Genomic DNA, 72,089 nt, shown 5'->3' on the forward strand with positions numbered 1-72,089 from the left:
TGTCAACAGGTTGGAGATTATCCGATAACCAATTAATTTAAATCCGATTAGATGGATCCAGTAGGTAAAGTAGGATTCAATTAATAATCAGATCTGGACACCATATTGAATTTTGCATGAGAGCCTGAGTAATAATAGAATCTAAATACATGTATTCGTCAGATTTGAAGTTAGTCAGATCTGGATTTGGTTTTAGCTGATCTAATCTGGTTCCAAACTCAAATCTGACATGGTCGGACCCCATATTGCCTAGATCCGACCTGCTCATGTCCTTACTCTTCATATATCTAGCATGATCCAAGATCCAACTGTTTAACCCACTAACAAAAACTAATAAAACTAGCCTTCACATAGGAAGTCCATTTCCTCTGTTTTATTTATTTATAAGGTGGTGGGGAATCTGGGATTGACAGTATGCAGTAAGACCCACACCCAAGCAGTCAAAACCTCTCGGAGAAGTCAACGGGTTGTATGTAACCCAACATCAGACTCTAATCCGATTACTAAGATTTGGTATCTAAATTCAGATCCGATTAAAAATCGGATTCATGTTTGATAGTCAGTTTTGCATTAAAACCTGACCCTCTGATTAAAAACTGAATCCGACTAAAACCCAAATGAGATTAAGTGTAAAATATTGGGTTTTAAAGATAGTCGGATCTGGATTCAGTTTAAATTTTTGTCACCGACTTCGAATCCTATTAACTCAGACTTGGTAATGCCTAGTTCCGACCTGAATCCGACCCGTCAAAATCTTTATCTACCTTGCTTGTCCCCCCAGGAAGTCTTATTCCCACTCAAGGAAAACCTATTTTCTTAGAAAGGTACAGTTTGAAGGAAAAGTGCTTCACGGCAGGGGGAGGTATGGAAAGCTATTTTTGTTTGCATTTATTCCATGGGACATCATATGTTTTTCGTAGGCATGTTTGTTTCACCCTTTGTCAAAAAGAAGGAACACTATTTCTTAAGGAGGGTCTCTTTCATAAAAAAAAAGGCACAAAATAAATGCCCCTTGATAATTAGATCCAAACCAAGTCTGACCCATTAACATTGCATCTATGAGATTCTCACTTACATTTCCCACATGAAACAAACACGTGATTATTTTCACTCTCCTTCTCACATGAAACTAACGCTACTAGAGACCGTTTCGCAAGAAAGACCTTTCATATTATTTTAATCTCCCTTGTTTCCCATGAGAAACGGTTTTCTCTTTCCCATGCTCGAGCAAACACCCCCCTTAAAAGTCAACCTTTCCAATTTCCGGATCCGTGAGCACACATCCGCATGGAAAGTCGTTTCGATATTTTTCGACTGATATTTCCTCGAAATTTTACGATATCCCAAATATCCAGGATCATTTCGGAAGAAAGCTTGCAATTTCCGGATAATAGGACAAAGAGAAGAAGGGCGTATGAAGAGGAACAGCCCTCTCCACTCTTAAACGCTACCTTTTTCTCTTGCCACAGGAGTGGACGGTGAGTTCTCAAGGAAAGAAGGCAGGTTAGCTAACTGAAACCCCAAGGAGAAGAAGAAGAGGAAGAAACCCTAAGAAAACCGGATGCCCTTCTCTTCGTCTGCCGGCCGTTTCTTAGGGGGAAATCCGGCGATTCCGACGGCGGTGTGAGGGAGAAACACGCCATGGACGAAGAAGCTGCCGTCGACGTCTACCGCCCTTTGGAATTCGACGTTTTGCCGCCTCCGGAGCCGGCGGAGGATGAGAATGGCTTCCTGGATTCAGGTTTCCGGCCTTTCGAAGGCGTGGACTTGGAGGAGCTCGTTCCGTCGCCTGTTCGCGAAGTTGGGGACGCGGCCGTGGACGATGCACCGCTGGATGTGGAAATGGCCGTCGCCGATGCGGTTGAGGTGGTGGAGGTGGTGGAGGATGGTAGAGTCCCGGAGTCGAGCCGGAGCGGGAGCGGGAGCGGGAAACGGAAGAGGGGGAGGAAAGGGGCGAGGCTTCAGCCTAAGGCCAAAGCGAAGAAGAACGAGGAGGAAGACGTGTGCTTCATTTGTTTCGATGGCGGAAACCTTGTGCTTTGTGACCGAAGGTACTCCTCCTTCTCTTTCCCCTATTAGGACAGGCATGCCTTTCTTTTCTCTCCAATTGTTTTGGCATGTTTTCTTTCTCTTATTTTTCTCCGATTGTTTGCTTGTTTGGCTTGTTTTCTTTCTTTTGCTTCTTTGCTGCTTTAGGTTCTGCCCGAAGGCGTACCACCCAACGTGTGTTAATCGCGACGAGGCCTTCTTTCGAAAGAAGGGCCGCTGGAACTGCGGTTAGTCCTATCTCTCTCTCTCTCTCGGCATGTTTATGTTGTGAACAGGAATTTTTGATATGGTATTCTGCATTTTAATTCTTCTTCTGCATGATTAGGGCGGTGAACCTTTTATTTATTCTTCTGCTTTTGTCAATTGCTTGTTTGTTTTTGATAAAGAGAACGGCTGTAGAGTCTCTGTTTTGTCGGAATTGGAATTGCTATTTCTATCCTGATTTTTATTTTCATTTTTGTAAACTTCTTTTCAACTGAATTCAGTAAGAGAGGAACAGACTTTTAACTATTAACATGGGGTTTTAGTGTTTCTTGACCAGCAATGATAATTTGGTTGTTTATTGGATTTTTGTTTGAATCAATCAACTTGACAGGAAGCTCACAGGCCTAAGTGCCATCTGCCTTCTTTTTTTTTCTGTTTTAATTTAGATTTGTGTGTAACGTTGGTTGGTACTAGCATGGTGAATTGCTGATTTGTGTATAGTGTTGGTTGGTTGGTGCTAACATGGTGAATTGTGTGTAGTGTTGGTTGGTGCTAGCATGGTGACTTGTTGAGAGGGTACAATGGAAACAATAACTTTTCAAAACAAGCCTTTATAGGCAGCATTTCGTTGTGAACATTGCCACCTATTTTAAGAGTGGATGACTGGTACATGTACTTGTATATGGCTATTTCTATTCTAATTGGATATCAGAAATCTCCACAAGCTGGCTCTATTCCCTATTCATGCTACATAGATTGCCACTAATCACTTTGAGTGCATGTTGGCGGCATTTGCATGATTTCATATTATTTATGCTTGAGTCTGGGTAATGGTGCTTATTACATGACCCATGTGTTTGTTGTGGAGATTAGCATTCTCTAACTGATGGACCAGTGAAAAGGGAGAGAGTGTGATACATAAGGAGTGTATGCTTATGTGTGAAACTCAACTTCCTACCATGCACAAGTGGTGATCAAGGAGTGGTGCCTAAAGAATTTCCTTGGAAGGCAAAAAACTCACAAATTTTTTTGCTGGCTGTATTCTCATCATGTTATCTTTGTGGTTTCTAGACACAAGATCCGACTTTATTGCATGAACCTTATTCATCCTTAAATTGATATTGGGGATGTTGATTTTTCCTTTTTTTGTTTCCCTGGAGATATTTATGCTGTCCATAAGTTGATGGAGGCAGCAGATTGATTGGGTTTAAATGTCAATGCCTAGGAAGAAAGATTTAGTGAAAGGTGTCATAGTGACATTAAAGAACCTCATGGTTCATCACTATTTACTAGATCGAGAGACCTGGACTTCTTTGAGCAAGCAGAATATGTTTTTTCCACAATGCTTTAAGACTTACTTTTATGCATGCTTTTAGAGTCTTTAATTAATGTTAATACTAATAATTCAACACTATAATCTGGAAAGATGATATGACCAAGCAAATTGGGAGTCTACACCGGGATGCTAAATGGAGAAACTCTAAAAGGAAAATGTCATGTTAATATTGTGATGCCATTGCAATCTTTTTAAGAAATTAAATTATTCTGATGTTTTTTTGTAATTTTAGTTAATTATGGTTATTCATTTTAAAAGAATTTTTGAGATTTCTTAAGAGAAACCATTGATTTTTCAATTTTTTTTGTGGAAAATCCCAGCTGATATTACTGCAAGACTGATATGGAAGGTTCCTCATTAATGACCTGTTGAATTGGTTTAGTCTTTTGGGACAACACATGTGAATATGATGTGTATTTAGTGTGTGTGTGCATGTGTGTGCGGTTTAGAACCCATGCAATGCATGGGAAAATGTAAGAGGCAATTGAGGCAAGTCCATGTGGTTCTAGGCCTAAACCTACTTGAAAATACTTATAGAGGAGTTTCACATCAAAAAACTGAATATGCCTTAAATTTGAAGAAATTGAATCAAACCTAGATCATTTTTTTTCATATGGGCCATTTTAAATTTGTTCGAAGCAAGGAGTTTACATGTAAAAGATGGAGAAAAGATGCGTGCCTTCTGTTATGAATATGAATCCAACAAAATATACAAATTTGAATTGAAGAAAATCTAAAATATATGATTTTAATTCTAATCAAGATGCTTAAACAATTCCTATTTTAGATTTTATTTGATAAGAAAGTGATAGGAAGATCTGACCAAGTTTTATCTATTTTTTGTTTTGAGGAAGTTTGATCCATTTTTACCTGGAAGAAGAAAAGAAAGCACATGATAAATGAAGAAAGGGAGAAAGATGAGGGGAGATATGGTTGGGGACATGTGAAAAGGGGTGAGATAAAGAGTGAAGGTTGGAAACACATCGGCAGAGGGAGAGAGAAAATAATTGTAAAGCCATAATGAAGAGAGTGAATAGAGAGAAGTTGGGGGGATATCGGGAAATGGACAGAGAGAAATGGGGGGGGGGGGGGGGTCATGCTCGGGGACGTGCAATACTGCAGTGCTGTGCCTGTGCATATATGTATCTGTGTTTGTGTGTGTATCTTCATTGTCACCAATATCGGTGATATTTTAAAATTATCGTGAGAAATACCGATATTTTAATGTAGCCAATATTAAAGGTAATATCTCACAATATTTTCAAAATATTGCCAGAAGACAAAATATCGCTATATTATCACGGTATTTTTGGGAAAAACTCTTTTTTATTTATTTCAAGCTTGCATTTCCTGTTTTTTTTATACTTTAAAACTTGTTTCTTTATATTTTTGGAAGAAAAATTATGCAAAACTTATTATTTTCTTAGCTTTTTTGTTGTTATATATATATTTTTAGTTTTTTAAACTACCAAGATATTCTCGAGATTTATCAACTTTTGAAAATCTCTCTGAGAGATACCCTTGCTGAGAAATTACCTTTAACTAATCCAGGTGTCTGCGGTGTGAAGTAATCACCTTTAAACGAGAAAAGGTAATACTATTTTCCCATAGTCACAAAATTCGGCGATGTTTTGAATTTCTTGCAAAAAAATCAAAAAAATTCCTAAACCAAGAAATAAATGTTTCAAATGTGATGAATTCAATTTATCACTATATTTAAATTTTCGTGATTTTATCCCTGTCTTTTATAAAAATACAATAAATACATACCAACCAATCAACCATTTTAACTTAAAAGGCGATTTTGTCTTTAAGATAAAATGACCACCAACTTTCACGGTTGTCAAAAAAGAGAGCACCTTTCAAAAAGATGGAAGGGCTTTTTGGTCAAAGAGACTCAACAACCCTCCTTTTTTATTTTAACAGTACCCAATAGAAGGTACTGTTTCAAATATGGGGGAGAAAAGATGGGTAGAACACTATTTTATAGCCCACCATGGGGCCACTCTCCCTTCCCCCAATCGATATGGGGCTACACTTTGTCCCAATACTAGATGTGTTAAAAAAAGACTTATGTTTGTCTCCATTCTCTACCAACTACTTTCGACCATGGGAGGTATCTTCATCATTTCTTGAAAATGAGCAAACAAATTATAATTTTGCTGTATTTGTAAGAGTTCTTTATAACTTTCAATATTTTATAAGCTTTCAGTAATTTCTATATTTTTTATTTACCAAGATTTTTCTGATATTTTTCTGAGAAAAACCAAAAGTTGAATTTCTATTTATCTCGACATTTTCACTTGCTGAAAAAATCCCAGGAAGGAGATTTGTGACTATGATTTTACCTAGTGGTGGATCTTGGTATATCTAATGATGGTGATGAGAAATGACTCGATAAACATAAAATAAAGAATGAGAAATACAAGGAAACATGTAACACACACACACACACAGAATACAGACTATCATGGCCAATCCATGATGTCACACCCGGGGCCATTTAAGTATTGCACAGGCATGGTTGTCTTTATGAATGAGGTAGTGGATACTCGAGAACGTTGAACCCATTTTTTTAATCCCTTATATTTAGGTAAGAATGAAGGTAGATGCTCTTAATATGAAAGACCAAAAAAGAAGGCATTATATGCTATACAGTTTCTTTTGTAGTTTTTACAAATTGAATGTTGTTTACTCCAGGGCCCAGGCTACTTCTGCATCAACTTTGATATATGGTGAATATTCTCTCTCTCCCCTAGATGATGAATTTGTTTGGTTAGCAGTTAAATCTTTGTCATTTTCAAATTCAATAGATCTTGAAATACTAAGGAGGGGTATTACTATGTACTTAGTTGGGCATACTTCAAAGTTGATCCTCCCTAGGTACATCTCTTTAACTTGATTATGAAACTATTCTAAAGAATCCACGAGTACAAACTACGCTGAAGATTCAAAATAGACTTTGTTTCTTCTTTTTTCGTTCGTGTGTATATTGATTATATTGAAATTGAATAATAATTTGTAATATATAGTATAGAATAATTATAGTTCTAATTTTATAATTAGTTTAGTTATAATAAATAATAAATAAATATGACAAAGATAAGGAAATAATAGAAATTTGATTTCATTATTTTCTATAATTCTACAATATAAATAGTCTGTAAATTTTTTTTTGAATGAAAATCGAATAAGCATTCCATGATAAAAATGGGGTAAGGATAACTATCCATTTTGTGTGCATAGGGTATAGACACATAAGATTATAGGATGAAAATCCATGAGATGATTAATCAATTTGTAATAGACCCGTAGCTCATGGGAGGGCTTGTTGTTGAAAAATCTGAAAGTAAACTAAACTGGAATGGAATTCTGTAATTCCTATGTAATTAGTATAGTATAGAATCCATTGGTTGATTCATTCCAACTCATTGGTTTAACCCGGTAGAAATGAAATATCAATAAGATGGGAGTGTCGTCTTGACAAGGATGAATACATTTTTATTTTTTATCCCTTGAAACTCGAAGGAAGATCGTTCTTTGATGAAAAGTTTGATAAGATAATGGACCGGTCGTACCTGTACTCAATAAATAATATGGGTGACTCGTTATTCACTTGGTTTTTGGGTCATAATTAATAAGGCTATGTAGGAGAGATGTCCGAGTGGTTTAAGACATAGCATTGGAAAATACTATGTAGGCTTTTGTTTACTGAGGGTTCGAATCCGTAGGCTCATTTAAACCATAGTATGGCAATGGCGAGTTCCAAAGAAGGTTTCATCCTGTCCCAGTGCAAGTATGCCATGTTCCAACTCAAATATGACAGGTCTTCTTGCTGCAAAACCAGCAGACACCCCTCTGGAACAACGGCATAACCTTTTCATCGAAGATTCTCGAACGAGGAAAATGATGTAATTCCTTCAAAAGAATTGAATGAGGATCCGTATGAGGTGAAAATCTCATGTACGGTTCTGTAGATTTGCAGTAAGGGTGACTTATCTGTTAACTTTTTCACTTTCACCCCTCAAAAACCAAACTGCCTTACGTAAAGTTGCCAGAGTATGATTGCATTTGTCACCATTAGATCAGCACTGTATGGTCCTTTTAGGGCTCTGTTTTGTGGAATGCCCTTTCCTTATTTGGGTTTCCAGAGTGTTATATCTGCTGTGCATCATTTGTAGGCATTAACTGATATTGATTGTGATTCCATCTGATGCAGGTTGGCATCTGTGTAGCATTTGCGAGAAGGCAGCCCATTTCTTGTGCTGCACTTGTACATATTCTCTCTGCAAAGGATGCATTAAAGAAGCTGATTTCTTTTGTGTACAGTCAAACAAAGGTCTTTGCGTTAATTGCATGAGATTTGTTGTACTCATAGAAGATATGGACACAAGCAAGGAGCGAGTATGTTCTTGCTAACATTGATGTGGCTGGCATTACTTTTTTTTTTCCTTGTCTAAATCATATATGATGTAATAATGCAACAATAATGTGTCTTTTTCTGAATATTATATCTGTAGTGGGCATCTTCTCTTATCATATCCTTGCATTAATTGCATGAGAATGGTTATATTCAATGAAGGTGAGCATGCAAGCAAGGAACTGGTGTGTTCTTGCTGTTATGATGTGGCTATCATTACTTTTTGTGGTGTAAATCATGTAGAATATGATAACGTAACAACAACTTGTTCTCTTTTCTGAATATTTGCACATGTGAGCATGTTCTCTTATCATATTCCTTTCTTGGATCTGGTGATATTATACTAATATGGACTTTCCTTTGTTTTTCAAGTTTTATTAATCAGTTGTTTAGCTATGTCACATGGGTGCGGGTGCGGGTGCGGGGATGCGACACTTCCAAAAAACCCGGGTGCGGGGGTGCGGCAGGGGCAAAAATGTAAAAAAAAATTATATATATATATATATAATTTTGAAGTTTTAACAGTTTAACATTTAACAATTAACATTGTCATAATATGATTCATCATGCATGCAGTATATCAACCTAAATATCAAATTATCAATCAAATAAGTAAAGCAATTACATAAATCGACCTAAATATCAATCAAATAAGTAAAGTATAAAAGAACTAAATTACATACCAAAGTATATCCTGATGAAGTAATGAATGTTAATAATTTTCTTCATCATCATCAAATGCATCATTAGAAGGAATACTGGGCTCAGCTAAATCCATGTTTGTTATGTTGAAATCATGTTCTCCCTCGAAGTCACACTCTTCTGGGTTTACATCCCAAAATTTGGATGTTCCTTGTCTGCGTTATAAACCCAATTTGAAAATGATAAATAAATACAAGTATATTTAAATGAAAACTAAGAAATAATCAAATAACTAAGAGAGCAAATTAGTACCTGTATTCATCATTGCTTCGCGAAAGTAATCGAAGATTTGAATGAACATATACTAAATCCTCTGCACGCTTGCTGGTGAGTTTGTTTCTCTTCATGTTGTGGATTTGAGAATATGTGCTCCAATTTCTTTCACAACAAGATGAACTAGCAGGTTGCGATAGCAATCTTAATGCAAGACGTTGGAGAAGAGGTGTTTCTGATCCAAATGTTGACCACCATGTGATAGGATCTATATTATCTTGTTCTCTCGCGAATAATGCCGGTCCATATAATCTCGAAAATGAAAAATTTTCAAACTCTTGTGTGACTTGATGTAGAAGATATGCTTCTGGAAAAAGTCTTGTCATACACATATTTCTATGTCTTGATAGCTCTGGGTCTAAATTTGGAGGGGCACGACCAATACCACCAGCCCACCACTTATTTGCATAGTATTTTGGATTAAGAGAATGTGCCATGCAATGTAAAGGAATGTTGCTCTTATCCCATCTTCTGACTAAAATTGAATGAATATGATTAAAAAAATCTGAATCATCCAATGCAAGATTTTTTTCTTCATGCTTGAAAACTATAGTTTGTATTTTTTCAATCATATTATCCCACATTTCATAAACTTTGTAAAGTATGGGCTCATCCTTATCAACTTCTCTTAACATTTCCCAAATAGGTTGCGTAAATTGAAGGAAGTATACCACTCTGTCCCAAAACTCATCATCAAGAATGAATTTTTTAATTTCTTGAGCCTTGTCAGCACGATAGAATGTCCAATTTTCATCAGTCACCATGTTAATCAAAACATTATTCACTCTTTTAATGATCTTCATCATCACAATGATGGACGCAAAACGTGTTTCAGCGACCTTCAACAATTTCAAATCAGGATGCTTATTAAATATAGCATTAGCATGATGGTGGTTAACAACAAAATTCTTAATGTTTTTGACATTTCTTTCTAAATCTTTAATCCATGAATATAAAACATATGCTTGTGAATTTTCTTCTTCTTTGGGGTTGCAGATGCTCTTTAAGGCTAGATTTAAGCCCTGTGCTACACAGGGAGTCCAAAAAATATGAGGGTACTCACTCTCCAAACTCAACGCTGCACTTTTACAAACTGGAGCATTGTCTGTAATGATTTGTACCACTTTCTGATCACCCACTTCTTTTATCACTTCTATAAACAATCCCTTCAAATACTCTGCATTTTTATATTCCCCAGATGCATCAACTGCTTTCAAGAATATTGGGCCACTAAGCGAACAAACAATGAAATTGATTAATGGATGCCTTTGAATATCTGTCCATCCATCAGACACAATAGAAACTCCATTTTGCTTCCATAAATATTTTTTAATCTCTAGCAACCTCTCCACATTTGCCCTCTCTTCTGCAAGAAGTGTGGTTCGTATTTTTTCTGAACTTGGAGGCACATAACCACTCAAATTACAATTTGCCAAGGATGTTACTAAATCCTTCCAATAAGGATTTCTAGCCGCATTAAATGAGAGTGAACCAGAATAAAAATACTTCTTAACTTTTCTATCAAATTCTTCTCTTCCATATGTATTGAATGCTGCTTGTATCGTTCCTCTACCTCCTACATTGACTTTTCTTTTTTTTCAGCATCTTTTTGGTGGCTTGCAAATGACACACTGACTGCAGAAGAATCGGCCATTGCCTTTCTCTTCTCATATTCTTCTTGTATTTTCTTGTATTTTCTTGTATTGTCTTCGCATTGCCTCATCAACTTTTCTGCAAGCTGAAATGCCATGTCCTGGTATCTTCAACAAATGAGCCTTCACTCTTGTGTAAGACCCAACAAAATCTCTTTCGCAGAGCTTGCATCAAAATCTCTTGTTTCCACCACCTCCTTCTCCAGTTTTTGCAAGTTTATCTACATGTACCCATAGTGGCCCCATATCATCAATCCCACTGCAACTATCAGCAAAACTAGCAGCAGAATCACATGTTGGGATGAGGATGACGCAAGTTCTTTCCCTTTATCCGTCATTTTTATCCTGAAAACACACACAAAAAATACATTAAAATTTTCAAATCAATTGTACTCGACCCCCTCCCCCAGTCGAAAACACAGGGAGAAGGGGGGGCTCAGCCCCTCCCCTGCCAACCCAACAAGAGAGCGAGAGCAAGGGGGGCTCGACCCCTCCCCTGCCGAAAACAGGGGGAGCAAGGGGGGGGGGGGGGCTCAGCCCCTACCCTACCGACCCAACAAGAGAGCGAGAGGGGGGGGGGGGGGTTGGCCCCTCCCCTGAAATCAAAGGGAGTAGGGTGGGGGGCGCGGCCCCTCCCCTGCCAAAAACAGGGAGGGGCTCAACCCCTTCCCTACCGAAAACAGAGGGAGCAGGGGGTGCTCAGCCCCTCCCCTGTCGACCCAACAAGAGAGCGAGAGGGGGGGGGGGGGCGAGCCCCTCCCCTGTCGACCCAAAAAGAGAGCCAGAGGGGGGAGGGGCAACATAGGGAGCAGGGGGGGCTCAACCCCTCCACTGCCGACCCAACAAGAGACCGAGAGAGGGGGGGGGGGGGCTTGGCCCCTTCCCCGTCGACCCAACAAGAGAGCGAGAAGGGAAGGGGGTGCTCGACCCCTCCCTTGCCGACCCAACAAGAGAGTGAGAGGGGTGGGGGGCTCGACCCCTGACCTGTTGAAAACAGAGGGAGCGAGGGGGGGGGGGGGGCTCGGCCCCTCCCCTGCCGACACAAGAAGAGAGTGAGAGAGGGTACATACCTGCGAAAGGAGAGGAGGAGCTTGGGAGGTGGAGCTGGGGCGTCGATACGAGAGAGCTCGAGCTCGGGGGGAGAGGAGAGGAGAGATTAGGGCAATATTTTTTTTTTGCTCTAGTCCTCCTTTTCATGGGGGATTTTTTTTTAACGCCAAAACAGTGGACAAAAATGACCCTGGGTGCGTTGACCGCACCCAGGGTCGTGTTGACCGCACCCGGTGCCGCACCCGCACACGCACCCGTGTCACATTGCATCGATGCGGGTGCGGCACCTGTTTTGCCGAGTCCCTGTGACTTAGTTGTTTAGTCAACAACTTTCACTGAAGGGATGAATTCATATAGTGTAGACATTTTCATTGATGATTGATGACAGCATAAGACTTTTTCAATGTCTTGTTCTGCCTGATGATTGATTCTTGAGTGTATTAGATCTTGTTCTGTTGGAAGATACAAACACACATATATTTGTGTTTGTATGTATGTATATATGTATGCATGCATGTATGTGTATATATATGTATGAATATGAATTTGTATGTGTGTATGTATGAATGTGTGTGTGAGAGAGAGAGAGGTTCAAATAAAGCCAGGTGGTGTGTTGGGACCTTTCTGGTGTAGTCTAGCTACAAACCATTGATAGAAACCTTGCCCTGGTCCTGGTTGTTGACTTGATAAGATAGATTTAGTGCTTCTTGGATGCAGACAAAAGGTAAGAACTGAGCAGTTACATGGAAATAGCATACCTCATGGTACCATACTCACATATATGGGTGATATTTTGAAAATATTGTGTTAATATCACTGTAAATTCATAAAACTATATTGTATTTTATTATCTAGACATGCTATTCTCTTATATTCTGTTATTTCTATTTTTAATTTTATTTTAAGTGCGGAGTTTTCCCTCAGATTTATCAACTAAACCTATATTATTGCCTGAGACCAACATTTGTGACTGTGCGTGGTACATATGGGGGAAAAGCAGTGAAAGAATTTCTTAAGACCTTTACTCTGGTCAAAGTTTGGTTCATTCAGGGATCCAAGTGGCTTATGGATATGAGCTAAAGAGATATGGGCTTGGTGTGACTGCACATTTTGGTAACATCACCTAGGGCTTCTCTTCCTTCTTGCTGACTCTACAACAACAACAACTACTACTACTACTACTACTACTACTACTACTACTACTACGCCTTCATCCCAAAACAATGGGGGTCGGCAATATGAACCAAAAAAGAAAATTATTCTGGGTCCTCCACATGAATCCTTCTCCTCCGATCATTTCTATCCAATGCCATGTCCTCGGTGAGGTTCAAAGCATTCATATCCTTTCCTATCATCTCCATGTCTTTCTAGGCCTACCCCGACCTATTTTAACTAATATATTTTCCCATTTCTCCATCCTTCTAACTGGAGCATCATTAGGTCTTCGCCGAATATGTCCAAACCACCGTAAACGATTCTCTCTCATCTTATTTTCAATGGGTGCAACGCCTACCTTCTTACGTATCTTCTCGTTCCGAATCTTATCTTTTATTGTATTTCCACACATCTATCTAAGCATACACATCTCAGCTACACTCATTTTTTGAATTTGATGTTTCTTGGCAGCCCAACATTCCGTACCATATAGTAAAGCGGGCCTAATTGTCGTTCTATAAAACTTTCCCTTCAACCGCAATGGCATTCTACGATCGCACAACACTCCAGTTGCACTTTTCCATTTCATCCACCAAACCTTTATCCTATGGTTTACATCTCCATCAATTTCTCCATCCTTTTTGAATGATAGATCCCAAATATTTGAAATAGTCATCCACCGATATTTCTTGCTCGCCAAGCTTCACTACACTCTCATCACTACTGCGTTGCTTACTAAACCAACATTCCATATATTCTGTCTTACTCTTACTCAACGTAAAACCTCTTGCTTCCAATGTCTTTCTCCATAATTCTAACTTAGCATTAACCTCAGCTCTAGACTCATCAATCAAAACAATATCATTAGCAAACAACATACACCACGGCACATGTTGCTTGCTGACTCTCCTGCTCTTTAATAAAGCTTGTCTCTTTTAAGAAAAGAATTTAGGTAGTTGTACAGGTATTAGCAAATTTTTTTATTTCTTTTTGATTAATGTCTTCCTGTCAATTTAGAAAAGAAAACAGAGGAAGAGGAAAGGGAAGGTTTTTCACTAGCCCTTGTCAAGCTAGGATTGGATGTCATCACCATTATCTATCTTAACCATAACAGTGTGTCCTCAGCGGAGTCCAATACTTTCACCTTATTGCACATCTGGTGTTACATATCTGCCTATCAAAATTCACTTGATCAGTGTTTGTGAACTCGTAGTTTTTGATAGATTAAGTTTACCCAGCATTGCAGTTATAACTACGCTTATGGATACTCACTTCAGCCGTTTCTCCTTTATGCTTAAAGGCTATTACTTGTTACCCTTCACCATTATCACTTTGAAACCTAGTTTCCATCCTTGTGGGGGAAAAGCATGTCCACCAGAAAATTATTTGCATGTAATGGATGCTCTATTACCTGTAAGAAGCCTTCTTCCATGTCAGTATTTAGAAAATTGTCACAGATATAGGCAGTATTTTGAAAATATTGGCTTTAAAAAGATTTAAAAGGTAAAACACATTTTCAAAATTCAATTTCTCACATATTATCATGGTAATATCATGATATTTTCAGTCACTTTTACTTTTTATAACTTTTCTACATTTTAAATATGTTTTCTTCTTTATTTTATATTTTATTTTATTTATTTTTAACTTTTATTTATATTTCTACAACAAATTTATTTATCTAAAATATTCTTTACTTACTCATTTCTACTATTTCTTATATATGTTTTCATTTTTTAGGTGCTGAGATTTTTCTGAAATTTATTTAAAAACCTATATTTTCATGAGACCAATATTTGTGACTATGATTTAGAAGAAGGCTTTTTTGTCTTTGAGCCTTTTGACAGTTTTTTTTAGAGAGGCTCTCTTCATTAAATGTCTTGAAATCAGCCTGGCAACAATGAAAAGCATTCATTCTCCCATTTTTTCGAGAAGACTCTCTCTCTCTCTCTCTCTCTCTCTTTCTCTGCATTTTGAAGTTCAAATTCAAGGAAGGGGCAGAGTGATGGCACCTCCACTCTCCCATATTCCACGGAACATGCAAAGCAAACATGTCCTATGATCCTATTCTCCTTATCCAAAGCTTCTTCAAGTTTGACTTTTAATATAAAAAAAAATAAATGTTGTCTATTGAGTGAATGGGTCTGATATCCATTGTGAGATGAGCCTAAACTTTGAAATGTTCAAAGCCTTACTCTCTTTGGGGGCTAGAACTACATTGGATTGATTGATATGTTTAAGAGGACAACATTGGATTCTAATTCATAGAAAAGTTATGCTAATCTTCATTATGTTCATTCCATAAACGCTTGAGAAGTAGATAAATGAAGGATAACTTGGATTTTAATTGATGGAAGACTTGTGCTAATCCTCATTATGATCATTCCATAAGCACAAGAGAAGCAGGTAATAGGATTGATGTTGGTTAATGCCTTTTCATTTTTAAAGGAAAAGTTTATTACTGAAGTAGGGTATGTTATTTATGTGTGTCTTGAATTCTTAGCCTGCTTTGTTTCATGACCTTATCTGATTGGAGAAACTTGGAAGGGGAAATTTCATTGAGGTTTGTCGTGGTAGCAGAGAACTTGTAATCTTTATACATGAGCCGATCTATGTTGTCAAAGGCGCGCCTAGGTGCCCGCCTAGGCGCTGGGTGCCACCCAGCTCGACTAGGTGAGCTACCTAGTCGGTTCAGTATATATATATACATATATGTACTGAACAGTATATATATATATGTATTGTTTATATACTGAACAGTTTATACATACTGTTATATATGTATTGTTTATATAGTGTTATATATATTGTGTATGTTTTGTTTATGTACTTTATTGATTAATAATTGTTTATTTTGAAATGTTTAATTAGAACAATGGAAGATGCAAACTCAAGTAATATTAATTGTTTGTTCGATGTTTAATGTCATTCACTCTTATGTTTTGACCCTTTAATATTAATTGTTATGCTTCATACATGCTTTATTTATCTCAATATTGTGTAGTTTATCTTTTTCTACGTTGTTTGTTCTTAATTTTTTTTGCCTGCCTAGGCCCTGCCTAGGCCTTTTCGAAGGTCCACCGACTAGCCCCGCCTAGCGCTTTTGACAACATAGGAGCCAATTAGGGTTTTCCTTTTTTTCCCTTTTAAGAGAGCCGCCTCTTTTATAGAGGCTAAGATGTGTTTTGGGTATATTGGAATTTAAGGTTTTCTTGAGATTTTTGTCTCCATGGTTGTACTCTTCTATTGTTGATAATGGATTTCTTGCTCCTCCTTCACCCATGGATGTAGGCCAAAGGCTGAACCATGTACATCTAGTGTTTCCCTCTTCTCTCTTCTCTCTCTTTCTCTTCTCAATATGTCCATGTTCTACATTTTTTTGGTTCTTTGCAACAGAGTTTTACATTTAAACAAACATAGGCTATTGGTTTATTTTGTTATCATTAGTGTAAATGTTTATTTTATTCTTATGTATGTAATTTCTAATTCTTTGCTTTGTTGTCTTTTATAGTTTTAATTTACCATTTCTCAAATTCTTTTAAGCCTTAATGTCTTCTCAGTTCAGCTAATTTTTGTGACGACTGATTTTTCTGGTCCAATCTGAATGGCTTTGCTTAATTCATGATCTGATTTAACCCTCTCTGAGCTTTGGAACATTCGTTTTAGTTCAAATGATCGCACCTACTGCAATAGGGGCCCTTGCACAGTTTACAACATGATCTATGAGAATATTGTTTGAATGACAGTGAACCTTGTTAAATTAACTCCATAATGGTACGTGTTATCTTACTAATACTGTGGACACTTCTTTGCGGAATGGAACATAATGGAAGTTGCCGGTGTATTTGCACTATTAGATGACCATTCAAATATGAATAATAATTGGGAAAGAGCCACAAGAAAAAAGTGCTTGGATGAATGTTTGGCATGTTAGAAAACCCTATAAAGAGTGGTGGGCGTCGGATGTTAGCTTATAGTTTAGGGTGACAAGATAGGGTAAGAAATGTGTAACTGTTGAATAACAAGCCTTCCATTGTCCATCTATAGAGAATTTGTGTGCTTGGGAGCTCTTGATGATTGAATAAACCGAGATCCTTCCTTGACTGCATTTTATAGAGGTGCAAAAGTATGTCTCATGGGGTTGTCTGCAGCTGGATAACCAGCATTTAAAATTGTCTTTGTATTCCATTTGTGGTGTTTTAATTATCACTATTCTATTAACCTTCTGTATTTATTATTGCCTTAAGCACTGCTCCTTGAGTAGATATCAATGCTATAAATGAACCTTTTTCTTTAAGAATATCATGAACCTGTTTTTGATCCCCACTTTATGAAAATATGTAAACTAGTATGAACAGCTATGGCACATTCTTAAAGATTATTCTTCGGCAGTAAGACAGTGGAAATATCCTGGGCAGTAAAAAGGACCTACCCAATCCATATCTCCTCAATCATTTGAGCTGCAATCAAATATCCGCAAAAGGGATCTCTCAATTGTCGTCAAGATGAAGACGAATATGTGAGGTAGATCTCTAGGGCCAAAGAAGATTTGGATCATCTCCAAGATGAAGGAGTTTGTGAAGGATCCTTCCAGGGAAAGTTCAGATCACCGTCGAGATGAAGGCGAGTGCGATGAACCTACCGACAAACCCTAAAAGATATTTGATTTCTGCTATCATCTAACGACCTTTTAGGACCGATGTCATCAAGCCTAATTCCTGAGAAAGAAAAAGAATGATCTGAGCATCTCCAAGATGAAGGAGTTTGTGACGTACCCTTCTCATCGGATTAAGAATTGTGATTTTGTATGCTTGAATATTTATGAACATTTTGAGCCATTGATATTCAAGCCTTAAAAGATCCTTATTGGCTGATCCAAGAGTCTGTTTCTATAAAACGAAACATCTAAATCACATCTGTACGGTGAAATTTTAGAAAAATATGTTTTGGTCGAAGGCATGAATAAATTAAAGGCATAAGAAAAAAATGGGTACTGGGTTATTGGTCCTATTTGTGAAAATTTTCAGTAAATTTGAAAAATCATTTTATGAAGTGAAAATCCATCATAGGGTCTTTGAAGCTATGAAATTAGATAGGTAGGAAATGGTTGGGTCTCATAGACCCACAAAATCAACTTGGTTCAACGTGGGATGTGTTGGACAACAAATTCTGATAGAAGTGTGGGTTGATATGATAAGCCAATATATCTTGTCCAGTATTGGAATAATTGAATATCTTACACCTATTAGATCTTTGTTGTTTGAGTGCATGATGTTTGTTGATTGAAAATCATATTACATGTAAAACTAAAAGGTTGCTGGTTATGTGTCTTTATCAGGAGTATTTGTAAGAGTATATCATTCATCTCTTAGGCCTGTGTTTCTACAGGAGTTTGGGTTATAGCCTGGTAGCTAAATGGATAAACACTTAGAATAGTGAAGACAGCATCCCAGTTACATTAGTTGTAGCAAGATAATCTGGTAACCTACTTTGTATTGATATTGGTTGATCTATCACTCCAGTGAACCATTTGAATGCCCTTTTGCTTTGAACTTATGCTATCAATGTTGTATGTAAATCAATTCCCATATATGCATGCATCTTACTCAAGCTGATTTCACCTTATCATTGTATTGGTATTCATTGTTCAGATACATATTATGATGGAAACTTTGCCAGACATTATATTGTGACAGGAGTTGCCAAAAGACATTCTTAACCATGTTTATTTTCTGTCCAGTTTTGGTTTTATTTTTCCTGTGTATGTTTATGGATCTATCACAGTTTCACTTTGATAATATGATATTTAATATTCACTTTGATTTTATGATAACTAATTCCTTGAAGATCTTTTTTTTAATGAAAGAAAAGAGAAGGCCAAAAGTGTGCTTCATGAGTTAGCGAAGAAAGCTTATTTGATTTGTCAGGGTGCACACTTGATACCATGCGGGTTGTTTCTCTCGTTTGATATCATCATAATTGGACATGCACACATTTATATTGGTTCATTATCTTATTGATGTTGTCATATACTTTTACAGCCTGAAGTAGATTTTGATGATAAAAGTAGCTGGGAGTATTTATTTAAAGAGTACTGGTCAGATGTCAAGCGAAAACTATCACTGACTCCGGAAGAGATTACTCATGCCAGCAATCCATGGAAGGGATCAGAAGCTCCTCCCCGTACTGTGTCTTCATCTGATGAGTTATACAATGCTAACAATGATCTGATTTATGGTTCTGATAAGTCTTCAGGGCACCAAGAAAAGGCCAAATCAGCACCTAAGAGGCAAACAAAAAAGTGGAGGATCAATGCTGTGGATGAGGTCACTCCAAGCATACCACAGGATATACCCAGGGAAGGCGCTTCTGAACCAAATGACACCAAAGAATGGGCTTCAAAGGAGCTGTTGGATTTTGTTGAACACATGAAGGGTGGTAAATCAATCTTATCTGTGTTCGATGTTCAGTCTCTCTTAATGGATTATGTAACTAAATATAAGCTTCGTGACCCTCGTAAGAAGAGTCAGATAATTTGTGATGCAACACTCCAAAATCTTTTTGGGAAGGCTCGTGTTGGGCATTTGGAAATGTTAAAACTTATCGAGTCTCACATTCTTATAAAGGAGACCTCTTCTCAAGTGCCAGTGAATGAAATCCATGGAAGAAATGTAGATGATGAGACTGCACAAGTTGACCTTGAGGGAAATGCAATGGCTAAGACAGGGTCAGATAAGAAACGTAAAACTAAGAAAAAGACTGAGGAGAGTATACCGCAGACTAATCTAAAGATTCTAAACGATTATGCCGCAGTGGATGTGCACAACATAAGCTTAATTTACTTGAAACGGAACTTGGTGGAGGATTTGCTTGATGATCTGGAGAAATTTCCGGACAGAGTTGTTGGTTCGTTTGTGAGAATCAGGATTTCTGGTTCGGGTAATAAGCAAGACATGTACAGGCTTGTTCAAGTTGTAGGTAATCTTTCTTTCATAGTCACTGGATTTTTGAACTTTATCATATATTGATTATCCATGTAATCATTGTGCACTACAACAATGCCTCAAAGAGGCTACAAATGTGCACACACAAATACAAATGCCACATATGGGCCAAATACACCAAAGCCACAAGAGGCCAAATACATAAACCGAACACCAAGTATAAAAATAAATATTATTTCAAATATGCTTAAGAAAGCATTAGACAAAGAAGAGGCTACCAACCCCTTTTATACACAAGAGGGTTCATTGGGGAGCTTCCAATATAGACGTTGGGAGCCCAACAGCTGTATGATCATATTGACTATAGCGCCCCTAGCTATTTGGGGAATTTACAAATATAAAAAATAAAAAGAAACCCCAAAACTGTTGATCCCTATTATCCCTATTACATATACAAAATGACCAAAATATCTTTAGTCAAATACCCAAATTACAAGACCGAATATATATATATATATATATATATATATATATATATATATATATATATATATAACATTTTAACACCCCTCTCAAACTTATGATGTGATCACCAAAACTTTGTCAAGAAGAAAATGAAATCGAGGTGACGAAAGCGCCTTAGTGAAGAAGTCCGCTATTTGATACTCAGATGTAACATATGGTATGGTGATGGTCTTCCTCAAAAAAATTTCACTCACATTGCGGCAATCAATTTCTGTATATTTGGTTCTTTCATGAAATGTATGGTTGTTAATTATGTATATTGCACTCTTATTATCACAAAACAGCCTGGAGCATGTCATCAAGTAATCTTCACAATCAAACGATCTCATGTTGTAGTGGTCATTGCACGGTACCCAACCTCCGTGGATGATAGTGGTACTTTTTGTTATTTTTTGCACCTCTACGACGCTAGTGAATCACCTAAAAAAACACAAAAGCTAGTAGTTGAACGTCGATAATTTGGATCCCCTCTCCAATCTGAGTCAGAATAAGCAATCAATTCAAGAGAGGAAGATGAGGATAACAAAATACCTCTAGAGGTAAAGGTTTGTACATATCTAACAATTCTTATTACATCATTCATGTGAACTCTGATGAGAGAATGTTGGAATTGGCTAGCAGTATAAACTGCATGCGCAATTTCAGGCCTAGTAATAATTAAATAAGTCAAGGCGCCAATCATTTGGCGATACAAAGTAGAATCATCAAGAGTTATCCTATCATCAATCTTTATCTTGCCATTAATAACTTCAGGTGTGTCCACCATTTTTTCTTCAGTAATGCCTGACCTTGTCAATGATGTTATTAGTGAACTTGGTTTGAGTAAGCAAATATCCCCTCTGAGAGTAAACAACTTCAATTCTTATAAAAAATCTAAGAAATCCAAGATCAGTCATTTCAAAATATTTTTTAAGAATACATTTAATATACTTTACTCCCTGTTTGTCTTCACCTGTAATGATCATATCATCAACATAAAGGAGAAGAATAGCAATCCCTGCTTTAGATTTCTTCTCAAGTGCCAGTGAATGAAATCCATGGAAGAAATGTAGATGATGAGACTGCACAAGTTGACCTTGAGGGAAATGCAATGGCTAAGACAGGGTCAGATAAGAAACGTAAAACTAAGAAAAAGACTGAGGAGAGTATACCGCAGACTAATCTAAAGATTCTAAACGATTATGCCGCAGTGGATGTGCACAACATAAGCTTAATTTACTTGAAACGGAACTTGGTGGAGGATTTGCTTGATGATCTGGAGAAATTTCCGGACAGAGTTGTTGGTTCGTTTGTGAGAATCAGGATTTCTGGTTCGGGTAATAAGCAAGACATGTACAGGCTTGTTCAAGTTGTAGGTAATCTTTCTTTCATAGTCACTGGATTTTTGAACTTTATCATATATTGATTATCCATGTAATCATTGTGCACTACAACAATGCCTCAAAGAGGCTACAAATGTGCACACACAAATACAAATGCCACATATGGGCCAAATACACCAAAGCCACAAGAGGCCAAATACATAAACCGAACACCAAGTATAAAAATAAATATTATTTCAAATATGCTTAAGAAAGCATTAGACAAAGAAGAGGCTACCAACCCCTTTTATACACAAGAGGGTTCATTGGGGAGCTTCCAATATAGACGTTGGGAGCCCAACAGCTGTATGATCATATTGACTATAGCGCCCCTAGCTATTTGGGGAATTTACAAATATAAAAAATAAAAAGAAACCCCAAAACTGTTGATCCCTATTATCCCTATTACATATACAAAATGACCAAAATATCTTTAGTCAAATACCCAAATTACAAGACCGAATATATATATATATATATATATATATATATATATATATATATTACATTTTAACACCCCTCTCAAACTTATGATGTGATCACCAAAACTTTGTCAAGAAGAAAATGAAATCGAGGTGACGAAAGCGCCTTAGTGAAGAAGTCCGCTATTTGATACTCAGATGTAACATATGGTATGGTGATGGTCTTCCTCAAAAAAATTTCACTCACATTGCGGCAATCTATGTCACACGGACTCGGCTAGGGAGGTGCCGCACCCGAGTCGACACGCCCCGACACGGGTGCGGACACGGGTGCGGCCTCGGACACGGCCTGGACTCGGTCAACGCCGAGTCGGACTCGGTCAACGAGTCCAGGCCGACTCCGTCTTAATTTTGGACTCGGTCAACGTTGACCGAGTCCAAAAATGTCCATTTTTAGTACAAAAAAATAAAAAAAAAGATCTTTTTATATATTTTTTTAAAAAAAAAAAATATATATATATATATATATATATATATATATATATATATATATATATATAACATGAGTCTTAAACATTAGGCCCAGAAAAAAAATTATTCTTAAATATTATCATTTAATTCTCTCTCTCAATCTTAAAAGCTAATAAATTCTCATCCACGAGTACCAACACTTTTCATCCACCAAGTTCTCTCTCTTATAAAAGCTAATAAATTCTCATCCACGAGTAGCAACACTTTCTCATCCACCGAGATCTCTCTCTCTCTCTCTCTCTTTTTCAAATCTAGCTTTGAAAAATTAAAAGCTTTTAATGCTTTTAATTAATGTTATGAATTTTAGCAAAAGATATTTAATGCATTTACCAGAACATGCTTTTAGTTAATGCTTTTAATTAATACCTTGATGATGTTTTATTCCCATGGTAGCTAAGACTCGGCTGAGTCAATGATAAACTCAGCCTAGTTTGGTTCTAACACAGTTATACTACTATTTTAACTCAGTTAGTTCAGGATCTGAGACAACTTGGAAGAGTCACGAGCCGAGTCCAAAATTTATATAGACATATGCACACACTGGATATATATATATATATATATATATATATATATATATATATATATATATATATATATATATATATATATATATATATATATAGCCGAGTCCCCGTGTCCAAAATTTTTAAAATTGCGCCGCACCCGTGTCGCACCCGCACCCGCACCCGCACCCGCACCCGCACCCATGTGACATAGGCGGCAATCAATTTCTGTATATTTGGTTCTTTCATGAAATGTATGGTTGTTAATTATGTATATTGCACTCTTATTATCACAAAACAGCCTGGAGCATGTCATCAAGTAATCTTCACAATCAAACGATCTCATGTTGTAGTGGTCATTGCACGGTACCCAACCTCCGTGGATGATAGTGGTACTTTTTGTTATTTTTTGCACATCTACGACGCTAGTGAATCACCTAAAAAAACACAAAAGCTAGTAGTTGAACGTCGATAATTTGGATCCCCTCTCCAATCTGAGTCAGAATAAGCAATCAATTCAAGAGAGGAAGATGAGGATAACAAAATACCTCTAGAGGTAAAGGTTTGTACATATCTAACAATTCTTATTACATCATTCATGTGAACTCTGATGAGAGAATGTTGGAATTGGCTAGCAGTATAAACTGCATGCGCAATTTCAGGCCTAGTAATAATTAAATAAGTCAAGGCGCCAATCATTTGGCGATACAAAGTAGAATCATCAAGAGTTATCCTATCATCAATCTTTATCTTGCCATTAATAACTTCAGGTGTGTCCACCATTTTTTCTTCAGTAATGCCTGACCTTGTCAATGATGTTATTAGTGAACTTGGTTTGAGTAAGCAAATATCCCCTCTGAGAGTAAACAACTTCAATTCTTATAAAAAATCTAAGAAATCCAAGATCAGTCATTTCAAAATATTTTTTAAGAATACATTTAATATACTTTACTCCCTGTTTGTCTTCACCTGTAATGATCATATCATCAACATAAAGGAGAAGAATAGCAATCCCTGCTTTAGATTTCTTAGTAAATATGACAATATCAGTGTAGCAAGATTTAAAACCCATCTTCAACATAACAGAACTGAAACAATCATACTAGGCTTTGGGTGCCTGTTTCAAACCATAAAGAGCCATTCTCAATCGAAACACCTTACTAGAAGGAACTTCATATCCAGGAGATGAATCCACATAAACTTTTTCTTTTAACTCTCCATTTAAAAATGCATTTTTTACAATCATTTGTAGATAGGTTAACTTTTAACAACATCAACAACAATAAGGGTCCTAACTTAAGTCATCCTAACTACTGATACAAATGTCTCATCATAGTCTATCCTATATTCTTGTGCGTACCCTTTGACAACTAACCTGCCCTTGTTTTTTCTAAGGTCACGTCACTCTTAGTTTTGACTTTATACACCCATTTACAACCTATAGTTTTATTACCTTTAGGCTATGTCACATGGGTGCGGGTGCAAGTGCGGGTGCGAGTGCGAGTGCGGGGATGCGACACTTCCAAAAAATCCGGGTGCGGGGGTGCGGTAGGGGCAAAAATGTAAAAAAAAATTTATATATATATATATAATTTTGAAGTTTTAACAGTTTAACATTTAACATTGTCATAATATCATTCATCATGCATGCAATGTATCAACCTAAATATCAAATTATCAATCAAATAAAACATAAAAAAGTTTGTTCAATTGTAAAAATAAAACATAAAAAAGTAGAACATATTGGTCTACTGGAATATAGTGCTATCAGCAGATATCACTTGTTATGTGTTTCTCCAGAAATCTTTGATCTTACAAGTTGATAGATCAGGCCGAAAAAAACCAATCAAACCAAATGGAATCATCAAGTAAATTTAAACAAGGAAATTCAGATATCATTTTCATATGGCCAACACTCTAAGATCCCAACTAGAAATCTCTACCAAGAAAAAACTCAGGTTTCAAGAGAAGAGATTCACACTCATTTGGAATGTAAATAAATGAAACTCATGAATAATGATAAATACCTTTCTGCCATCTTCCAACAGGCGCCTTGACACTGTGACCCACATAATTCTCTCGATGTTTATCAGCTTTCATATCATCCCACTTGAATTTTGCACAGGAAAATACATGAGTTACAAGTCAGCATAAGTTGGGACCAAATTCGACTTGAACACTAAGCTTAAACGTTGCGTTCTACACAATGTTATTGGTAAAATCCTCACAGTTATTTTAGAACACTTATTATCAAATATGGATACATAAAGCTCGAGCCTAAGATATTTCATCACGAATGGCTTCTAATTTAAGGAGTTTCAAATATGCCACCAGTAGATTCATAAGGTAACATTATTAAAAAGCAAATGAGCGACTGACCTAATTTGTTTATCAAATGCATCAGTCGAGAAGTTCGACTGATTCATGCACTCGTGAATTAGATATGGGAGTGAAAGAGTATGTGTGACTATTTTTTAAGGTTTAAGTGTTTAACGTCTCGAGACACAACTTTAATAGTGAAATACAAATTTTCCCCCACTACTAAAATTCTCATTTCAATGACTAAAAGAAAGGGGGTTCTTGCAGAAAGCGCTTACAATACTCAATAACTACTTCAACGTTGCAATATATGTTTCCATTAGATGGCATATACAATAAAATCATAAATTTGGTGATACGCATAGACCTCTAACAGAGCATCTCAATCACGACTATCAGCACCTCAATTGTGTTTACAAAGAGAGGGCGCGGGGGCTCGACCCCTCCCCTACCGACCCAACAAGAGAAAGAGAGGGCACAGGGGGGGCTCGGCCCCTCCCCTGCCGACCCAACAAGAGCAACAGAGAGTGCAGGGGGGGGCTCGGTCCCTCCCCTGCCGACCCAACGAGAGCAAGAGAGGGCATAGGGGGGGGGGATCGGCCCCTCCCTTGCTGACCCAACAAGAGAAAGAGAGGTCGCAGGGGGGGCTCGACCCCTCCCCTGCCGACCCAACGAGAGCAAGAGAGGGCGCAGGGGGGCTCAGCCCCTCCCCTGCCGACACAAGCAGAGAGCGAGAGGGACGTACCTGCAACGAGGGAGAGGAGGAGCTTCGGAGGTGGCGTCGGGAGGAGAGGGCTGCGTAGGAGAGGAGTGATTTGGGCAAAAAAAAAAAATTTGCCCTAATCACTTCTTTTTATTGTTTTTTTTTAACGTCCGAAATGTGGATGAAAACGACCCCCTGGGTGCGTTGACCGCACCCAGGGTCGTGTTGACCGCACCCGCACGTGCACCCGCGTCGACGCGGGTGCGGCACCTACTTTGCCGAGTCCCTGTGACATAGCCTTTAGGCTAGTCGTATATTTTCTAAGTAAGAGATTTTTCATTCATAGCTTTTATCCATTCAGAATATTCCTTTGCTTGTTTATATGTGGCAGGTTCAAAATAGGACCAAATTTTAGTTAGACAAGCCCTATATTGTGGTGAAAAAGATTCATATGAAACAAATCTATCAGGGGGTCTAGAAGTCCTATATGATCTTCTGACTCCTTCTGACTGTTGATTTTCTAAGGTAGAGTGTCTTTCTAAAGTATTTTGTTGACTATCATTTTCACGTCTTCTATATTGAATTATATTAGGTTCTTCAGTTTCAACATTTTTACCATCCTAATTTGATTGAGGCTCTTCATTTTATTATTATTAAGCAGAGAATCATTCCCACTTTGAGGTAATAATTCAAGCAAAAAAGAATACTCAGTCTTTCTTAGGCACACTTTGAAAGAATTTTTCATTTTTTATAATGTAAACATTCCTGGATATATATAATTTGTCATTTTTGAAATCAAAACATCTAAACTCTTCTTGAGTCTCCCCATATCCAAAAAAAGCACACAATATGGATTTAGGAGAGAGTTTGCCATTTTTGTTGTTCAGAACAAATCTGTTACATCCAAAAGGTCTTAGTCTAAGATAATCAAGAGAGATTTTAAAAGGTTTTTCATAAGGAGAAATGTTTTGAAGCTTAGATGACGAAAGTCTCTTGATGATATACGACTGTCAAACAAGCTTCAACCCAAAAATGTTTTAGAATATCTTTTGAAATTAAAAGAGTTCTAGTAGTTTCAATTATGTGCCTATGGTTTCTCTTAGCTAATCCGTTTTGTTGAGGACTATAAACACATGATCTTTCTTGAATAATTTCATTATTTTCAAAATAAGTTTTGAAATCATTTGACATAAATTCTCCCCCAGAGTCGGAGTGGAAGATAGAAATCTTGGTCTTAAATTGATTTTTGATAACAACAACAACAACAACAACAACTACGCCTTCATCCCAAAACAATTGGGGATAAATTGATTTTTGATAAGGTTATAATATTTTTTCAAGTTCTCAAAAACCTCATTTTTGTGCTTAAGGAAGTATATCCATGAGAATCTTGTATAATCATTAACAAAAATCACATAATAAGAGAAACCACATTTAGATAAATTGAAAGAAGTTTCCCATACATCCCAGTGCACTAATTCAAATGGTTTAGAAGAGAAGAATATTTTTTTTGGAAAGGAAAGAACCTCACAATAGAAATTTTCATTACAAAATTTGTTCAAATGGGGCACATAAGATAATTTTGATAAACTAGGATGTCTTAATCTTTGATACCATAAAGCTAAGTGTACATTTTAACATTATAACAAAAATTGCTTTTTGGAAGAAGAAGACGATCCATGTAGTAAATGTCTCATTCTCTATGTCTTTTCCCAATCTGCTTTTCGGACTGGAGATCCTGCACAAAACACTTTTTGGATGAGGAGACACTATACCCATGACCGGTAATTTGTGAAACAAAAAAAATTTAAATTTAGTTTTGAGACACGTCTAATTTTTGGAATAGATAATTTTGAAGTACTTTTAAAATTTTCAATGCTTTTTGTGCTAAGAAAAGATCCATCAGCGATAAAAACATTACTTTGTATTGAATTAGTGCAACACTCAGAAAGTAAAGAGGAATGTGGAGTCATGTGAAATGAGGCTCTAGAATCCAAAAGCCAAAAAACCTTACCAGGAGGTGAAGACGTAGATACCGTGGCACCGAAAAGAGCGGAAGATGAGTTCTTGATTAGTGGATGAAGGGCCTCCATGATTTGAGAGAATATGGTTTCAATAGATTTTGAATCTTCATTGGTTCCATTTCTTTCTTTAAAAGACACTCTCACGGATGCCATCTTTTTGTCTTCCCTTTGAATTTGGGACAATATGGCTTAATAGGGTCCGGTTCTCTATAATTATGATAAATCAATATAGTTTTTTCTTGTTGTCATAATATCTAGATTTCTCATAGTAAGGTTTTAAAAAATGTGGTGGTTTATAAATGGTCAACACATTATCCTTTATCTTCTTAGAATTAAACGTAGATTTTAATCTTGTCTCCTTTATACATACTTGAACTAAGACTTCACATAAGGGAATATGTTTTTCCTTATGAATAATATTGACCCAAACTTATTTAAATTCAGGTCTAAGACTTCTAAAGAATTGGAACAATTGTTCATCATGTTTGTATTTCTTCCATTCTTGAACATCATTAGGAGTTTTCCTATATAAGCTCAAGTTTGACTAATTGATCCCAAATCCTCTTGAGGGTAATTTAGTATTTCCTCTTGGTTTTGTCACCTTGTTATAATTATGTATTTTATCATTGAGATCCCACTTATAAGACATCTTTTTGGGTATATGTTTATAACAACAACAACAACAACAACAACAACAACAACTACGCCTTCATCCCAAAACAATTGGGGTCGGCGATATGAACAAAAAAAAAATCATTCTAGGTCTTCCACATGAATCCTTCTCCTCCAATCATTTCTATCCAATGCCATGTCCTCGGTGAGGTTTAAAGCATTCATATCCTTTCCTATCATCTCCATCCATGTCTTTCTAGGCCTACCCCGACCTATTTTAACTAATATATTTTCCCATTTCTCCATCCTTCTAACTGGAGCATCATTAGGTCTTCGCCGAATATGTCCAAACCACCGTAAACGATTCTCTCTCATCTTATTTTCAATGGGTGCAACGCCTACCTTCTTACGTATCTTCTCGTTCCGAATCTTATCTTTTATTGTATTTCCACACATCTATCTAAGCATACACATCTCAGCTACACTCATTTTTTGAATATGATGTTTCTTGGCAGCCCAACATTCCGTACCATATAGTAAAGCGGGCCTAACAGTCGTCCTATAAAAATTTTCCTTCAACCGCAATGGCATTCTACGACCGCACAACACTCCAGCTGCACTTTTCCATTTCATTCACCCAACCTTTATCCTATGATTTACATCTCCATCAATTTCTCCATACTTTTGAATGATAGATCCCAAATATTTGAAACAATCATCCACCGGTATTTCTTGCTCACCAAGCTTCACTACACTCCCATCACTACTTCGTTGCTTACTAAACCGACATTCCATATATTTTGTCTTACTCTTACTCAACTTAAAACCTCTTGCTTCCAATGTCTGTCTCCATAATTCTAACTTAGCATTAACCCCAGCTCTAGACTCATCAATCAAAACAATATCATCAACAAACAACATACACCACGACACATTTTCTTGAATTGATCTCGTAAGCTTATCCATCACTATAGCAAATAGGAAATGGATTAAAGCAGATCCTTGATGTAACCCAACCGTTATAGGAAAATTGGTTGTCACCCCTCCACAAGTGCGGACATTGGTTACTACTCCTTCATACATATCTTTAATTATACTAATGTACTTGAGAGAAACACCTTTCTTCATCATTGTCCACCAGAGAACGTCCCTAGGTACTCTATCGTATGCCTTCTCTAAATCAATAAAAACCATATGCAAATCTTTGTTCCTCTCTCTATTTCTCTCAATAAGTTGTATAAGATGTATAGCTTCCATAGTTGATCTTTCAGGCATAAAACCAAATTGATTCTCCGATATCATGACAACCTTCCTCAACCTAGACTCAATCACCTTCTCCAAAAGTTTCATAGTATGACTCATGAGTTTTATACCACGATAGTTTGTGCAATCTTGTATATCACCCTTATTCTTATATAGAGGCACCAAAGTACTCTTCCTCCACTCATTAGGCATCTTATTTGTCCGCCAAATCTTGTTAAAAATATTTGTCAACCATTCTAAACATTTCTCTCCCAAGCATTTCCAAGCCTCGATAGGTATACCATCTGGGCCAACTGCCCTTCTTGATTTCATTTTCTTCAAAGCCTCTGCAATTTCTTTCTTTTGAATCTTGCGCATGAAGTCATGATTTATCTCATGAAAAGGAATGGAGAAGTCTCCAAGATCTTGAGCATGACTATCATTAAATAGCTTATCAAAATAATCTTTCCATCTCTCCTTAATCTCCTCATCTTTGACTAAAACCCTTTGCGTTTCATCTTTGATACATCTAACCATACCCAAATCCCTCGATTTCCTATCTCTCATCTTTGCAAGCCCATAAATATCCTTCTCGCCTTCTTTGGTATCCAACTTGTCATAAACCTCCTTATATACCTTAGCCCTCACGTTTCGAACTACTTTTTTAGCTTCCTTCTTTGCTATCATATACTTCTTTAAATTCTCATTATCACGACTCTTACTTAGATTTCTATAACACTCTCTTTTAACCTTAATAGCTAATTTGACATCCTCGTTCCACCATGATGTATCCTTACCTAGTGGTGCACCGCCTTTAGACTCACCCAATACCTCCTTAGCCACCTTTCTCATGCCACCCACTATCTTATTCCACGTTGATTCTGAATCCTCTTTGAGACACCAATCAACTTCCTTAACTACCTGCTCTACAAACATTCCTTGTTTAGCTCCTTTCAGTGCCCACCACTTAATTCTAGGATCTATCCTATGTCTATCCCTTTTGCGACATTGTCTAATTCTAAGATCTAAAATTAAGACTCTATGTTGTGTAGCTACACTTTCTCCCGGTATAACCTTACAATCGATGCAACAACCCCTATCTCTCTTTCTAAGTAGGAAAAAATCTATCTGACTCGTATTAACCCCACTTTTAAATGTTACTAGGTGAGACTCCCTCTTCCTAAACCAAGTGTTTGCTAAGATCATATCTTAGGACAAACCAAAATCTAAAATCCTTTCTCCACTTGTGTTTCTTTCTCTTATACCATAGCCTCCATGGATACTCTCAAATCCATCCTTACTAATGCCTACATGTCCATTAAGGTCACCGCCGATGAAAAAACTTTTCTCCATAAGATATCCCTTGTACTACATCTAAATCTTCTCAAAATTGACGCTTAATGGAATCATCTAAACCTACTTGAGGTGCATAAACACTAATAATATTAATAATATATGTACCTAATACTAATTGAATAAGTAAAATCCTATCACCCTTCCTACGGACCTCAACTACATTATCTATAAACTCACGACTCATAACAATCCCTACTCCATTCCTATTCCTATTTATTCCTGTATACCAAATCTTATATCCTCAAGGTTCTATCACTTTTGCTTTCTCACCTACCCATTTGGTCTCTTGTAGACATAAAATATCAATTTTTATCCTACACATAACATCTACTAACTCTACCAACTCACTTGTTAAAGACCCTATGTTCCAAGTGGCTAACCTAATTTTATGGTGTTGGACTAACTTCTTTACCCCCACCCGTCCAACAAAGTGAGGGAACCCTTGCCTATTTGACACCACACCCAGGCGCTGATGTGACGCGTCGCTTCCGGGCCACGACCTAGCAACCCTTGCCCATTTATCACTGCCTCCGGGCCTATAGAGTACAACGCGTCACTCAGTAGGGAACGCCCCAACAAAATTCTCATATTGGTTCATATTCATAGGGTATGACTAAGTTTTTATGTTGGCTGCCACTGGCCTACTGCAACCCTCCTCCTTTATCCGGGCTTGGGACCGGCAGTGCATAACTAAACAGTTATACACATGCAGAGTTTTTTGGGTATATGTTTGTTTAACATATTATCAAGCCTCATTGGCTCTTTCAAATTTAAGTATGTCGGAACATGGTTCCTCAAACATACTACCATGAAGACGGGCATGACCCACCTCCCACTTTGTATATGTTTTTTTATATTCGGTCATAGCCTTTTCTCTATCAATTTCTCTAAGATTCTCTTTCTTGGATTCACTATTTTCTCCAACAACTATGTTTGTGAGAATTGGTTGTGGTTTCAATGTGTAACCATCAACAAATTGCTACATATCTTTCCCAAAAGAATTTTCTTAACCACTGCAACCCACATATTGTAGTTTTTTCTATTAAATTCGACGAAAATAACCGTTACAATTTCTTTATTGGCCATAGTGGAGAGGAAGAGGAGAAAGAGTGTTAAGAGTGAGAAAGAGAGAGAGATGAGATGAAGAGGAGGTGGTGCTCCAAGTTGATGTAGATATGTGGTAGGATTCTTTGCCTGTTTCGAGCTTCCAATACCTCCTTTCAATACCCACACATCTTCAAGAACTTTGGGCTCTTATACCATGTAATGAAACAACAAGTGCACTACAACAATGCCTCAAAGAAGATACAACTATGCACACACAAATACAAATGCCACTTATAGGCCAAATACACCAAAGCCACAAGAGGCCAAATACATAAAACTCTCAAAAGAGAGAAAGAACACCAAGTATAAAAACAAATATTAAATATTATTTCAAATATGCTTAAGAAAACATTAGACAAAGAAGAGGCTAACAACCTCTTTTATACCCAAGAGGGTTCATTGAGGAGCTTCCATTATAGATGTTGGGAGCTCCCCAACAGTCACATTTGTGACCGTTGGAGAGCCCCAACAGACCATAGAGCCCCTAGCTATTTGGGGAATTTACAAATATAAAAAAATAAACAAAACCCCAAAACTGTCTATCCATATTATCCCTATTACATGTACAAAATAACCAAAATATCCTTAGTAAAATACCCAAATTACAAGACCCAATATACACACAATACATTTTATCAAAGAGAACATGGCATAATTGCTGATGCTGTTTCTACAGGTACTAGCAAAGCGTCGGAAGCATACAAAACTGGCAAGAAATCAACTGATGTTATGCTGGAGATACTAAATTTGAATAAAACAGAAGCCATAACAATTGATTCTATTTCAAATCAAGAGTTCTCTGAGGTAAAGGAAGGTTTTTCGTCTTAAGATATTTTTATTGTCCTCTCTCTCTCTCTCTCAGTTCAGTTCCTGATGGGATTTTCTGTATCAATACAAGTTTGCTTTTGTCCTTGTTCCCTTTTGATATTTAATGATGGAAACCCTGGTTCAAATCGTGGCACTTGAGAGAGATTGATGCCCTGTCATATGGCCCACCAAGCAGTCAAAACACCTCGGCTGCCCCTTGCCCACTAGGGAGCCTGCTGATTCAGCCTTAAGGCAAAGTTCATTCACCCTGAGTGTCAAATTCTTGATGACCTTGAACTTGGATGCTTTAAGCTGACCCACCTAGCCGGGAGGCGGTTTTTTATTCTTGTTGAATACTAATGTATTTTTATTTTTTTACATCTGTTCTTTTCCCTAGTACATAATTGATTTTGCATGTGCTTATGTTTACCCTTTTAGTGTACATATATAGCTTTTTGTTGGGTTTGCTGATCACTCTTTAAATTATATGGAAAGTAAAGGCATTTTTTGGTAATCTATTTTCCCTAGTGCTTTTCTAGTTCTTGTTTTGCCAAAACCAGTCATGATTCCTTTACCACACACTCACACCTAAATATATGAAATAAGCACCATTCTTCTTACACACTGTATTCTTTTATAGTTCAGATTTTAAAGTCACCAATTCTTTTCAAAAAAATTTGAAGTCACCAAGTGCTTGAAGAAACGTGGACATTGGGTTAGGGTCTTGTCAACTAAAAAGAAAAAATCAGTGTCGGTGGTATTGTGGTCATATCACATTTATCAGGCATGTTTGGGTTGTGACCTGTGACTCAGCTGCACAACTTTTCAAGAAGTTATGCACACACACACACACATGCACACAGATACACACGAGATACTGTTTATCTTGACATATTTGAAAGTCTATAAAACTACTTTAACTTGTTTGTTACTCCTTTGAAGATCAACACAAGTCACTAGACTACATTCAATGATGAATATATATATATATATATATATATATATATATATATGCTACAATTGATTGTAGGTCTACCCAGGATCTCATGATTCTAGTTACTTTGAGTTAGTCTAACATCTTAGATGTATTCAGTGTTAAAATGTAAAACTGTACATATATGTATATATAATAATATTATATTATTATATATATATAAATACATTTTTAATTTCTTTCTTTTTTGTATTTTTTTTCCTTTATTTTTATTTTTTGTCTTTATGTCATCTAGTTCAGTTTGAACTAGAATGACTGTTGCTAGTCAAGTCCCGTCCAGACTTGACTAGCAATAGAGCTGTTGGACTGACACATTCCAACAGCTCTAAATAGAGTTGTTGGACTGTGCCCAACAGCTCTATTGAGTCCTCTTTCAGCTGTGTATATAAAGGGGTGCAGCCCCTCTTGTATTTCACTCCAATGCTTCTTAAGCAATTGGTTTTTCATATCAATAAAGAATACATTTTTATTTTTATTTTGTTTCCAGTTATACCCTTTTTAAGGGTTATGCTTTAGTGTCATTCTTGACACTTGCTCTTGTTAATCAAAGCTCGTGTTTCGAAGATCCCCATTTCATTTCATGGTATCAGAGCCGCGGAAGTACTAAATCTTGAGGAAAAGCTGCCTCGGTTTCCGTGCCCATTTGCAAAAGTGTTCGCCACTTGAAGAGAAGTGTTTTATCACTTCATTGGAGAAGATTTCACATCTTGTTGTATTGTTTTTTTTTTTTTTTTCTTTCTCATTTTCCTTCTTGTTTCTCTTCTATCCCTATTCTTTCTCTCCTTGTAATCGATGGATGACAATGATAAAGTCACCATCATGCCTATGAAACTAAGCGATACGAACTATGTAACATGGGCTTCAATCATGAAGCACCATATATGGGGAAAAGGCTTATGGGGGATTGTGGATGGTTCCGATTCGGAACCTAAGCTATCTCTTACTAAAAAGGAGGGAGATAAAGACGTCCCTCTATCGGAAGAAGAGAAAATCAAGGCTATTGCCTCATACGAGAAGAAATGGAAAGAATGGAGAATATCTCATGCGAAGATAATGTCATGGCTTATCAATAGCGTTGACATTAAAAAATGCTCAAGTCTTGCTAAATTTGATCATGCCGATAAGGCATGGGAATACCTTAAGAATATGTATTCCCTTAAAGATATTGCACACGTGTGCAACCTCCAAGAAAAAGTTCGAATGATGACACAAGGAGACAAAACTATTCGTGAATATTACAATGGGTTGTCCGAACTTTGGGAAGAACTTTCCCTTTTAGAACCAAAGTGGCATTGTGCCGAAGACATCGAGCTTCGTCAGAAACAACTCGATGTTGAACATTTTTACCAGTTTATCACTGGATTAAGGCCGGAATTTGAAACCACTAAATCAGCCCTACTTCACCGGGGAAAAATTCCTTCTATTGTTGAAACTATTGAAGAGTTAACAATGGAAGAAAATCGTCTCCGGATAGGTTCTTTAAAAATTGAAGATGATTCCGTTTTAGCCGTGTCTAGACCAGGGAATCATGTTCGATCATATAGGCCTCCTCACTTTAACCGACAAAATGGTGACTATGATAAGAAGAAAGTTATTTGTCATCACTGTCATGAACCGGGACACTACAGGCCACAATGTCCCAAACTTAAGGAGCTGAGAGAAAAAAGAGCTGCAATTGCTGGATCAGAGCCTAAAGATCAGGATGCACCAGTTTCCCTGGCCCAACTAATGGAGATCCTTCAGCCTCTCATCAAAGGTGCCTCTTCCTCATCTGAAGCTTCAACCGGCGCAGCAGCCTCATCTTTTTCTGATTTAGGTAAAATTTCTTGGCTTCTTGACTCTGGTGCATCTTTTCATATGACCCCAAATAATCAAAGTCTATCCAAATGTGTTAAAAATAAAACAAGTGTGTCAAAGGTCTTTACTGCTGATGGGACTTCTCTTGAAATAGAAGGAATAGGAGATTTTGAAAAAATTTATAAAACAAAAATTTTTTTATTCCAGAAATTAGACATGTTCCCAAATTAAATTTAAATCTTTTATCTGTATCTCAAATTTCTGATTATGGGTGTAATATTTCTTTTTCTTCTCATGGTTGTTGGGTACAGGATCGCCAGTCAGGCAAGCTGATTGGGGAAGGCCATAGAGAAGGATGACTCTATTACATGGATTTTTTGGAAATGCCGAAGAAAGCTTTTTGTTATAATATTCAAAAAATAGAGTTGGAACTGTGGCATAAGAGACTTGGTCACCCACATATAGCCAAAATCCAACATTTTCCAAATCTAGGGAAATTTTGTAACTCTGAATCATTTGATTGTAAAGATTGTATTCTCGGCAAAATGAAAAAATTACCATTTCAGAACAGAACCTTTTTCTCTTCAAGACCACTTGAATTAATACACTCGGATGTTTGGGGTCCTGCACCAGTAATTTCTAAAGGAGGATTTGTTTACTATGTTATTTTTGTCGATGATTTCTCCCGACATACGTGGATGTACTTTCTCAAACATAAGTCTGAAGTATTTTCATACTTTCAAACTTTTCATAATATGGTTAAAAACAAATTTCAAAATGATATTACTATTTTTCGCACAGATTCAGGGGGAAAGTTTTTATCCACAGATTTTCAAAATTATCTTAAATTGCATGGCATCACACATCAAAGATCTTGTCATTATACACCTCAACAAAATGGACTGGCAGAACGAAAACATCGCCATATTATAGAAACCACTAGAACTTTATTAATAGCAAATCAAGTCCCTAAAGACTTTTGGGCAGAAGCTGCCTTAACTGCCACCTATCTCATTAATAGGATGCCATCTTCTTCGTTACAAAATATCACTCCCATTGAAAAACTTATGAACATTTCTCCAGACTACTCTAGATTAAGAATATTTGGGTGCAAATGTTTCATATTTACTGACAAAAATGATAAACTTTCCCCTCGTGCGATTCCCTGTGCCTTTTTAGGATATGCTGAAAACCAGAAAGGTTATAGATGTTTTGACTTCAAAAATAATAAACTATATGTGTCTAGAAATGTTTCCTTTCTTGAAAAGGAGAGCTTCTTTGATTTTAGAAAATTAAAAGACGTCACTGAGTACTCCTTTTTGCTAGATCTAACATCAACATCTGATGAATATGACCTTGATTGTAACTTTGATGATGATCCAAGAATTATTGATCTTAATGTTGAAAATGAAGAAGTTCATAGAGATACTAGTATTCAATATTCCAGGCGACAAGAGTCTAATACTCCATGTGCACTTGAGAAATATTCTAACATTCCAACTAGACAATCATCCCGAATCTCGAGGCCTCCAGAAAAGTTTGTATCATACGAGTCTTTCTCACCCACATATAGGGCAGTTATTGCATTAATTCACTCATATGAAGAACCATCCACATATTTTCAAGCAAAAAATGATATCAAATGGATAGAAGCCATGAAAGTTGAATTAGATGCACTTGAAAAGGCTTCTACATGGAATATTCAAGATCTTCCTCTAGGGAAGAAAACTATAGGATGTCGATGGGTTTATAAAATTAAAACCAAGAGTGATGGTACTCTTGAAAGATATAAAGCCCGTTTAGTAGCCAAAGGTTATGCCCAAGAATATGGGATTGATTATGAAGAAACCTTTGCTCCGGTGGCTCGTATGACTACTGTCCGAACCTTAATTGCCTTAGCTTCTATCAAAAAATGGTCTATTTTTCAAATGGATGTCAAAAATGCTTTTTTAAATGGAAAGCTAGTTGAAGAAGTATATATGGAACCCCCTCCTGGTCTAAGTATTCCTAAGGGTAAAGTCCTTCGCTTAGAAAAAGCTTTTTATGGACTTAAACAAGCACCAAAAGCTTGGTATGATAGGTTTAGTCGTGTTATGATTGATATTGGTTTTCAATTCTGTTTAACTGACACTGCTTTGTTTATTAAGAATTCTGATGCAGGGATCATTGTGCTTCTTCTCTATGTGGATGATATGATCATCACCGGAAGCGATAAACATGGAGTTGAAACAATCAAAACACTTCTTAAATCTCATTTTGAAATGACTGATTTGGGCTTGTTGAGATATTTTTTAGGCATTGAAGTTGCTTATTCTCCTAGAGGATATTTATTATCTCAGACTAAATTTGCTTTTGATATTGTTTTCAGGTCTGGTATTACTGATGATAAGAAAGTTGACACTCCAGAAGTTGTTAATGTTAAAATGAAGATTGATGATGGAGAACTTCTTGCAGACCCTACTCCTTACAGACAGCTTGTCGGGGCACTTTCCTATCTATCCATTACCAGACCAGATATAGCACATGCTGTTCATACAGCAAGTCAATTTCAACATGCTCCTACTTCTGTTCATATGGGAGCAGTCATACGTATTATCAGATACATCAAGTCCTCTCTTTCACGAGGACTTTTCTTATCTTCCTCCTCTTCTCTTGATTTAATTGCATATACTGATGCTGATTGGGGAGGTGATCCCAATAACAGACACTCAACCACTGGCTTTTGTGTCTTTTTAGGGGAATCCTTAATCTCGTGGAGGTGTAAAAAGCAGCAGAAGGTATCTCTCTCATCCACCGAAGCTGAATACAGAGCCATGGCAACCACGACCATGGAAGTAGTTTGGCTCCGACGACTGCTTGCTGACATGGGAGTTGAAGCAACAAAGGCTTCACAAATGTGTTGTGACAACAAAAGTGCGATCTACATTGGCAGTAACAGAACATTCCACGAACGCACCAAACACATCGAAATGGATTGTCACTACGTCAGAGAGGAATATCTACACGGGATAATTGATCTGCCATATGTCACTTCAGAATATCAGTTAGCAGACCTCTTTACAAAGCCTCTCGCTGCTCCCCGATTTCACTTTCTCTTAGACAAACTTTCGTTCATTGTACCGTAAGTTTGAGGGAGAGTGTTAAAATGTAAAACTGTACATATATGTATATATAATAATATTATATTATTATATATATATATAAATACATTTTTAATTTCTTTCTTTTTTGTATTTTTTTTCCTTTATTTTTATTTTTTGTCTTTATGTCATCTAATTCAGTTTGAACTAGAATGACTGTTGCTAGTCAAGTCCTGTCCAGACTTGACTAGCAATAGAGCTGTTGGACTGACACATTCCAACAGCTCTAAATAGAGTTGTTGGACTGTGCCCAACAGCTCTATTGAGTCCTCTTTCAGCTGTGTATATAAAGGGGTGCAGCCCCTCTTGTATTTCACTCCAATGCTTCTTAAGCAATTGGTTTTTCATATCAATAAAGAATACATTTTTATTTTTATTTTGTTTCCAGTTATACCCTTTTTAAGGGTTATGCTTTAGTGTCATTCTTGACACTTGCTCTTGTTAATCAAAGCTCGTGTTTCGAAGATCCCCATTTCATTTCATTCAGCTTGATTGATTGGCTAGGAATCGACCCTTGTTTCGTATGTTTTTGATGAAAAAATTATAATTTTTTCAGTTGAGAAAATTTGATACATTTAGAGCTGTTGATTTTTCATTCACCAGAAAAAATGCTCCAGCCTCCAGTGTAAGCTATGTAGTCAAAAGCCCCTACTAGGCACCGCCTAGTCGCTCTAGGCTATGTAAAACGTGTAGGCTTTGCAATTTCTAGGTGGGTACCTTAAAAGGTACCATTTTTTCTGAGTCGGTGCCTAGTCGGCGACTAAGCTGCCTCCGCTTAGGCACAAGGAAAATTTAGTTATTTATTATCTTAGTTGTCAAAGGCAGCACCTAGACGACCTAGGGGCAGCCCCACCGCCTGGGCGACCAGGTTTGGGCGGTGGGGCCCTATATTGCTGCCTAGGCTGAGATTGCCTAGGGTTTTTTAGAGCCAAGACTTTTTTTTTGAAGATTTTTTTTGAAGACATCATTTGTTTTCTTCTTTGAGGAAGAGAAGAAGAAGAAGAAGAAGAATACATGTTATTTGTCTATTGCTTGTATTATGTCTATTGTCGAGAAGAAGAAGAAAACATTATTTGTCTATTGCTTGTATTATGTCTATTGTTGAGAAGAAGAAGACAACATTATTTGTCTATTGCTTTTATTATGTCTATTGTTAAGAAGAAGAAGAAAACATTATTTGTCTATTGCTTGTATTTTCTATTGTTGTTAATTTTTTTGTATACATGATTTTATTTTTGTATATTGTTCATTCACATTATTAATTGTGTGATTTGTTAATTCAAATTGTTAATTTATTCTTAATTTGTTTGAGCAGGTTAATGTTATGTAATGTAATTGCTTTACATCGTTCAACGACATATTATTTGTCTATTGCTTATTGTTTATTGATTTTATGTTGTATACATATTTCTTATTGTGTTTTTTTTTTAAATTTTTTTTATTTGGGGTACCGCCTAGGCCTAGGCCTTTTTAGGGGCTCACCGCCTAAGGCTCCACCTAGCGCCTATGACAACTAAGTTTATTATTCATATTTATATATTGTTATTTTTTTGTATATATATAATGATATGTATGTGCATGTGTTTGTATGATTTGTTTTGTGAAATCATTAAAACATGCTTAGTTATTATATTTATATGTGTGTGTGTGCTACTTTGCTTTTGGGATTTTTTTTGTGAAACATTGAAATCATGCACAATTAATTTTAATTGATTATGTTTTTTATATATGTGTGTGTTACTTTGTTTCTGATGATTTTTTCTGTAAAAGCCTGAAAGCATATTTAGCATTATGAATTATGTAATATGTTATATATATTTGTGTGTGTAGAATTATATATATGTATATTCTGGTTATGTATATTAATATATTTTGTGAAAGCATGTGTAATTTTGTACTTGTGTAATGAAATCATCTTATTAGTAAAAGAATTAAACATATTTTTATGGACATTTTGTGTACTTTTATATTTAATTGGGATACCGACTAGTCCCGCCTAGTTTTTTTAGGGGTCTACTGACTAGGCACTGCCTAGCACTTTTGACTACATAGAGTGTGAGCAGCAATCCAAGTCACTAAATGCGGCATGTAGAAACATTATATATATATATATATATATATATATATATATATATATATATATATATATATATATATATATATATATATATATATATATATGTGTGTGTGTGTGTGTGTGTGTGTGTGTGTGTGTGTGTGTGTGTGTGTGTGTGTAGCAGAGATAATGACTACAAATTGTTGTTTAAGGTTGAGTTTGGTAGCATAATGATGTACGCGCGACTCGATTCTGGTAGCATATTTTTTTGTTTTATATGTATAGTTTTATATTGTTCAGTATGGCACTTGGAAGCAATCCTCTGAAAGTGGATGGTTTAAAAACAAGTGAATGTTTGTGATGTGCTTCTCCGTGAACCATAAAACGACTGATATTGAAGCGAAAAGAAGTGCATGAACTTTTCTTCTTATCGTGAATGGAACTTTTACCATAGTTTTGGCAATGATAGACTCTTCTATTTCACAATTGGGTGTGCATGCAGGAAGAATGCAAGCGGCTACGTCAGAGCATTAAATGCGGATTCATTAGTCGATTAACTGTGGTAAGGTTATATTTGGCTATGCTTTTCCATTTTTATTAACATTTCTTCCAATTTATTTGTTTCTTAATTTATTTTTGTTTGCAGGGTGAGATTCAATTGAAAGCGAAGGCACTTCAGCATGTCAAAATTAACGATGTGAGAATTTTAGCTTGCTCAGTTTTGTTTGACCAGTTTCTTTCTCTTAATTCTAAAATTGGGGTCATACTGCCATATTTCCTTATACCCATGTCACAGACACACCATTTTGGTGTGTGTGTCCTTGGTGGCACGAGTGGACACGCTTGGACATGGAAACCGACACATACGAACAATATTTTAATATTATTTTATTAGTTTTTAATGTTTTAAGATTTTATTTCAATAAAAATGCATTTTTAACATAAAAATATTAAAAATTAGTTTTTTATTGATTAAAAAAATTAAAAACTTCTTGTCCTAGTATCCTGTTTTCCAAAAAAGTTTTGAACTTGCGAGTCGAACATGCATCACGTGTCCTTGTGTCGATGTGTCATTGTGACATCGCCTTATACCTGTTCATCATGCAGTGGTTTGAAACAGAGCTATTGAGGCTGGGTCATCTTCGTGATCGAGCTAGTGAGAAAGGTCGTCGAAAAGAATATCCTTTACTACTTGGATGTTTATGTTTGCAGCTATATTTGTTGGCTTTGTAAGGATAGATGGACATTTTTTTTAGCAAGTGCATTTGAGAGCTTCTTAATATGTGTATATGTAAATCCTTAAGTTACCCCTTCAAATTACTTTCCGAGGTGTTGAGGCATGTCGACTGTAACTACTTTGGTTTTTGTTTTTGCTGCTTTATTCGTTGGCCTTGTTAACATAAGGTAGTTAAACATCTTTGTGACAAGAGCATTTAATAGCTTTTCTCGGTCATGCACATGTGTAAATCTTTAAGTTCCCCTTCAAAGTATTTCTGAGGTGTTGATGGACCTCTTTGGCACCACAGACGCACATCAGGATTATCACCTATTGGAACTGCTATGAAGGTGGAAAAAAATGAGAGATTTGTGATGCTAAAAGTTGAGTGGTGGAAAATTCACATTTATCAGATTGAACTGATCTCGCCATATGTCACTACAAACCCAGCTTTGTTCTTGAAAACGACATAGCAGCAATTTATGGTGAGGCGAAACATTTGATTTAAGGAAATGTTGGAGAAAAAGAATGTTCTAAACTTATATGAGAACACAATTTCTATGCATTTTAATGAGTTGATGGCTTGCTTTGCAACAAAGTTAAAGAAAAAAAACTATTAGGAAAACATATGTAATTACAGTACCTTGTTATTATGGAAGTTAGCATTGCATCCAGAAATAACACAAGTAATGATCTATTTAAAAATCGTATTAGGTTAATATGCTTGGGGATGCTGAAAAATCAGGAACCTTTTTTGCTGTTCGAATTGATGGTGTTAGTTTGGTACCAGCACGAGTACTGGACAAAAAACATTACCTTAAACCTTGTGAATGCATACAAGGATGCCAGAATTTTGTATCTGGCATTGCATCCAGAAATAACACAAGTAATGATCTATTTAAAAATCGTATTAGGTTAATATGCTTGGGGATGCTGAAAAATCAGGAACCTTTTTTGCTGTTCGAATTGATGGTGTTAGTTTGGTACCAGTACGAGTACTGGACAAAAAACATTACCTTAAACCTTGTGAATGCATACAAGGATGCCAGAATTTTGTATCTGGTGCACCTACAAATACATTTTATGTTTTCTTATAAACTGCATTTTACTTTTCTAAACAATATCACCTCCAAATACATTGATTGTCTTGGAACTTATGCCACCCTTCATAGAAATGATAGTGTTGGAAACCTTTGTTGATTCTTTTTCTTGCTCTGCATACCCTTGGGTATGCCCATACCTTGCATCATCTTATGTTTGACAGCCATTTCATGCACACACATGCGCACCTGCATACACACTGAAACAAACAAAAAGAATTCGATCTGTAGACAGTTCTGCTGCTTCTGGCTGGAATTATGTTGCTAGTTTTTTTTCTTACATTTTTGTGTTAACTACTCACTGAGATGCCCTTGTTGTCACTTAATGTCAATGATTGTCTTGTTTCCCCATCTTCAATCCTGGTCGGATTTTATAAAGCAGGGTGATTCTTAACTTATTTTCACGCTCAGAGAGTGTGTAGAAAAACTCCAGGTTCTCAGTGATCCTGGTGAACGAGTTAGGAAGCTGCAGGAAGTTCCAGAAGTGCATTCTGATCCACATATGAATCCAACTTATGAGTCTGAGGAAAAAGAGGAAGAACCGGTAGATCAGAAAAGCGGTATATATGTTTTTATAGAACCTTTTTTATGCTGGTTTCCCATTATATACTTTGTCTGTATCTTTAGTGCTCAATGTGTTTCCTTTATTGCTTCTATAGAGCATTTTTCAAGATCTAGAGACACTGGATATTCTAGAAGAGGATGGGAAGCAATCTCTCCTGGAAAGAGGGCCACCAATGATGCCCTTGAAGGTTCACGGAAAAACTCTAGTTCTTGGGAAAGAAACAAGAATTCTTCTGCATGGGGGGAACCTAGAGTGGAGAAAAGCCAAAATATCATTACTGATAATGCCCGGAGCCAAGGCAAAAGCTCATCTTCTCATCATGGTGACCAAATTAGTGAGAGAACAAACAAACCTTCGTGGAATCAAGTATCTGATAAGCTGTCTTCTGGTGTTCTGCCAGAAAATCAACCGGCGCCTCAAACTGTTGGTGTGATAGCATCAGTCAGTGTCAGTGAGACAGATAAGATGTGGCACTATTGTGATCCATCTGGGAGAATTCAAGGGCCCTTTTCCATCGTTCAGTTGCGTAAGTGGAGTACAACAGGTTATTTTCCTGCAGATCTACGAATATGGAGAACATCAGAAAAACAAGAGGACTCTATAGCTCTCACTGATGCCCTGGTGGGAAAGTTTCAGAAGAAGCCATCCCAGTTGGAGCTGCAAGGAAATTATGCACGGGCTCAGGACGTTACCAGAGCTGGTAACTGGGATACTGGTCATGATTGGAGTCGGCCTGGAAATAATAATTTGACGTCGGTGGACAGTAGACAAAGTGATGGGAACTGGCATTGCAACTGGAAGGATGCAATTGGCTCTTCTAGCGGCAGTGCTGAAACAATGAGAAATGATGGACGTGGGAGTCAGTCAACTGGTTGTGCAAGTTCATCTATGGAAGCGGTTGAACCAATACAAGGACAGGTTGCAAGTGTCTCTCGTGATTGGGATCCATCAAGGGGGTCCAATACTTGGTCAAGCCATCCTCTGGGACATAGTCCTGGGCCTTCTCCATCATATGGAAATATTCCTTTCCAGCAATCTAAAGAGAGTCAAGGCGGGGTTTCAGGTGGGAGGTGGAATAACTCTGAGGACCACACAAACACTTTGAACACTTCAAGATGTTTGGAGGTTCAGCCCAGTGGAACTTGGAGTACAAGCCATGATTACGATAAACATCTGGACAGTTTTGCTTCTTCACCACAATCACCAGGAACTGGACTAAAAGTTCATACAGTAAATATATCTTCAAAGGAATTGACAGGGCCAACATCACTTGCAAGCCCAATTCCTGCAGAAAGTCAGGGTGCTTTGATTGGTGGGGTGAGTGATTGGTCAGATCTGCCAACACCAGCTCCGAAATCTGCTGCTGGAGGATGGTCAAATGGACAAACTTCAGAAAGTAAAACATCTTCTGCTCCACAGGATTCTGTTGAACCAATGAGCCCTGTGAATAATTTGGAACAACCTTCTGTTGCCACAACTGAGCCTACCATAACACCAGCAGCTAGGGATGGACCAACACCAACTTTAGGCACATCTACAGTCTCAGGGCAGGAATCTGCTCCTTCAATGCTGGAATCAGCTCAGGTGGAGGGTGTTTGGAGTACTCAGAATTCTGCGGTCATTTCTTCTGGTTCTTCTCCTGAACCTCCATCAGGTGGTGTTCATGATGCAGATAAAAATCCAGATACTGCCTCAACTGCAGTTCAACTTGTATTATCAGCCGACTCCTGTGCTTCAAATCATAGTCTGGTGCAGTCAGTGACTGCAGATGATGCCTTTGCTGATCAAATCCATGCTGATGATAACCAAGATAATGTATCTAATGCCTTCAGTGGGACAGATAGTGAATCCGTTGAAAAAGTGCACGCTGATGGTGGTAAGGATGCTTCTTTAGCTGTTGAATCACTCACACTGAAGTTTGATTCACATGACAATGTTAGTTCTTCAGTTATCCCTCCAGCACCAGATGTGTCCAGCAAAAGTGATTTAACTTCTGAACATGCAGAAATGGGTTCGACTGGCTCTCTGCCTGAACTTGTGAGGACTATAAATAATTTGCTTGCTAATCAGAACGCTGGAGTTAGTCAATTAAGTTCAGTTGATGATTTAACTCCTAAACCTGGTGCAGTAGATGATATTAGGAATGGAGCTTTGGGTTCTGATGGTAGTCAGCCAGTTTCTGACTTTCCTCTCAAGGTTACAGATGTGGATAAGGTTCAAGATCCTGATGCATCAGCTCCAGATTCTGGTTCACCTTCTCTGGTGGAAGTCTCCAAGAGAACCGGATCTGAGGCACCACTTCCTGTTTCAATGAAAGGTTTCGTGCAAACAGATGGTGGGGCAGTTGACAGTGGTGTGGGTTCTGATGGTGGTCAGTCAGCTTCGGAGTTTCCTCCCAAGGTTACAGATGTGGGGAAGGTTCAAGACTCTGATGCATCATTTCCAAGTTCTGGTTCACCTCCTCTGGTGGAATATTCCAAGAGAACGTGGTCTGAGGCTTCACTTCCTATTTCATCGACAGGCTCCTCACAAGCTGATGGCAAGGCTGTTGATAGTGGTTTGGAAAGCAACACTGCAGTGTCTGTTGCCTTATCTACATCAGCTGCTTTTCCGGCGAGTCAGGTTTCTGAAATGATCCCTGAAGTGATGACTGGTATTTCAACTAATAGAATTGAAGGCCCTTGCCTAGTTTCTGATACTAACGGGTTGTCACAAGAGCCTGATGAAACTGACTGTCAAATTACCTTCTCTGGCAATAATCAGGTTTCACCTCAGGTTTCTAAGGGTGTTCAACTAACCAACAATTCTTTGATCTCGCAATTCCCAGGTTATGTTGAAGATGCTGGTATCTCTATGGTAGTGACTGATGCAGCAGGTTCGGTCTCAGTAACTTCTTCCATTGCTGCAAACAAAGGCGTACCGAATGTTTCAGCTCCTGGTTCAAGTCCTTTGCTTGTTTCCACGGAAGGAAGGGGTCCAGCTACTGGGGGATGGGGAAATATTCCAAGCACAGTTCAGAATTCTGAAGCATTGGGTACATTGGCCCGAGACTTCCCTGTTCCAGCAACTGCAACTGCTCCAGTAGCTCCATCTGACCATTGGGGCATGCCAACAAACAGAAGCAGTGGTAACAATCCTATGATGCCACCAGCAGCAGTTACTGAAAATGCTTCGAGTTGGGTTGCAAATTCAGTTCCGGGTGAAAGCGGCAGGAAGTCAACTGCTTCTGAAGGTTGGGTTGCAACTTCAAAAAATTTCTCAGTCTCAACCGATAAACGGGGTCCTCCATCATCAGATACGGCTTGGAGATCTGGTGGGCGCACTGAACCTTCCGTATCTAGGGGCAGTGGTTGGGGCCAGCCTATGGAAAGTGCTAAAGTTGGATGGAGCCCACAACCTGGAAATATGAATGCAAGATGGGGAATGGAGTCAGGAAATCAGAGAGGGGGTTTGGAGCAACACAGGCGAGAATGGGACAGATATTCTGGTCATGGTGATAGAGGTGGTTATGGTGGTCAAGGTCATGGCGGGAGGTCATGGAACAGGCCACCAGGCAGTGGTGGTAGTAGCAGCGGTGGTGGGCCTAGGCTACCTAGAGGGCAGAGAGTGTGCAAGTACCATGAGAATGGTTACTGTAGGAAGGGTGCATCATGTGATTTCTTGCATCCTTGATGCAGTGTGGATGCCCAATGGCAGGGAGTAGTTTGTTAATGTACAGTAATTTCTTTGTTATTGGTAGCCAGATTTTGGATTAGTGATCGCATTTCACTGTTGAGTGACACCCTAGTTCAACGGTGCAGTACAATTTTGGGCCTGTCGCTCTTATTTCTTCACCTTATTTGTTGCCATCTTTTCTGGTCTTTACTCGTGTCATCTTTCTTTTCGGGTCTCAATTTTAAAGGGTAAATATCCTTCACATACGTCACTTTTAAGTTACTAGGGACACTGAAATCTTGATTGATAGTACATGCAAATGTGCACCTCTAGCTGGGATAGAGCAGTTTATTTTTAGATGCTGGGAGGAAAAATGGAAATTATGATGCCAGTTCTTACAATGATAGCCTGATGTTTAGAATGGTTGTAGAGGACAATTTTTCCTTTATTAATGTAGCCGGGTTTATAGAATTTGCGTGTGTGCGTGCACCTGCGCACAGACGTGTGTGTGTTGAGTAGCTGTTGTTCCCACTATGTCTTGCCTTTGGAACATTTTCATACATTTTCATACATTTTCATTGAGACCTACTTATTGCCTAGTTTAGAAAAGGGACCTCTCTTTTCTGAATTTCCTGTTATGGTTGTAGGTTTTTCTGTTAGTTATCATATAAGGACTTGTTGAGGACTATCATTACTCTCAACTACTTAATCAGAGTTCTGAACAAATTTTTTAGGAACATCATTAAGGTCTACTTTTTGCCTAAAATTGCAAGACGTGATCGCTCTTTTCTGAATTTTCAGATGGACGTTCTTATTTTTTTAATCAATTGTTAAATAATGACCTGATATACCTTAGGGCCTAAAATTGCAAGACGTGATCTCTCTTTTCTGAGTTTTCAGATAAGGATCTATTTTTTTTAATCAATTGTCAAATAAGGACCTGATATACCCTAGGATTATATGAGCACAGTAATTCCTTAAAATAACAAAATATCCTTAACCCTTCTTTTTCTCAGCTATTTGAACATGGGTTCTTTCTATAAGAGGTTAACCCAGAGTTATTGGAAGCTTCTTAGATAAGTGGGAAGCTTGTTTTCTGGAAACTTGCTTTGGAAGCGCAATATTCTTCGCTTTTGAAACTTAATGAGAATCTAGATCCTCCCACGCTTCTCTTATGCCTTTCACATGCTTTATCTATTCTTCTTATATGTTTTTTCACTCTACTTTTCATGTTTTTTTATATTTTCTCTCATGTTTTTTGTAATTTCTCTTACGTTTTTTAGATTTTGTTAAAAATTTAATTCTTACACTAAAAAATCATAAAATTTAAAAATAATCACTTTTATTTTAGTTTTCATTTTTATTATATTTTGATTTCCATTTAATTATTATATTGTAATTTATTTATTCCTTGCTTCAAGCTTATACATTTTAAAATGCATCTGTTCTTGCTTCTTAGTCTGGCAGCCTTGGGTTTAACCCAAGGTTCTTAATTGGTACTTTTTGGAAAAGTTTGATTAGCTCTGGGAAAGGATCAGTTGGTGCCTGACGTGGAATTTTGTGTTTGAAACAAAAATTTCCCTTTTTGTAAGAGTGTTCAGGTCGAACTTCCTGTAGTTGATTTGCTTAGCATGCTGAACAGAGCTCATCCTGTTCACAAGTATCTATGCAGGGACAAGTCATTGTTCAATTAAGAACCGTTTGGGGTGTTTGGAATATAGACAGTTAAAGCTCAAGTCTGGCCGACAGGGAATTGTACTTGAAACCCATTCGATATGATATAAGTATTTTGAAGAAAAGAAAAATTGATTTCTTAAGAAATTCTGATGTTTTGAGAAAATTGATTTATGAAAGAAACTTGGGTAATTTATGAGAAAATCAATTTTGTTGAAGTGGATGGGTGTGTGGCCCCGTGAAATCCTTTTCATGATGTAATCTAACCTAGATAATGTATGAATGCAATTTGAGAAAATATTTTCTGAAGAATTTTGATGAAAGGATTTTTGTGCCTTATAGAATTTATATGAAATATATTTGCCACGCATCCCTGACTATGACCACAAATATGTATTGAATATAGTTCATTTGATTCTAAAAGGAAAAAATACTTAGAAAAACTTTAAAAATATGCAATGATTTTTTAAGCTAACCTAAAAGTGTAGGTCGTTTGTGGCTTAAAAGAATGTGATAAATTTGAATATTGTTCTTATTCTGACTATGACCATAAATACGAACTCCACCGAGTTTATTAACTCCCTAGAAGCGAGTGCACGTGCCATTCGTGTTGACCATTGTAGATTTGAATATGTGCATGAATGATCAAACAATAGCAGTTATATCAGAATTAAACTATATACAAATGTGTTCTAAGATAAGCAGAAAAAGTAAATTCTTATTCTAAATTATAATTTACATAAATAATAAATTGAAGAAAAGAAAATGGAAATAAAGAAAAATCTAATCTTGAACCTCTCTGCAAAATTAGCAAACTTATTAGTAGAAATATGTCAACTTTTCGGGAATTATCTAACAATATCTGAAATTAAGGGATTTATCCAGATATAAGCCTTTTCCCATACTTCTCTGAAATAAACATAATAAAGGATGATGTAAAATTGAATAAATAATAAATATAAATAACTTTGAAATTCAGAATTTTAGGAAAAATGGCCAAAATACTCTTAAAATTAACCTTTATTGCAAAACAGGATTAAAAAATAAGGTTTTTTTTTTCAAAAAATATTTTTCTAAAATGCTTAATCCGTGAATCAAACAAATTCAAAATAATGCAAAATTAAGTAAAGGGCACTCTAATATGATTATGAATATGATCAAACCCTAAAAATATAAAACTTTTCATGAAAATTCAAAATATTATAAAAAAAATAAATTTTGCCCGTGTTTCAGTTGAATCAAGACTCCGCGGACATCTTGTTTTTATGATTTAACTAAATAATGCATTAAATAAATTCTAAAATTTATAAAATTCGACATGGACACTTTTAATAACTTTAAAATTAAAATTCAATCAAAAAATATAATTTTTAGGATTATTTTGATATAAAAATTAAATTAAAATATGAAAATATGTGATTTGCTTGCGGTCACGTACCTGTCGCAGTATCAGACCCGATTCAGATATCAAATAACAATAAAAAACTATAAAATTCTATATGAAAAAACTAGACAGATGAACACAAATATCGTTTTTTACATATCTGAAAAAGCATCTACGGTTAGGGAGATACGATTCTGGCAATATGTATATGATTTCGGCTTACACATAACGATATGAAATAGACAAATCCAGTTTTGGGTGCAGGGAATAGCAAACAGTTTTCAAAATTTATAAAAATTTACAGAGATATACTAGAGATTCTGATAGAAACAACTTCTTTTACAGATCATCGATCGGATCATTGGTTAGGGAGAAATCATTCTTACAAGTTAACTTTAATTTTAAATAACAATTGACAATTGCAGAAATACATATCTGATTCTTAATTGAAATAAAATATTAATCCATCATAGAAATTTGTAAAAATATTACATAATAAACTAGAGATTCAGTCAGAAATGATCTTTTTTATAAATCATCGATTGAATATCGGACGATGGAGATATGACCTCGAAAAGGTACTCTTGAATTTCCATAGCATTTTCCCGACTCAGAAAACAGGTTTCGACTTTGATTTTTGAACACAGAGTTAAAGACCTCTAAAATCCTGATTTTTTATTAAAAACCGTAGGCATATGCATGATTTCACCATAAAAAATTCAGATTTTATTGACAAATATAAACTTGCAAAATAAATACATTAACTGACAGTCAGAATCGTGAATAATGAATCTAAAACCCTAGAATGAAATAACATGTATTATTTATGCTAAAAATATAAGAAATCGTGTAAATAATGTAATGAATCTTGCTTTGATGCTTGAATAATTAAAATAAACATGAATATGACAAAATAATAAAAAAAATCAGGAAAGCACGGTTAGAAATTTGATTTAGCCATTAAAAGAGGGATTCAACCTATAAAAAGGTCGAATCTCGATCTATTTTTGGGTCTTTAATCGATTTGTTAATGATTCCAACAGATCAAAAATGTAGAAATAATCATGGATGATCAATGAATCATCATTTTGAATTGTAGAGCATGGGGCTTGAACAAAAAAATAAAAAAAACTCATCCATAGGGGTCCAACAGTGGTGAAAATTCATGAAAAAATAAAATAAAGTAAAGAAAAGGAAAAAAAAGAGAAGGTTTACGTTTTTTTTTGCAGCAATAGAGGAGGGTTGAGAAAGAGGAGAGAGAGCCTCAAATTTGAGAGAGGGAGAGGATGAGAGAACATGGCTTGGTCGACCCCCATAGCCCCTTTTATACATTTTTTTCAACTCTTAATTAAAGAGTTTAGTTTTTTTGAAATTCTTCTTAATTAATTAGGATAGACCAAATGTGGGTGGGGGGTAGGGGATTTCTCTGGCTTGGTTTGACTTTTCAACCTTCCTAACTAAACCCTAATTAAACCTAATTGAGTCCTAATTCACTTAAAACAATCTCAAATGTGGCGCCACCCCCTGCCTGACACGACCTGCCAACCCGACCCGCCAACCCACCTCTTAGGCGGGTTCGGGTTTGGAAAAAATGAACCCGTTTAATAAACGGGTCGACCCGCTTAACCTGTTTAATAAACAGGTTGACCCACCTAACCCGTTTATTAAACGGATCGGGTTCGTGTTAGGGGTATGCCAACCCGCCAACCCGTTTAATAAACGGGTTAGGCGGGTGGGTCAACGCGCCAACCCGCCAACCCGACCCGTCAACCCGCCAACCCGCCAACCCGCCAACCTGACTCGCGAACTTGAGAACCCGTTTACCCGACCCAACCCATTTATTAAATGGGTTGGCGGGTCGTGTCGGGTTACCCATTTATTAAACCGGCCAGGTTCGTGTTTGCCACAGCCGACCCGTTTAATAAACGGGTCGGGTTCAGGTTGAGGTATGCTGACCCGCCAACCCGACACGATTGCCACCCCTACCTGTGGGCCCACATTTGTTTTTTAAAACCCTAATTACAAGATTTAAAATTGAAGTTTCAAAATGTCAAAATAAAGGTTGAATTTTTAAAATCAATTTTGGCCTTTTCAAACTCCTAATCTAACTTGGACAATACTAAACCCTAAACTAATCTAAATATCCTCAAATGTGGCACCACCTACTCTGGGCCCCATTTGGTTTTTTAGAAAATTATTTTAAAACCTAAAAGTAAAGGGTTTAAAAATAAGGTTTTCAAAAGGGGTTTGAAATAAAAGATAAAAACCAAAGTTTTAAATCAACTAGAGTCCTAAATGAATTGAAAATTTCTCAAATGTGGCACCAATTGTGGGCCCCATTTGGGTTTCTAAAAGATTAAAATAAAGATTAAAAAAAGGGTTTTTGAAACAAGGTTAAAATTGCCAGATAAAAAATGAAAGTTTAAACAGAGTCATAAACTAACTAAAACTCAAGACTAGAGTCCTAAACTGACTAAAACTCTATGATAAAGTTCTAAAACTTTAAAATTTGGTTTTTTGAAAGACAAATAAACAGGTTTTTGAAAGCTTTTCTAAAAAATGAAGGCAGAATTAGAGTCTTAATCCAACTGAAACTTTGGAATAGTCCTGATCCGACTAAAACTCTAAAATTTTGATTTCTTTTGAAAGATTTTCTTGAAAATAGGTAAAAGTAGAAATGAAAGGTAGAGTCCTAATCCTACTGAAACTCCGGAATAGAGTCATAGTTCAACTAAGACTCTAAAATTTTAGCCAAAATAAAAGAAATGGGCAAGAGGTAACACTACCTCTGATTTAAAACCAAAATGAAAATTTGAAAAGGGTTTAAAAGGTGAAAAGACAAAGTCCTAATCCGACTAAAACTTTGAAATAACTAAAATTTTGAGAAATCTAGGTGAAAGAAATGATCCAGAAGTGACACCACCTAGATGGGTCCCATTTGAGAATTGAGATCAGTTACAAATTGAGTTTAAAATGAATCCAGATCGCTTTCTAAAGAATTTTTTTTGAAATAAAGGAATATAAGATCCTGAGGTTAGCCAAATAGAAAATATCGATTTAAAATCAAGGTTTTTGAAATCGATTTTGAAAGAGAGTTTTAAAACTCGAATTTGGATTGAAGATTTTGAAAAATGAGAGTGCCGAATCTCAAGAATGACATGCAATGACATGAAATGATACAAAATGATATGAAATGAGATGCAAAATGCAAACCCTGGGTGAGAGATTTGAAGTCTCGGGCCCATGGGAGAAACAAAGAATTGAACATTCCTGTTCGAGGATGAAAATTGATAATTAAATATAAGATCCGACACTCGATCCGATCCAAATATGAAATGGGTCTCAAATATATCTAAAATTTTCAAGAAAGAAACTGATCCAATCTCCGATTATTGATTATACCAGTTTGGGGAATGATAAAAATAAAGTTTCAGACAAAATGATCGAAAAATGATTTTGCCTCTGGAGGGCAGGAAAAAACACTAGAAATAAGGTTTGGACTGACCTCGACTCGTTTAAACTGAATCCTAGGGTTTCTCAACTCAGGTGAACTAAAATGACACCGACTCAAACAAACTCCTAGACTAGATGATCGAGAAATGATACAATTTCCAAAGAAATGGTGAGAAATGCACATTGGAGTGAAGTGGACTAGAGAAATGCACTGGGTTTGAGCTAGAATAAAGATTGGTAATACTGAGATGAACTAAATCTGATGCTCAAACACCAACTCAACTGACTCGACTCAGCTCAATTTCAGCTGAAATGAGCTAAAATGGACTCCTAGATTGATGAAAATAAAATTAAACTGGATTTGGGCCACTTGAACTCCTAGTGAGCTCAAGCTAGACTCAGGGGGATAGGGTCGACTGAGATTAACTAATTTAAAGACAATTGGCTACAATTTGAGCTAGAATTGAGCCCATTTCTGAGGAAATGAACCAATTTTAGTCGAAATGGTCATAAATAAAAATGATTGGCTCATCGTGAGCTCAGGTGAGCTAGAAATGACAAGCATTCTAACTGTTCTAAACTTAAAAATGAGCTTGATTGACTCTGACTGACAGAGATCTAAGGTGACCTATGGGTAAAATGGTATTTTTTCTAATGAAAAGAGGTGAAATGACACCTAACTTGGATCGACCTAGGGGTAAACTCTTAAGGTGACTGACATCTGCTGAAAGGGGGTGTTTGAAAATGAACGAAGAAAATTTAGGGTGTTTACAGGTGGCCACTGACAAATAAGAAGAATCAAACCCTTATTCGTTGACGTAGGCACATAGTAGCCGAACCACATAAAACTTGTGTGTCGTTTCTCTCTTTCTCAATCCTTAGACCTTGCTTCAAATTCATTTATGGTAAATGTTATGTTATTATGGTTGATGATTGTTCTGGTTAAGTTTGGATATATCCGTTAAAAAAACAGATTTTCCTACTCGGTTCTATGAGTTTCATAAAATGGTTTCTAATCATTTCAAATGCAACACCAAGGTTTTCTAATCTAATGGTAGGGGAGACTCCATGAGTCATGAATTCCAAAATTATTTGCAGAACCATGGCATCCATCATTGGATTTATTGTCCTCACTCTTCTGAACAGAATAGACAAGTGAAAAGAAAGCATTGCAGCATCGTGGAACTAGGTCTGACCATGATTTTTTATGCTAATCTACCTAAAAAATATTGGGTGAAAGTTTTTCTCACTGTCGTTTGGCTTCACCTAGTAAATTTTTACAAATGGTTTCACCTTTTGAGGGACTCTTTCATAAAAATCTGACTTATGATTATATCTGCATCTTTAGAACTCATTGGTGTTAACAATTTCTTTCCTTGGTCATTACCTTGCATTCTTTTGAGATATAATGATCATTATAAGGAGTATCATTGCTTACATATTGAATCTGGCCACATTTATATTAGAGGTCATGTTATATTTGACAAACATTGTCTTCCTTCTAAGAATACCAATGATATTATCAATCTTGCAGATTACTCTCACTTGGTTGAAAATAATAATGTCAGGTAGAAACATTCACAACAAGAATCTCTTGACCATTGACATCTCACCGATCACGAGAGTTCATCAAATCTGGTACCTCTAAATTCAGGTCAGCTAGTTGATGGACCTGACAACATAACAACTAACTGTTGGATCATAAATCCAGCAAAAACTAAAACAGGATCAATAACATGCTCTCGCTAAATCGTTGAAATCAAAATAGAACAAAAGCAGAAGCAGAAGCAATACCTGAATCCATAGCGCTCTGGTTGATCGTTGACGGGTATGATCTTCCAGACTTGTATATTAGCCATTTTCCTTTCTCTAAACCTGATGAGAGGGACTGAATCTTCTTCTAACAATGGAGATTCTGAAGGAGGGCCTTAATATAAGGTTTGGGGACCATAACCTAATGTATTTAGAACTCTGTCTCAACTCAACCAATTATAGAGTTTTAGACAGAGGAGGTCTCTCCACATAGTATTTCATACCATTTGAGATACCACATGGCCCATCCTGATTAGACTACATGAACCAGGCCTGAACCTAAGACAAATTTACGTAATCTCCCACTTAGGCCATATACGCAACTTTATAATCACACATTGTAACTTTATGAGCTCAAAAATACTATCTTATGAATTGATATCTCTATCAATCCGGTCCATTGATCATGTCAATATAGAACCAAAGCGGTCTTCATTACAAATAACATAATTGAACCCATCAATGATCACATATATTGAGATAACCAAATGACATGGATCAAGTATGGATGTGAAGCATGGAAATTATATGCAATATGATCAAACATGCCTATTTCCAATTGGTCCTACTGAAAACTTAAGTGAGATCTCAACATAATGAGTACAAAATGCAACTTAACTTTAACTTTATACCAAAGTGGTAAAAGAGAACTTTATTATATCATAGAACGATCAAATACAAAGTCCCACTAAACCAACATATCATAAAATGATAAAACACCCATGCGAGCAGTATGCTCGTGAAAGACCTTGGGTGGCAAACCTTTAGTAAGCGGATCTACAATCATGAGTTTGTGCCAATATGTTCTATCGATATCTGACCATTCTGCACTCTTTCTTTAACAACAAGAAACTTAATATCAATATGCTTTATCTTCAACGAGTTCTTGTTGTTATTGGAATATAGCACTACTGAATTATTCTCATAAAATAACTTAAGCGATATTTTAACATTGTCTAAAATTCGTAGCCCAATGACAAAATTGCGTAGCTATATCCCATGGTTAGATGCCTCATAACAAGCTATGAATTCTGCTGTCATGGTGGAAGAAGCAATGAATGTCTGCTTGGCACTCCTCCAAAAAATAGCTCCTCCGACCAATAGAAAAATATAGCTTGACGTGGATCTGCGATTATCTTGGCATCCCGCAAAATCAGAATCAGAATACCCAATGATCTCCAGCTGATCGGACTTCCTGTATGTGAGCATGTAACCTTTTGTTCTTTGCAAATACTGCATAACCTGTTTGACTGCTTTCCAATGATCCATACCTGGGTTACTAAGATATCTGCCTAACAACCTAATAATGCACGCTAAATCCAGACGCGTACACACCTGAGCATACATGAGACTCCCCATGGTAGATGCATAGGGAATCTATTCCATAGCTTTAATTTCAGATTGTTCCTCATTGCCGGTAACCAAAAGAGAAAGGGGAACCCCTTCCATCCAGCCATCGCGATCGCCCACCATCTAGCAGAATCATGATAAATCAGGGAAGGGACGAATGGCCCTTCCATTTGATCATCCACTACAGAAAAGCCTGAGCACTACTTGATGGTTGAAGCTGTCCTGACGCCATTACCGTGAGGTCAAAAATCGAAAATAGGCTGACACGCCTGCCTGAAGGCAGAACGCAGTCAGGCATCACCCTGATGGTTGAACAACGCCGATGAAGATGGGCATGGCACTGGATGGTCCTCTACCCTGACCTACCTGGCGATAGTGGCTTGATGGCAATACAAGAAAAGCGTTAATTAGTGATGGCAATTTGTGTAAAAAATAATCCAACACAATTTTACGATGGATTAGTGAGAGAAAATTAGTCATCCCTAAAATTGGAATTAGTTGTAAAATTTGCGATGGAAAAATTCTGTCTCAAAATCCGTCGCTAATTAACGACGAATTAGCGACAAAAACTTTTTGTCTCAAACTTCGTCGCAACTTTGGGATGGATGAGCGACAAATTTTTTTCATCCCTAATTAGCGACGGATTTTGAGACAAAATTTTTCTGTTGCTAATGTTTGATGTAAAATGATGCAGCTAGGGCATGAAATGAATTCTGCTCTCTCTCTCTCTCTCTCTCCCCTCTTCCGCCGATCACCTCAGCGCTGCTTGTCATCTCCCCTCCCCCCCGCTCTCTGGCATCCCACCAATAGCTCCCTCCGGAGACCTCGTCTGCCACCTCTCTCTGGCCTCCCTTGGTCATTCCCCCTCTATCGCCCCTCTCCCTTGGTTGAGCCCTCTCTCCCGCTCACCGTATTTCGACGACCCCCACTCAACGTCTGACCCTCTTAGGTATTCTCTTCCCCCTCTCTATTGTCTTCTTCATCTTCTTTCTTCTCGTCTCTCTTCTCCATCCTCGTGTTGGCCTGCAGCTCACCGACAACCCCACCTTCCCTCTCTGACAACCTTGTCGTGTCTTTGAAAGGGCACAAAGGGTTGAACCCTCTCTACCTTCCTCCTCTCTCTCCTCAATTGTGCCTCCCCTCTCACCGCCGACCTCGTCCCTCTTTGCCCTCTCTCCTCTCCCGTCCGACCTCCAACCATCGGAGTTCCCCCCCCGTCGACCCTTGCCAACCTCCTCTTCTTCCTTCTCTTCTCGTCTTCCCCCCTCCACAACCTCCTTGATCACTCTCTTCTCCCCTGACCCACACCGGCGACCTTGTCGCCAGTCGTCCTCCTGTTCTGGTAGCCTCGCTCTGCAGCCGACCCGCGGTCGGATCCCCTTCGTCGGTGAGTCTGCAGGTATATCGCCTATCTCTTTGCCAGGCGGGGGCAGAGCCCTTGCCACCTCTTGATGGGTTGCTGCCCCTACCCCTGTTATCCTTTCAGCAGGCAGGGGCGAGGCCCCCTGCTGCCTTTGGGTTTTCAGCACGAGGGCTTTGCCCCTTGCCCCTTTTCATTTCCCTGTCTGACAAGGGTGTATCCCCTGCCCTTTCTTCTTCTTTCATTTTTAGTATTTAGCATGCTAATATGTTGTGCCTTCGCAACTCACACGACGTAGCAACACTTGCCCCGTGGCTTGAGACCTTTAGCTTGTATACTCGAGATGTATGCAACACCCGAAACCCCTAAGGTAGGAAAACATAGATACAAGAATGATAAGCAAAATATGAACCTTTAGCTCGTATATAAATGTGCATTGCAGATGCGTAGCAGAGCAAAATGTGCAATGCTTAATGCTAAACATCACATGCGGCTTAAAATGCCATGCAAAAAGAAACAAGAAAAATGCAAATGCATGCAAATCAGGTAAATACCCGTGGTGAGTAAGTGATGCAAGCGCATCACATGTTAATTACTTTCTTGGATGCAACACTTTTCTGCTCACATACTCACTTAATTGTGGATCTCTAGGACTGTTTTATTGGAGTTTAGAGATCATGTTGAACATGATTTGAATGTATGAGATTTGAAGTACTCTTATTTTTGTAGTTTGAATTTCATGCTAGTCATGGTAGTAGTTAATGGGATATTGGAGTGTGTTTGTTGCAGGTACATGTTTGATATTGTTGTGATATAAATGATTGGATGTATTGCAATGTTTGATAGAACTATCTATGCTTGCATGAAGTTATTTTCGATTTGATTGTGCATTCTATGTAAAATTGTATCATGAAAATATGCTTAAATTGAATATATCGTGTTTGTGAATGTGATTTCATCTTTCTAAATATCCTTGTGATATATATATCTTTGTGTGTGATATATATATATATATATATATATATATATATATATATATATATATATATATATATATCAAAACATTACATCTACCATCAATGCATAATAAATTTGATATTTTTTTCATCAACACATTTTTATGATTCTCTATTAACTGGTGAAGATAATATCCGAAACATTATAGGAAAAAATGACTGCAAACCCTGAATAGATGTACCGTAGGATAGTTGATAATGAGGTGTCGCTTGAATATATGGATGGTGTTCACAGTTTTATTGAATTTGCAACAAGTGTTAGTATAGTGGATCCCATCAATCAGATCAAATGCCTGTAAACACCCCAAATTTTCACCCTCATTCAATGTTTGTCCATTTCATAGGTCATTACAGATCATTCCATATCATTGCATGTATTCTGTATATCATTCCATCGCATTGCATAGCATTGCATCTCATTTTCGAGATCCAGCACTCCTATTTCAAAACATTCAATCCAGATTTGAATTTTAAAGCTTTATTTCAAAATCAATTTCAAAACCTGGGTTTTTATTCAATACTCTGTCATTTTCCAACCCCAGGACTTTATATTTCGAAATATTTTCTCAAGGAAACAATCTGGATTCATTTCAAATTCAAATTTTAATCGATTTCAATTCACAGATGAGACCCATTGAGGTGGTGTCGCTTCTGAATTCCTCTATTCATCAAATTTCTTAAAGTTTTGAAAGTTTCAGTCCGATCAGGACTCTGTCCCAGAGTCCTAATCCAGTCAGGAGTCTGTTTTGAAATCTGTTTTACTTCCATTTTCAGTCTTTTTCGATTATTGTCAAAATTTAGGTCATTTTACAGAGTCTAGTTAGTTCAAAACTCTATTTTAGAGTTCGGTTGAGTTAGGAGTCTAACCCTGACTGTGTTTTCTAACTTATTTCATCATTTCTTGATAAAATCTTTCGAAAATTCTTTCATTTGAATTCTAAAAATTTAAAATCTCAGAGTCTTAAGAGTTCAGGACTCTAACTCGGAGTTCCAGTTCGCTTGAGACCCTATTTTCAAAGATCTTGAATTTCAAATGTCAATTTTAACCCTTTTTCAAAGCCATTTTCAGTGTTTGTTTCAAAATTTCCAAAACTCGATGTGGGCCTACTCAGTTGGCACCATATCCAGAGGAGTTCTAACCTAGTTAAGACCCTATTCTATTTCAAAAATTATAACTTTGAAGTTTGTCTTTGAAAATCCTTTTCAAAACTCCTTCAATTTCAAGTCTTAAAATCGCTTTTTGAAAAACTCAAGTAGGGCCCACTCGGGGTGGCGCCATATTCGAGTCAGTCAGGGCTAGACTAGGGTTAGTTGATGTCTTGGTTAATGTTAGAGGTTTAGAAGAGTCAAAACCATTTTGAAAAAAACTCATTTTGAAAATTAGTTTTTAAAACTAGTGTTTTTAAAGGTTTTTAAAGGTGTTTTAAAAAGCCAAATGTAGAAAATGCCAAGTGGCATTACATTTGGGGATTTTTTAGGAAAGTCTAGGGGTTAATTAGGCATTAGTTTAGATAATTTAGGTTAGGGGTAGTTAGGTCTTTCCACCCAAAAATCGCCGCCCCTTGTTAGAGTCCAAAAAATTCAAAATTCCCAATTTTTAAACCTAAAAAAATTCTATAAATAGTCTCCATAGGGGGGTCGATTTTTCCAACTTGCTCTCCTTAGGATTCTTGGAGCTTTTTTCTCCTCTCTATCCCTTCCTCCATTGCAGCCACCTCAAGGTAATTATTTTGTTTAATTTTTAGCTTTTATTTCATGTTTTTAATAGTTTTAAATCAATTTTAGCCATTAATACCTCCTATTTCATGGATTCAACCATGGTTTCACCTCAAGAACCATCAAGAATCAGCAAGAACAATAAAATAAGGTGATCTAACCCTGTTTTTATTGATTTACAGGGATTTTAATCTATTAGAATTGAATTTAATATGATTCTTTACATTATTAACCAATAAAATATATGATTTACCCTTTTAATGGGTTAAATCTATGTTTTAAAGGTGATATCAAATTCCAGCCATTGATTCCGTGTTTTTATTTTATTTTCATGGTTTATTCATGTTTGTTTTACGTTCTATAGCATAGAAATAATTTTTATTTACTGTTTTATGGTTTATTTTATTGATTTACATTAGTTAATGCATGGTTTTCCAAGTTTCTTAAATTTCTGTGTGTTTTAGGTTTAGAACAGTAAAGATAATGTTATTTTGGATTGAAGTTCTCATTGTTTATTTCTGATTTTTTTATATGTGGTGCATGCATGAGTTATTGAGTTACTGTACAAAAATCATAGGTTTTGGATCTCGAGAACCCTGTAAAAAAAAACCAGACATCAAATCGGGTTTTTAAAGCTTTAAAATCATGGTTAAAATCAAGAAGGTAACTTGCTGTTATGATATTTCTCTCATCTTATATCCGATTTTAGATCTGTAAATTGCTATGGATTCACATTGAGTAGATCTATCTGCTGTGAAATTTTCGGATTTTTTTATTACTGTTTAGTATTTTTCCCCTTTCAGGAAATATGTTTTTAAATTTAAAACTCATTAGGGTTTACCAAAACCCTAATCAGACTTGTATTAGTCATAAATCCCAAACCACAGATCCGATTCATGATCTGTAAAAAGTGAGTATTGTTATTTTTCTGTCTAATGCTCACCACTAAAATTTCAGAGATTTTTGTTTAGTATTGCTATTTATGTCTGTATTTTCAATCTGAAGTAGCTGTTTTAATCCCTGTTAAAAGTGATATATTTTAGCTCAGATTGCCGGACGGGTTTCGCCCTAACCGGAGATGATTTTTCCGATCTATAAATTGGGAAATCTCTGTTTTTATTCTTAGTTAGTCTCTGTAAAATTTCATAAATTTCCATGGAGATTTGACCCCTGGTTCAGGTCTTGGATTGAAACTGGTTGGTGAATTAGGTCAAAAATAGCATATTTTTAGAGTTTAATGCAATTTTCGCATTAATTCAATGTCAAAAAATTATTTTTATAATTCCAATTCGACATTAGGGTTATAACAAGTGCAGGTACCAATTTTTATGGATTTTGGAATCCATTTGATCTTTGAAATAATAAAATTGCAAAACCGGCTTCCTGAAAGATCCAAAAACACTGCTAAAATCACAGTTTTTGTGATATTATTGGATTTTCGTGCATGAGCATATATTTTTAGGATTTAATAATGTTCATAATCATATTAGGATGCTTTAGGTTTAATTTTGTGCTCATTTGATTTCATTTAGTGCATAAAACCTAAGTTTTTACCAAAAATCAATTTCTAAAAACCCTGATTTCAAGGCCATAGTCTTGCTATCAGGGGCAATTTAGTCATTTGACCTAAATTTCGAAATCCCTAACCCTAATTTTCACATATTTAAGCATGTCACATCATATTTAGCTTAACTTATTCCATTTGAATTTCAAAACTTGCATTTTATCAAAATATCTTTCTAAAAACCCTAATTTCAAGGCCATAGTCTTGTTATTAGGGGTATTTTGGTCATTTGGACCCCAATTTCAAAATTCCATATCTTATATTCATTATTTTTTCAATTTGATTTCATATCTTTATCATTTTTATTTAAGGGAATCAAGGAAAAGGCTTATATCTAGTAAAATCCAGTAATTTTTAGATATTACTGGATAAACCTAGAAAAGCCAACATATCATCACTAACAAAGTTTTCTAGTTTTGCAGGTACATTGAAGACTTTATTTTTCATGTATTTAAATTTCAATAGTGATGTAAATTAAATGTAAACTTTGGAATAAGAATTTAAATTCCTACATAGATTAGGATTTGCATTTCATATAGTTTAAACTTTGATATATAACTGCCATGTATGCCAATTCATGCACATTTTATTAATTCACTATGGTCTACACGAATGGCATATGCACTAGCTTCTATGAAGTTTATAAACTTGGTGGAATTTGTATTTATGGCCATAGTCAGAATACAAATGATACTTAGATTTATGATCTTCACATTAGCCACATTCATCCTACACTCTTAGGCTAACTTAAAAAAATGCACTGCATTTCTCAAAAATACAAAAAGTATTTCTCAATTCCTCAAATCCATATTCATTCATTTCATGCATTTGCCAATTCCAATCTCAATTCAAAGAAGTTCATTTTCTCAAAATCTCCTAAGTCTTATAGCAAAATCGATTTTCCCAAAAGCATTGAATTTCAAAGAATATTTCAAGTGTTTTTCAAGTTCATAAACTCAATTTTCCAAAGTTATGCAGTCAATTTCAAAGTTTGAAGTTAGCATTTTTCTAAGTCTTATTCAAAAGAATATGGATTTGCCAATGATATTTCAAATATTTCCCAAGTTCCAAATTCAATTTTTCTAAGTTAGAATTTCAATTTCAAAGTTTGAATTCAGGGAAACCAAATTTCTCAGAATCGATTTTCACCAAATGTCAAGGATTCCTCAAAATCGATTTTTATTTCTCTCAGAAGTACATTTCAAATCCCAATTCACGATTTTCCAAGATTTACATTTTCTAAATATTTCAATCATTCAAAGCAAACATCATGTTTTCAAATATGCATTTTCTGAAAATTCATAGCACATGCCTGATTCTATGTGTATTTAGAAATTAGAATATGATTTAGACAAGTTGAATAGAGTAGAGCATAAGATTGATCCTTGGTTCAATTACCCCTGTTAAAGGTGGCAGGAACGGTTGAACCTCGTACCGACAGGCGAGTCCCATTCTTCGGAATTATCCCGCATTTTAAAACGGAGGCGAGTTATTTTCAATTTTTTTTTCAAAGGTCAGTTTGATTTGCAAAAGTTAAAAATTTTGCGATGATAACAGGTTTGGCGACCGTGATGGGACCTGTCTTTGCCTGATCAATCTAATGCTCTACTTAGTTCAAATTGTCAAAATCGATTTCCATGGAATGTCAGCTTTTAATTTATGCTATCATGTGAACCTAGGAGCCTAGACTTGAACCCAGCTGACATGGAATGCATATAGACTAGGTATAGTTTGGTAGGACCATATTGAGGAGAATTATTCATGCTCACATAGACTTAGGTCTAATACAACACTCCTCAATTTAGGAATTGTATGAAAACAATGCTAGCTTCTTCAAATATTTCAAAAATCTATCTCTTTAGGACTTAGAGCCTTCTATTTGCTTGCATGTGCTCATGTTTTCAAAAAACCACCCCCACCTATATTGTCTCGGTCTTCACGTTGCTGGGCTCTCTTCCAGAACCATAGTTCGGGACAGAGCCTCACAACTGGGCCACTTATTTGGGTGAAAACCCCCCTGCCACGTACCAAGGGCCATAGTCCAACGTATACCGGCAGGTGCTCAAGGATGTTGGAAAACTTGAACCTAGAACCGGAGAAATTGATTTTATGCCACGTACATTGAGCCTTGACTTGAGTATATAGGCATAACTGGATTGGATACCGATGATCTGAGCCTTAGAGTTAGGATTAAGGTCCCACAGCCATTTCAAAATTTGTGCATCTAGAGTCAGCTTTTAGGGAATGTTGTTTGTGCATACTTGTTTATGCAGAATTTGATTGAATGTGTTATTTCCTTTTTATTTTCCATATTTTCCCCAATTTTCCAAAATACTGGATGATTTTCTCAAAATTCCTCAATCTATGTCCATGTACTGTCCATGTTTTAAACCTTAAATGATTTTCCAAATACTTCATTTTTCATTTATTTCTTCATATTTCATCAAACCCTGGACGATTTTTCAAATTTCCCTTAATTTCCTTCAAAACTTTAGGTGATTTCCCATCTTTCCTGTCTTCTAGATCTCGAATTTCCTGCTTTATTTTTATCCTGCCTGCATTTTTCTCAAAATTCATGTATTTTCCAAGTCTTATTGCAATTTCCATGTCTTCCAGTCCGATGGCATCCAGTCAGCTTGATCCAGTCTTCCCTGAGGGTCACATCTTCTACGAGGTGCGACAAAGTCTTCCCGAACATCGAGTCCTCAGCACCGGATCCTTCTTTCCCCGGTGGTACTATTCATGGTTCAAGAACTTCTCTCGTATGTTTCCAGACCATCTGGACGAGTGTGGATTTGAACTGGCGTCCGCAGTGGGAAAGCAGACAGTCAACGGCAACTTGATCCATGCACTAGCAGAGCGGTGGAATCCGAGCACTTCTACCTTCTGGTTTCTGTGGGGCGAGATGACAATACTGATAGATGAATTTTCAGAGATTACGGGATTGCCCGAGCCAGCCGGTCAGCCTGGAGATCCATTGAAGAAACAGTTTTTGATTAATGTCAAGGGTCTGGACCCAAAAGATGCCTTAGCTCGCATGACGGGACGCAAGTCTTGGCCTCTGATTGAAGAAGATGGAAATGAATATGTGGACCTGCTCGAAATCTACAGACAGCATGGGATATTTGTGGAAGTCAGCTCGTTGTCCAGGACAGCTCGAGAGAGAATTCAGCACACGATGGTTCTGTGCACGGTGGGATTAGCTTTCTTTCCAGATGGACAGAATTACATGGATATCAGAATAGTTCAGCTTCTAAGGAGATGGGGAAGTCGACAGACCAGCCGCCTCTCGATAGCCATGGCCGCACTCGCCTTTCTATACCGAGGGTTGACTCGTTTCGCACTCGAAGAATCAATTCTAGTCGAAGGGTGCACCTATGCCTTGCAGTCTTGGTTCCTCCGGCATGTACCAACCCGAGCCAGTTCATTCAGATACAATGGTGAAAAGCTTCTTCCAGTTGCGCGATACCGGTTCCTGATCGACAACCTTCAGGAGGAAGAAGTCGTATGGGACTACTTTGATCGTCAGGAATCACCTCCCAGATATACTTATGCATATGGCAAGCGATTCAGGCTACTTGGCCCATTCTTCTGCGCATACTATCATCCAGAGTGGTGTGTCAGACAGTTCTCTCAGAGGCAGAAGCGCGTAGAGATTCGTCCACTAGCATGGGTTCTGCCAGAATTCGATCTCGCATCAGATCAGTGGTCCGGAGCATACCATTCTGCCAGACATGACTGAGATTCCTTTGTCAGTCTTACTATTTTTCCTGGTCCTCGAGTGTCCTCTGATTATCCGGAGTGGTGGAAAATTGTTTGTCCCCCTCCCCTCTGTCAAGTGTATTATTGATGAAATCATGTTTTTCCCCTCAATAAAATTCCTTTATTTTACATTTCACTTTGGTTTGACGACCTCGCCTAGGTAACAAGGCATATTTCCAGTTGTTTATCTTGCAAAGAATAGCAACGCAATTATCGTAATCCCAGCGACGACTCAATCCCTAGTAATGGGATATTATTTCAATTGTCTACCAAAATTCTCAACAAATATTTTCCTCCAAACCAAATTTCCTTCAGAAGCCTAACCATCAGTTCTGCTTTGCAGAGAGCATCAACAATATCCAAGAGAACATTTGTGATACCCGATGGTTCATACAAGGTCCGGAAAGAAAACCACATCAGTTGAAGGCGTCGCGTACTCAGTAGCTTCAGAAGAAGAGATGGACTCACCTCGATCAATCCAGAGTCAGGGTCGGCAGGCGGATGATGGCATCAATCCCCAAATGTACGTCATGTTCAAGAAAATGATGACCAGGATGCTGGCAGAGCAAGCTGAAGCCAGCACTGAGCAGAAGGATAAGGGTCATGCCGCCAAGAATGTGAAAAGTATCAAAAAGCAGAGTCGTCATGAGGAAGTATCTGATGAGTCAGAATCAGCTGACGATGCTGACAAGGAATGTGAAAATAAATATGAATTCAAAAGGTCGACTCAGGGTCAGGGGTCGGCTTACAAATCCAAAAATCAGTCTATTGACGACCCTACCCAGTCACAATTAAAAGATATGATGAGAATGGTCAAAGATCTGCAGGCCCGCGACAAGGGCAAGAAAGTCTTCACCAGCGAAGACTTCTATGATGGTTTAGATGGGGACGACAATCTAGATAATCTCCCTAGAAAATTTATCAAGTTTGATGGTTCTGGCGACCCTAAGGCTCATATCGCCATGTTTTTCGCTGAATGTTCACGATTCAAGCATGACAATCGGGCACTCTTCCTTTGCTTCCCTCGCAGTCTGGAGGGAACGACAGCTAAATGGTATTCGGAGCACATCAACCCCATAGAGCTGAAAGAATTTGATAAGGTGGTGAATATGTTCATTGAGCGCTTTCTGTTCAATGCTGAGGCGCTCCCGACCCTCAGCCACCTCTGTGGCCTGAAACAGAGAGAAAATGAAAAGGCCCGAGATTTTATCCACCGCTGGAGGTCAGCTTGCAATAAGATGAGAGACCTCATATCAGAAGGGCGTGCTTTGTCCTTGATTCTAGGCAATTTCTCCCAGCCTCAAAAAGGCCTTATCTCCACCGCACCATCCAGAACCTTTATAGAGTTAACAGAATGAGCCGAATGGCTCGAATTGAGTATGGAGAATGGCTTCTATGAAGGTTTCACTTTCACCAAGAACAGCGGCCAGAACGAGTCAAAGAAGAAGACTCACTTCACTAATTCTGTCAGTAATAATAAATGGAATCATCGCAAGGGACAGAATAGAGACTTCTGTTATGGGGCAGGAGGTTCAAACAGGAATGATCAGAAAGGGAAGTCGATCCCGCAATTCAGCAAGCCGCTTCAACTAGAGCAGGGACCAAAACCCCGAGAGAAAGTGAAGCACGAAGGATGGAGTTATGAGAGGAAGTTCACTCCATTAGATCAATCACTCGAGACTGTGCTCGAGTACCTGTTGACCAAGGAGATGGTCAAATTGCCCAGGCTGGTCGATCCTTCCGCTCCTATGGGAAAATTCAAAGACCAATTCTGCAAATTTCATCGAACAGTGGGGCACAATACTGAGAATTGCTTTGTTCTGAAGAACATTGTTCAGGACCTTATTGATAAAAATCTTCTGGTAGAGGGTGCGGAAGATGAAAATATAGATATTCTAAAAGAGCCATTTCCTCGTCATTCTACAGTAGTCATTACCGAACAGTTGTTTCGACCATAGGAGCATATCAGGCCGTGCTTTGAAAATGACATGCAAGCTCAGCATCAAGTCCTGGTATTGCAGCAGGCTCGGTCCAAGGCCCAGAAGATAGACCTTATTTCAGCTTTCGGCAAATTGAAAGTATCTGACAAGCCCGCTGGGATATCGCCCGAGGTAGCCAGAAGTATGCCATGGCTCCCTAAGCATCTCGTTAAGTCCACCCCAAAGAAAAGCGGGACATCCACTCTAAAGCCTATTACAACATTATCCAATGTCTCAATTTTGGACTTAACCCAAGCTTCTGCTAAACATCAGCAAGTATTAAATAATCTGTTGCAGCAAATCAAGGTGAAACCAAGCATAACTCTGGAAGACATGGACCACATAGTCAATCAGGTCATGACTAATGCTCCAGTTACATTCTCCGATGAGGATCTCCCTAAACCTCATGTATTTCACAACAATGCCTTGTATGTTGTGGTTCGAACCAGAGGGATGACAGTTCCTCATGTGCTGATCGATGGAGGCAGCAGTCTCAACATATGCCCGGAAATGACCGCCAAAGCTTTGGGCATAAAAGAAGAAGAATACATCCCGGATCCGATCACCATTTATGGGTTCGACAATCATGGCCAAACAACGAAAGGAAAAATATTCCTGGAAATCTTTATTGACTACTCGGTCCATTCAATTCTCTTTCACGTGGTCAATGTGCTGCCCACTTATAATCTACTTCTCGGGAGACCATGGATCCATAACACAAACACAGTACCGTCTACTCTGCATCAGTGCATCAAGTGGTCAAAAGGTGGTATGATCACGACAGTCTTGGGCGAGGATCCGGAGCAGAGGCTAGCACAGCCCATGGTTCCCAGACCCTCTTTCACTACTGACATCCCTAGCATTAGGGGTATTGAAGAGGTCAGCTTTGAAGAGAATTCGGGAATAATACAGATGATAGAGCAACCCGAGCATACGGTGGCTACGACCCGATGGGGAGGTCCACAGTTCTTCAAGATTGGGGGACGAATTGATTACAGCACACTTAAGGATCATCCTCTATTCTCCCAATTTATGAAAGCTAAAAAGGGATTTTATTTACTAGTGAAGCACGGCTACCAGCCTTTTCAAGGCTTAGGCAAAAATGAAGATGGTCGTCTTGAACCAGTGATTCCTCAGCACTGCCCTAAAAGGACCAGATTGGGCTTTAATGGCCGAATATCTCAGAAAGGGACTGTTTTCATTAAGGGAACGCATTAGAAGAATTTTTTTGTCTTTCCTTTTCTATTCTTTTGTCGGGATGATATCCCATTTCATTTTCATCATTGTCATTTTGATTAATTCTATCTTTCAATAAAGTTGCCAGTTTCCTTTGTCTATCTTGGTGCCATTTGTCTCTTTACTCCTCAATATTAAATCTTCACAAAATTGAAATCATTTTGCTCTTTTATCTTTCCAATTATTTTCAATAAAAGCAATTTATTTCATGATGAGCAATTTCCCTAAATCAATTTATCCTCCAATTTTCAGAATGTCTTCCCGATCTATCAAGAAGCTCGTCTTTAATCCAAAAGCTTGTTCAAAATCAGCAATAATTCATCAAGTCAAAATAAGAACAGAATGTAGTCAGACTGCAAGGCAGTCAGAAGAATCTACAGAGTCCGATTCAGCTCTTCAGGATCTGCCAGAATTTGCATCGGTTCAGAAACAAGATGAGCCATCATCCTTAGTTCAAGACCCAACTGAGGATATCAATATCAGATCAGAAAACAATCCTAGAATTCTCAAGATTGGCAGTGGTTTGAGCCCAGGAGAGAAAGAAAGGCTCACTAATTTCCTCAAGCAGCATGAAGAAATATTCGCATGGACCTATGAGGATATGCTAGGTTTAGATCCGAAATTGGTGGAACATCGCCTCATTTTGAAGCCTGAGGCGAAACCAGTCAAGCAGAAGTTGAGAAAAATGGATCCTCGAATCGAGCAACAGGTCAAAGAAGGACTTGAGGATCTGCTTAAAGCAGGATTCATTCGAGCAATTGATTACCCGAATTGGTTGGCGAATATCATAGCAGTTCCTAAGAAGAATGGGAAAGTGCGAATCTGTATCGACTTCCGTGATCTCAATAAAGCCACTCCGAAAGATGACTATCCGCTCCCAAACATTGATCTCCTAGTCGATAGCACAGCCGGGCATGCTATGTTTTCCTTTATGGACGGATACTCCGGATATAATCAAATCAAGTTGGCCGCTCGTGACCAATCCAAAACATCCTTTACCACGCCATGGGGCACTTTCTGTTATACAATCATGCCTTTTGGGCTCAAGAATGCTGGAGCCACTTATCAGCGCGCTATGGCCGTTATATTCCATGATCAGATGCACAAGACTATGGATGCATATGTCGATGATATTCTGGTGAAATCCAAAGAAGAGGAAGATCACATCGAAGCTCTTAATCAAGTTTTCAAGCGACTCATTCTTTACAAGCTAAGACTCAATCCACAAAAATGTGTCTTTGGAGTCGAATCAAGCAAGTTGCTAGGCTTCTTGGTCAGCAAGAAGGTGATAGAAATGGATCCCGCTAAGGCCAAAGCTATCATTGGCATGCCGCCCCCGACTAATCTCAAAGAATTGTGTAGCCTTCAAGGACGCATGCAATCAATTCGGCGATTCATTTCTAATTTGGCCATGAGATGTGAGCCTTTCAATCATTTGCTTAGAAAAGGAGTGAGGTTCGAATGGGGACCAGAGTGTCAGCAGTCATTCGAACGCATCAAGAAATATCTTCTCAATCCTCCTGTTTTAAAGCCGCCAGAATTAGAGAAACCCCTATTGCTATATATTTCAGTTAATCAAGTTGCTTGCGGCGGATTCTTGGCGCAATACGAAGAAGGCAGCTTGATAGAACATGCCATTTACTATGTGAGCAAGGCCTTTATTGATTATGAGAAGAAATACTCTCAGATAGAGAAAACATGCCTAGCTCTGGTATGGATGTGTCAGAAATTGCGACATTATCTATTGGCGTCTGAAGTCAAGATTCTATCTAAATTAAATCCTCTCAAGTACGTTCTTGAACAACCATTTCTAAGCGGACGAATCACCAAATGGCAAGTTCTATTAATGCAATATGACTTGGAATATGTCTCTCAGCGATCTATCAAAGGCCAAGCAATTGCAGACCAATTAGCAGATTTTCCTCTAGCAGAGGATGTTAAAGCTGAGGATGATTTTCCCG

The 72,089-nt window shown here is 37.4% G+C and overlaps 2 protein-coding genes across 2 annotated transcripts; one reads left to right on the forward strand and one right to left on the reverse strand.

Annotated features, from left to right (window-relative positions):
• The first annotated feature begins 1,477 nt into the window (after positions 1–1,477).
• LOC149832566 (uncharacterized) lies at positions 1,478–47,931 on the forward strand. The gene is made up of 10 exons (XM_090014583.1): positions 1,478–2,051; positions 2,197–2,276; positions 7,809–7,993; positions 18,883–19,819; positions 33,170–33,297; positions 41,790–41,849; positions 41,934–41,984; positions 42,395–42,465; positions 44,009–44,163; positions 44,263–47,931. The coding sequence occupies exons 1-10, from the start codon at positions 1,642–1,644 to the stop codon at positions 47,838–47,840; spliced, it is 5,655 nt and encodes a 1,884-aa protein (XP_089870709.1). The 5' UTR covers positions 1,478–1,641; the 3' UTR covers positions 47,841–47,931.
• LOC149832567 (uncharacterized) lies at positions 8,709–12,449 on the reverse strand. The gene is made up of 3 exons (XM_090011807.1): positions 12,445–12,449; positions 8,964–10,574; positions 8,709–8,866 (listed from the first exon to the last, which is right to left on the reverse strand). The coding sequence occupies exons 1-3, from the start codon at positions 12,447–12,449 to the stop codon at positions 8,722–8,724; spliced, it is 1,761 nt and encodes a 586-aa protein (XP_089867933.1). The 3' UTR covers positions 8,709–8,721.
• Positions 47,932–72,089: the final 24,158 nt, after the last annotated feature.

Source organism: Nuphar pumila, chromosome 7 (genome assembly GCF_984573655.1).
Source record: "Nuphar pumila chromosome 7, dmNupPumi1.hap1.1, whole genome shotgun sequence".
Taxonomy (NCBI): Eukaryota; Viridiplantae; Streptophyta; class Magnoliopsida; order Nymphaeales; family Nymphaeaceae; genus Nuphar; species Nuphar pumila.

Bases quoted from the DNA above. Each gene is read 5' to 3' on its own strand.
- LOC149832566 (XM_090014583.1), top strand. From the start codon at position 1,642: ATGGACGAAGAAGCTGCCGTCGACGTCTACCGCCCTTTGGAATTCGAC. The intron at 2,052-2,196 runs GTACTCCTCCTT...TTGCTGCTTTAG, and splicing joins CTTGTGCTTTGTGACCGAAG to GTTCTGCCCGAAGGCGTACC. The intron at 19,820-33,169 runs GTAATCTTTCTT...CTGTTTCTACAG, and splicing joins CAGGCTTGTTCAAGTTGTAG to GTACTAGCAAAGCGTCGGAA.
- LOC149832567 (XM_090011807.1), bottom strand. The intron at 8,867-8,963 runs GTACTAATTTGC...TTTATAACGCAG, and splicing joins CGAAGCAATGATGAATACAG to ACAAGGAACATCCAAATTTT.